The 72,089-nt window shown below is 45.8% G+C and overlaps 1 protein-coding gene across 5 annotated transcripts; it reads left to right on the top strand.

The window, feature by feature from the left end:
- Positions 1-23,992: 23,992 nt before the first annotated feature.
- LOC146041803 (galactoside alpha-(1,2)-fucosyltransferase 2-like) lies at positions 23,993-61,873 on the top strand. Of its 5 annotated transcripts, none has more exons than XM_083161697.1 (3): positions 23,993-24,061; positions 54,680-54,760; positions 60,607-61,873. In XM_083161697.1, exons 2-3 carry the CDS (start codon positions 54,757-54,759, stop codon positions 61,677-61,679), a joined length of 1,077 nt encoding a protein of 358 aa, XP_083017823.1. In that variant the 5' UTR covers positions 23,993-24,061; positions 54,680-54,756; the 3' UTR covers positions 61,680-61,873. The 5 variants fall into 5 exon arrangements, with proteins under 5 accessions (XP_083017823.1, XP_083017825.1, XP_083017822.1 ...); XM_083161696.1 differs by lacking the exon at positions 23,993-24,061 and adding an exon at positions 54,414-54,449; XM_083161699.1 differs by lacking the exon at positions 54,680-54,760 and having other exon boundaries at positions 23,997-24,061.
- The last annotated feature ends 10,216 nt before the right edge of the window (positions 61,874-72,089 follow it).

Here is a 72,089-nt window from a genome sequence, read left to right as displayed (position 1 = left end):
TTAAGACAACATTGGCGCCCAGTTTCTTCAAACCTAAGAATAAAATTAAATGTATTAAAAACTGGTTACCCCAACGTCGGAAGGGGTTCCATGTACTGTTTGTGGAAAAAGTGAATGTATATCTTGTAGATATACTTTGTCTAAAAAAAAACATTACATTTATGTCTTTTGTATCATGTAAGGTTCATGGAACATAGAAGGAGAATCTTGAACAAACTGTGCACCAATACTTTATATAGACATATCACAGGGTTTAAAAATGGGGATTTTGAAAGTATTAAAATAATTGCCATTGAACATGTCAAAAGTACTGCTTGTGGGGGGGGGGGGGGGGGATCGATATATACAATTAACAGAAGGGAAGCGTATTGGATGTTTAAGCTGAAAAGCCTAACCGCATATGAACTCAATGATGTAATGGAATTAAACAACATCTAGGCATATATTCAATGCCGTGGGCGAGCGGTGACTGCGAGCAGGACTTTTTGCTCGCAGTCACCGCTCACCCTGTCAGTATTCAACTGACCCCCCCTCATTCGCAAATTCCCCCTCGCTCCGTTTTTTGAGCGAGGGGGAATTTGCGAATGTGCCTCCAAAAGCTGCGAGAGCCGAGGCTAATTACAGCGAGTTTGCTGCACTAGCCGCGGCTCTCGCAGTTTAGGGGAATCCTCGCAGTTCTGTGACTGCGAGGATTCCCCCGGAACGTTGCATAGTGCGAGCGGCCGGCGCGGGGGTTAAACTGCGAGGATCACTGGTTTTCTGTGATCCTCGCAGTTTAACCCCCTCGCCGGCCGCTCGCACCGGCATTGAATACTGCACATAGAGTTCTAGTATATAAGATGCTAAGAAATTATATATATAATATATATATATATATATATATATATATATATATATATATATATATATATATATATATATATATATATATATATATTACTGTGGAGATATTGTCATTAGAAAGTACGAATGTCCTAGTAGCTGGTATAGTTAAATCATGCATTTAGTATTGTATAAATTAAAGTAAAGGATACCACATAGAACTGAATGGTAGGATATTAGGTGGTAATTTGAACTTATATTATTTATTATTAATTACTATTATTATTTTTTTATTTTTCAATTGTATTCTTGTTATATGTATTTTAAGAAGAGGGAATTGTCCAGAAAGAAAAATGGCTGCGGTGATCTGTGTCTATTTTACATGGTAAATAATCGTGGAGGCTGGATCATGGAAATGAGGCTTGGAAATATATTCTTTTAAAAATGGCTGCAGGAGGTGGATTTTATTTGGCTGGTTAATACAACAGAAACGAGGCTTGGATAATATATTCAAAGATGGCCGTGGGAGGTGGTTTGTTACAAATGAATTCCAAAATGGGGCTTGGATAGCGGAATCCAAGATGGCCGTGAGAGTCTGGACAAAGTGTGGTAATATACTATACTGGCACTAGAAGGGACCAGCGCCTATTAACCTCTTGGGTGGTAGGTTTTGCTGGGGCAGGACAAACCTACCAGGGCAGGTTTGTCCTGCCCCAGCAAAACCCACTACATGAAGTTGGAAGCCCCCCTCACCTCTGCTCCGGCGTTAGTACGCCAGAGCTTCCCTGCAGCCGCTGTCCCCGCTGCAAGCCTTAGCTGGCCGCCTGTCACATTCAGCAGTGACGTCGGCCGCAGGCTGAGGGATGTTCACAGTGGCTCGGGAGGACTCTGGTGCCTGAGCGCTCCCGAGTCCCCCCGAGCCACGCCAACCATACCCGAGCCTGCCGCCGACATCACTGTAAAATGAGTGACCGCGGGCGGGTCAGGGCAGGGAGCTCCGGCGCATCGATCGCCAGAGGGGGACTGAAAGGATGTGACCGGGGAAGAGGGCTCTAGAGGTGCTGCGCCAGTGGTGCACACCTGGACACCACTGGCGCGCACCTATTCTATAGTAGTGGTATGCCCAGAAATTTTCCGGACAGCCCGCTGCGCAGCGCAGCTGAGCCCGGAAAATTTCCAGGCATTACCACTCAAGAGGTTAATAATAGCAAGTGTGTTTTTCTCTCTGAAAAAAAGTGATGTGGTTGTTTCAAGATGTACAATAAGAAGGCATTTGAAGAAAAATGGGCTGCATTGTCGAGTTGCCAGAAGAAAGCCATTACTACGCAGCATCCCGCTTACAATATTCCAAACAGCGCAGAGACAAGCCTCAAAACTTCTGGAACAAAGTCATTTGGAGTGATGAGACCAAAATTGAACTTTTTGTCCACTACTATAAATGTTACATTTGGAGAGAAGTCAACAAGGCCTATGATGAAAGGTACACTATTCCTACTGATCCACAGAGGTGGATCACTGACGTTTTGGGGATGTGTGAGCTACAAAGGCACTGGAAACTTGGTCAAAATTGATGGCAAGATGAATGCAGCATGTTATCAGAAAATACTGGAGGAAAATTTGCACTTATCAGCCTTGAAGCTGCGCATGGGACGTACTTGGACGTTCCAACATGACAATGTTCCAAAACACAAGGCCAAGTCGACCTGTCATTAGCTACAGCAGAATAAAGTGAAGGTTCTGGAGTGGCCATCTCAGTCTCCTGACCTCAATATCATTGAGCCACTCTGGGGAGATCTCAAATGTGCAGTTCATGCAAGACCCAAGCCCAAGAATTGACAGGAACTGGAGGCTTTTTGCCAAGAAGAATGGGCAGCTTTACCATCTGAGAAAATAAAGAGCCTCATCCACAACTCCAATATGTATTTAGCTTAGAAAAACATTAGGAAATCATTAAACATCCTAGCATCTGATGTGTGACCTTTTGCATGTAGTTTAGCATTCAATAAACTCACTTATCTAAACCGGAAATAAAGACTTGGAGACTTCGGTTTGGCAGAAAAGGTACTTGTGTATTATCAGGGCGCCCGCGAAATCGGCCGAAAATCGCATGCAAAAATCAGATGCGATTTTGCGGTAGATTTTTTGCAGATTTTCGGCAGATTTTTCACGTTTTCCAGCCGATTTGCATGCTGTTCCATCATTGCACACCTTGCACACCCCCGATTTCCATCGTAGTGCATCGCATCGCATGGAATATAGCGGCATGCGATGCAATGCATGTGATGTGATTCGATTTTTAATTGTACAAGCACCCTGATGGGTGCTTACAATGTTAAATGCACCCCCATTGTCAACGCCACCCCCACTATCAACGCCAACACGAAGCGTGGCGAGTGCATCGAGCCCGCGAGGGGCGGCGGTATGCATCCTCCGACCTTTTCATACCCCCACTATCCAGGTCGGCGTGGAGTTGATTTTAGATAGTGTGGCGAGTGCAGCCCGAAGCGTGGTGAGCGCAACGGAATACATGTAAAGTAATCCGCGGCTGCTCGCCACGCTTCGGGCTCGGTGGCTCGCTGCGCTCGCCACACTATATAAAATCAACTCCACGCTGACGTGGATAGTGGGGGTATGAAAAGGTTGGAGGACGCGTACCGCCGCCCCTCGCGGGCTCGCTGCACTCGCCACGCTTCGGGTTGGCGTTGATAGTGGGGGTGTCGTTGACAATGGGGGTGCATTTAACATTGCGAATCGCATCGCATGCCGCTTGCTGGCATGCAATGCTATGCGATATTTAATTGTATAATCAGGGGCATTTTCCCGAAAATCGCATCGCATCACATACCATCGCATAGTACCTGGGGGTGTGCAAGGATGGAATAGCATGCAAATCGGCAGGAAATGGCCGAAAGTCTGCAAAAAAACGGCCGAAAATCGGATGCAAATCGGCCGCCAAATCGCATAGTGGATCTAATCGGCCGATAAATCGGATGCGATATCAAATACGATTTACATTACATCGGGCGCCCTGATAATACAAGTACCGCAGAAAATGTTAGCTGCATTTATTATTAAAGCACTAATTAATTATACAATTAATTAATGGTGGCCAAGAAAGAAAGGCTTTTTTTTTTTATAAACTTTTTTATTAAGTCAAGGCTTCAATTCAACACGTAATACATTGCTGTACATTCAGACATGTAAATCGGACATAGTTTTTCCAACATATGCGGCTAGTTTAGGAAAGCCGGTTTTTGTATATTTTCTTAGTACGATAATATATGTACAAAGTGTTAAAGTTAGCAAGAGAAAAGAACATCTTATTCCAAGATTAGCGGAGGTTCATTAAGCAATAACTGTTCTTCGTACCACTGAGTATTTTGGAAACACTGGTGAAGAGCTTGTTTCGTCGACATGGGTAGGGTTTCCATGTAGCTGTCCCAGGTGGCAAAGAATTGTTTGGTGCGAGAGTCCTTTTGGAGGGAGGCTTCCAACCAATCCATGTGGAAAATAAAAAACAGTTTGTCTTTGAACATTGCCAGGGCTGGAGGGGAGGTTTGAATCCATACTTGGAGAATCGTTTTGCGGGCAGCAGAGGAAATTGCCAGCAATAACTTCTTAATAGGTTTAGGGATTCTAATTTCTTCCGGGAGGATGCCAAATATGGCCCATTCTGGGGTAAGCGGGGTATAGTTTACCAGATGTTCATTAGCAAAGTCACGAACATCAGCCCAAAATTTGCCAACTAGCGGGCATGTCCAAAAGCAATGGTATAAGTCTGCTAAGGAATTACTGCATTTGGAGCAACCCAGAGAATCCAGTATTTGCATCTGGAATCCACGTGAGGGGGATATGTAAGATCGGTGGAAAATATTTAGATACATTTCCGAAAATTTGGCCATTGGGTCATTTGGCCAAGGTTTTTAACAAAATGTCTGTTGTCAGAGAAGGAAAGTGTTCTAGCCATTGGTTAAGGCCTGTGCGCTGTGTGGAGTAGTCCATGGGTTTTCGGAGGAATTTATAATAAGTTGAGATCGCTTTCTTAGGTAACGGGGGGTCCAGGAGTACATTATCTAGATCATTATTCCAGTCCCTTTCTGGGATAAGCTTAGAAATTTTATCAGCATACGATTGGGCTTGAATAAAGTTTAAGTTAAGAGTAGATATTATTGGGTAGTCCCTAGAGGCTTCTGCAAATGTGAACGGTTTGTGAGTTTGGGTGTCTATTAACTGTCCAACTCTGGATAGTCCTGCACTCTTCCAGCTCGTAAAAAGGGGGGGAGCATTACCGTCATGGAATTGAGGATTTCGTAAAAAGGGTAGATGTATAGTATAATTTGGGCTCAAGTGGAAAGAATGTCGTAAGGTCAGCCATAATTTATGGACAGACATCAGAAGGGGGTTAAGGTGTATTTCCGAAGGGACATCTCTATCTTCTAGATGTAGAAAGGCAGTTAAAAAGACGTGGGGTAAAAAGTTTTGTTCTAGGGTGGTGTTGGCGTAGGTGTTATTCGAGAGTAGCCAGTCTTTGAGGTATCTGAACACCGCCGCTTGGTTATATAATGTTATATCCGGGAAATTAATACCGCCATTCCATTTTGGTTGGGTTAATTTTATCATTCCAATTCTTGCTCTTCGCTTGTTCCAAATAAAAGTTCGGAACAATTTCGTTATGATAAGGATATCGGGTTTAGTAAGTAGGAGGGGCAAGACTTGGATTAGGTATAGGAGTTTGGGAAAATATATCATTCGCAGAAGGTTTGCCCTGCCTAAGTAGGATAATTGAAGATGGCCCATCCTGTTAAGATCTCTAGCGAGATTGTTGATGGTTCTCTTTATGTTGTAAGTATATAGATTTTGTATATTTTTGGGCAAGGTGATGCCTAAATAAGTCAAACGTCCTTTGGCCCATCTCATAGGCAGTTGTGAGGCCCACTTTGGGCGTGTAAACCCCTGTTTTAGATATAAGATTTCAGACTTTTCCAGGTTGATTTGAAACCCTGTCAGCCGACCTGAGCTTCGCAATAAGTCTAAGAGAGGGCGTAGGGAGGTTTTGGGGTTTGCTATGTAAATCAAGATCATCAATCATCGGCAAACGCAGTTGCCCTAATTTCCATGTTTCCCACCCATATTCCCTGTAGAGTAGGCCAGGCATCAATTAGTCTGAGTATGGGGTCTAGGGAGAGGTTAAACAAGATCGGAGAGAGGGGGCATCCCTGCCTGGTCCCTCTATGCATTCGGATGGGCGTACTCTTAGTCCCGTTTATAAGTAAGGATGTATCAGGGGTATTATAGAATTTTTTTACCAGGTTTATAAAATGAGGTCCAAAAGAGTAAGCTGAGAGCGTTCGAAACAAGAAGGGCCAGGAGACTGTGTCGAATGCCTTATGGGCGTCTAGACTCAGTAACATATGTGGGGCACTGGGATGGAGGTTAGAAGCAACTACCGAGGCTATCGCAGTGCGAATACCCTTAACTGATTGGCGCCCTGCAACGAACCCCAATTGTGTAGGTGAGATGATTTCCGAAAAAAAGGATTGTATTCTGGTCGCCATAATTTTAGATAGGAGCTTAAAATCTACATTTAAGAGAGTGATAGGGCGGTATGAGTCTACTTTGGTGGGGTCGCGTCCGTGTTTAAGAATCAGAGTCGTGTATGCCTCATTAAATTTGGAATAGGAGGGTTGGGATTTGTGGATGGTCTGGTAGAGTTCCAACAATGTCGGGGTAATATCTGGTTGCAGGATTTTATAATATTCCCCAGAGAATCCGTCAGGCCCTGGGGACTTGTTTGTTTGGAGGGATGAGATGGCTTGGGCCACCTCCTCAGCTGTAATGTCTTTGTCCAACAATTCCAATTGGGATTGGGACAGAGCAGGCGGTATAGAATCTCTGAGCAATTGGTCCATTTGTGCGTGATCTGGGGGGTCGGCCGAATATAATGTAGTATAAAAAGCTTGAAATGCATTAGCTATGTCATGTGTCCTTGTCAAGGGAGGGGAGTCACTAGTCTGTTTTATAGAGGTGATGTGGCTTCTACGGTGGAAGGGTTTAGTTAGATTTGCCAGTAAACATCCGGTGCGATTGCCCCATCTATAATATTTGTTTTTTGTATAATCAAGGTGTCTTTGGGCCTGTGAGAGTAAGAAATCCTCAAGGAGATGTTTCGCCTGTTGGTAGGCCGTGTGATTATCGTCATTGGGGTTAGAAATATAAAGATTGAGGCGGGAGGTCATATTAGTGTGGAGGGATTCGTATTGTCTTTTGGAGGCTTTGTTTCGTTTGGCCATATAAGCAATTATATGTCCTCTCATTACTGATTTCGCGGCTTCCCAAAACAACACCGGTGTGTCCCAATGTTCTATATTTGTATCCATGTAATCTAGCCAGTGGTGCTTTAGGTATTGACGAAAATTTTCTGAATGAAAGAGGTAGGAGGGAAATCTCCAGGACCTGTGTGACGGGTTTGTGAGGGATATATTCAAGGCTACAGTTATGGGCGCATGGTCTGAGATTAGGATGTCTCCTATATTAGCTGAGGTAACAGAAGAGATCAGGTGATCTGCCACAAGAATATAATCTATTCGTGAGAATGAATGATGAACTCCCGAGTGGAACGTGTATGATTTATCTGTGGGGTGAAATAATCTCCATGTATCTGTCACATGTGTTTGAGTTAGGAATGCATTGAATGCCGTCCACGTATTAGAAGAGGTATTCCGTGGGGGGGGGGGGGGGGGGAATTTATCTAATGTGGGGTCCTTAACTACATTAAAATCTCCTCCTATGATTAACGAGGAGTGCGATCGCTGTGCTATTAATTAAGAAATTTGGCAGAGGAATTCTGGGGTCTGTGTGTTGGGGGCGTATAGGTTCAAGATAGTGTAGGCCGAATCGCCTATCCTAATATCTAACAGCAAGAATCTGCCTTCAGGATCTATAATTGAGTCAGTTATAGAGTAAACAAGTTTTTTCGAGAAGAGTATGGCTACTCCTCTTGATTTGGTAACATAAGAGGCTGATATACATTCCGCAATCCATGGAGCCCTAAGTGTTGAGTCTTCACCAGCCTTCCAGTGAGTCTCCTGTAATAGGATAATATCTGGGTCGTGGTGTTTTTTGTGGGATACTATTCTCCTTCTTTTGATTGGGGAGTTTAAGCCACACACATTCCAGGATAATACGTTAATAGAGTGTGGGGGAGGTGAGTATGGTAGGGTCGTGGGAATATAAGGTGTCATCCTACTCCAGCCCTGGCAAGAACCCTGAAATAAAGATTAATCATACAAAACGGCCCTCCATCCCAGCGAGTGCAGGACCGTATCTTGAAATACAATAAACCCCATCTTCGACAAATCGGACATGTCTGGTGCAGTAATAATGATACATTTCGAACAGCAATGACATAAAGGTTAAGAATTATGAACAACAAGCAAAGCCTTGACAACTTTTTCCATTTTTTCCAATCCAAAGAATCTAGGTGGGCTCTGATTGGGGTGTCAGAGCCGACCAGATATAAACTATACAACGATAATAATATATCTATCAGTAACAAACTTAACATTAATCAGTATTAAGCAGTGGGAGAAACAAGAACGACAAAGGTCTATAGTATTGCAACTAAGCTCAAGTATTCCCTGGTGAGTTAGGGGATCCAATTGATGGCATCAGGTGTGCTCTTGCGGTTTCAGGGTCATCGAACACTAGGGTGCGGCCCCCATCTGTCACCCGTAACTTGGCCGGATATAATAGGGCGAATCTCCTATGGGAGTCCACCAAAATTTACAGATTGGGGAAAATGCCTTACGTTTCTGTGCTACTGCCACAGAAAAATCTTGAAAAATTAATACCCGGGTGCCATCAATTGTAAATTGCTCCATTTTCCTGTAAGCACGCAGTATCAGTTCTTTCGTTCTGAAGTCGAGATATCGTGCTATTACAGGCCTAGGACGTGAGTTGGGGTCTGATCTTTCCGGTCCAATTCTATGTACTCGCTCTATGTGGGGAAAGTCAACTGTGTCTGATATATCTAGTACAAGGAGTAACTTAGAGGTAAGGTAGTCTGACAGCATGTTTGGTTTAACGCTTTCAGGAATGCCTATGAATCGGAGGTTATTCCTCCGATTCCTGTTCTCCAAGTCCTCAATTTTGTCATGGAGTTCCTGTATCATCATTGTTGAGGCATCAGAGGAGGATTGTACATTGTTAATAGTATCCTCTACATCACTCACTCTTTGTTCAAGATCAGCGATATGAGAGGTATGAGCCGCGACCTCTTTGACTGTTGTTTGGAAAGAGGCTTTGAATTCGTCTAGTTTTTTGTCAATATGTGGCATCAGGACTGATAATATTTCCTGGGCTGTAGACGAGAAGCCCGGCTGACTATCTGAGGAGAGATCACCATCGGGTGGGGGATTTACATCCATAGTGGATTGTGAGGAATGGGGGGTCGGAGGCGTCTGTTTAGCACTTGTGTTGCGGCCCATTTTGTGCTCGTCCAGTGGTAAAGTAGAGCGTGAGCGCGATGGGGACAAGAATCTGTCCATCAACCAGGTTTAACCTAGGGAGGGGAGAGGAAGTGGGAGGAGCACAGAGAGGTATCTCACGTAGAGTGTAAACTTAGATGATAACTAGTACAGGAATCGGGTGTTGAGTTGTTTCAACAGCAGATTACGTGTGTCAAATGGATCACTCTTTCCCCTACTCCCCAACTATCTCAGGTTTTTTTAAGAGTGACTAGGATCGGATGACAGGACCTTAAAATAGAGTCGGTCTCACCAGTGGGACTTGGAAGTGAAATGATCAGATATCACAATATCATGTTATAGCAGAAAAGTGTTTCCCCCTACTGGGTACAATGAACTACATAATAACTGTGCAGCAGCGGTTGTCTATGATCCTGAGGGCAGGAGGCGTTTCAGGCAGTTAGAGTCTGCTCAGCAAATTTAAACCGTATAAATAGTCATAACACACTAGCAGGATTAAGCACTCCGTGTCACGTATGCTGTGCTCTATATAGTAATAGGCAGTCTGAATCTCAGACTAATCTTATGAGGTTATAATAATAAAGCAGTAAACCATGTAAGGTTTTAAAAGCAACCAGCTTTCTAATATTGTTTCGAAGCCTGGAGTGCAGTCTCCTGCGTCTGAAATTTTAAGGCGATTTCAACTGTCGCCACTTGATGGCAGCCTGTGTCCAGCCAATATAACAGATATAGCAAATATGCAGGTTAGTAGTGTTAGGTGGTAAATGATATCCTGCAATCTGTTGTGCACTAAGCCAAGTCTTCACCGCTCCTGATTTGGCTATTATAGCAGAGGACACAGTGCATTCAACCACAACACATCTAAAATGTAAAACACCTATACCATAAGATAAATCAGTTCTGTTACATAAGAATAGACTTTCACTTATTACCAGTTAGTACCGGGTCCCAGAGGGGCGAGGAGCACCCCACCCAGTGAGTATGTTCTAACAAAGTGCTCAAGCCGAGACAGTGTCCGGGGGGTGTGGTATGTAAAATGGCCCCACTGTGATCAGTTCTCAAAGGGTCTAGTCTCTTGTTCACAGAAGGGGTCCGGGTCTCCGTGCATTGAAGGGTACCCGGTATTTAGTACAGTGTGGGTTTTCAGGGTACGAGCATCCTCCACCTGCCTCTGACCAGGCAGTGGCAGAGAGGGATAGGGCGTCCCACCACCCCTGTAGGCACACAGCCACGTCACCCTCTCCGTGCCAGCAGTCGGGGGATTGGCAGTTTTTACAATAGGGGTCTGTGGGTATTGCTGGCTACGGGGAGCCTGTGAGTGGTGGGTTCAGCCAGGGCACAGTCCACAGCAGAACGGGGATGCCGCCTCCCTACAGGGTGTATCCGCGTCTCCCGATCAGCACGTGCCGCCACAAGCCGCAGGTGCTGTAAGTGGCAGCGCGCCCGTCAGTGGGGTCCCCGGTGTGTATGTCCCGTCCGGGACTAGGAGTTGTATTGACGGGGGGCACGGCTCCAAGGCAGCGGGGAGGGGTCAGCAGCACTCACCGCTCCTTGTCTCGGCGAGGTCTCCGGCGCAGCGCGTGCAGGCGGCTCCCTCCGTCTTCGCGTGACTTCTCCCAGTCCATGCCGGTCAGGTTCCACAGCCCGGCAGTCTCAAGCGGTCCAGCCAGGTACGAGGGGGACTGGAGGGTAGGCTTCGGGGTGTCCAAGTCTGCTCCCTCAGGTCACGGGGTGGCCCGAGCACGGGCCCGACTTCGGTGCAGGGGGGGTCTTCCAGGCGTCTCCTCTCCTCGGTTTTTGCACAGCCCGATCCCCAGGTGTTGAGGGTCTCAGCGGCGGCGATGTTGGGTCCCGTAGGCACAGTTAGGATGGAGGATGGACCTGGATAGAGCCCGTTTGAGCGGAGCTCATGTAAGATGCAACCATCTTGGATGCGCCGCCCACCGGAAGTCCCCAAGAAAGAAAGGCTAATTATCTAAGCTGATACCCCACAACTGATATGTGTAATCAAACATTCCCTAACCACAAGCGGTATCCGCTCAACCTTCTACATTGACTGCCCACCCTTCCAGATGGGGTCGCTGTTCCAGAGCGGGTGATCCAGCGAAGGCCTAGAGTCAACGAATGAAGACCTAAATCAATTAAACTGCCGTTCTTTCCCAACAATCAGCTAATGCAATTAAGCACCCACCATTAAGGAAAAATTAAAGGAAGGGCGGAAAACTTCAGGAAAAAGAGGAAGACTCCTCCCTTTCCTGTCCCTAATGTCCCAGCTAACTCTGCCATTCCCTGCTTCCTTATTGGATGCTGACTCACATGCTTCCTTAGGTGTACACAGCCTTGGATGTTTAACCCACTAAATGCATTGGGCAGGCATTCCATTATTCATATAATCAGAGGGTGAATGGAATGTTGTGTATGTGTGCAAAAGTTAGGTTTATTTATAAAGGGGTAACCCTAATAGTACAATAGGAATAAGAGAAAAGTCAAACTACTATTATTTATTTATTAACAGTTTCTTATATAGCGGAGCAAGTTCCGTTTCGCTTCACAACTGGACACAAGATAAAATAAAACTGGTTAATGACAGACCATAATAGAGTTAGGAAGGTCGTGATCAAAGCCTACAATGTATAGTATCTTTATTGTGATCATTAAAATACATAGATACAGTGAGGTGCTAATGCTAAAGAGAGGAGACCAAGATTGTACGTGAGCACATATTGTAATACCCCTTTCAGACCGCAAAAGCCGGGTATCGGGCAACGGGGGAGGAGGCAGCACTTGCAACTGATGAGGTTTCCGAGCACTGCCTCCTCCATAGTGTGAATGGGGAATTAATGAATGATGCCATGTTTGCCATTGAAAACTACATTATATGATAAACTATCGCATAAAAAATAGCATATTCTACAAATGCAAATACTGGGGTCATTCAGACCCGTTCGCACAGGTACGAATTTGGCCCCGTCCTCGACAGTGGGGGTCTGTACATAGCTGCTCATGCACAAACCCCAGGAGCGAATGACTAAAGCAAGTTTTACTCTCGCCAGGGCGTTCGCTGGGGTCCACCCAGAATTTATTGGGAATACCCATAAAAACAGTGCCTGCTTGGGGCAGCCAGCTGATGTCACATGACATTAGTGCCCACCCCCTTTTTGGCCATCAACATGCAGGATAAAAGTAAGTATAGACATTATCTGCAGCGGAAGGAAAAATTATTAGATTGTGAGCAATCATTGAACGATTTTTCCTCCTTGCTAGCACACGCGTGTGCTCAAGAAAGGGGGTGTGGCTGTACATGGAGAGGCGTGGCATTGCAGTAGGGGTATGGCCATGCAGAAAAAGACTACCTGGAATGGAACTTACTATGACTGCGCAGCGCTCTCTAACATTGCGGCCAATCGCGCCCTTGTCGGGCCCCTTTATCAGCGCGGCTGCCACTATCCCGAGTCAGATCTAGTACTCCTCTCAGTGGGTGGAGTTACTCTACATTATGCTGCTGCATCCTAACGCAGGAATTCTGTGCAGCGGCGTCATCTGGAGTAACTCTGCCCACTGAGTGGAGTATTAAATGGATAAGAAGCTGGTTGCATGATAGGAAACAGACAGTTGTAGTAAATTGAGTGCATTCTATGGAGGGACATGTTACCAGTGGAGTACCCCAGGGATCTGTACTTGGACCAGTGCTCTTTAATATCTTTGTTAGTGACATTGCAAATGGTTTTTTATTGAGAAAAGAGAGAATGTCACTAGGGTGGTGCACTTCAGAGAAAAGAAATTTATACACTTAAAAAGTAACTTTTAATGGGAATAGCTAATAAAATGTTGCGAAATATAGACTAAAACAAAACATATAAGACACGGACAGTGTAGTTAAAAGGATACTAGATCCTCACACAGTGATCCCCACTGACCAGCCGTCCCCTATAATTCTTAATGATTTTCTGATTTCAATTAGTGCGCGTTGTAAGTAATACACAGATTTTTATTAATCCTGTAAGTGTCCCATTTGGTACAGTATGTACAAGGGAATTTTAATAAGATGTCCCATATATAGTGGTGACAGTACAGGTACTGGTATGTATGACAAGTGCTTCACATATGTGAGACAGGTAATACAGCTCGGAGCCTGTAGTATAAGGCAGCGTGCATGTATCTCCCTGACGCTGGCTGGGTTCAACTTAGGCAGCCAAATCCATGCGCTGGCAACTAAGTCAGCGCTGGAGTTCCCGGCTGTCTGAAGGGACCCGCCGCCGCTTCTTGTAGTGTAGGGGTGTCAGGTACATGCCGGAGTGTCAGGAAGTAACGCTGCCGGTCAGACACTGCCCTATCAGGAGCTGTGGTGAGTGGCGCCACCACACCGCTTCTCAGGCTCCACGGACTCACTGGAAAGTGACGCCCGTTTGAAACGCCACACAAATTAAACTAAACATATACAAAATGCATTTCAAGAGGGGAGGGGAGGCAGGGGGGTTTACACTGCGGGCGCAGTCGGTCTGCGTACGCTTCGCAGTTAAGCTTCGTTAGGACCAACCTGACAGTTGTACGGAAGCCTATTTATACCATATAGATCATCCATGTTCATGACGGGGTGTCTGTGGGCGTGAAACGGTCCTAACGAAGCTTAACTGCGAAGTGTACGCAGACCGACTGCGCCCGCAGTGTAAACCCCCCTGCCTCCCCTCCCCTCTTGAAATGCATTTTGTATATGTTTAGTTTAATTTGTGTGGCGTTTCAAACAGGCAAAACTTTCCAGTGAGTCCGTGGAGCCTGAGAAGCGGTGTGGTGGCGCCACTCACCACAGCTCCTGATAGGGCAGTGTCTGACCGGCAGCGTTACTACCTGACACTCCGGCATGTACCTGACACCCCTACACTACAAGAAGCGGCGGCGGGTCCCTTCAGACAGCCGGGAACTCCAGCGCTGACTTAGTTGCCAGCGCATGGATTTGGCTGCCTAAGTTGAACCCAGCCAGCGTCAGGGAGATACATGCACGCTGCCTTATACTACAGGCTCCGAGCTGTATTACCTGTCTCACATATGTGAAGCACTTGTCATACATACCAGTACCTGTACTGTCACCACTATATATGGGACATCTTATTAAAATTCCCTTGTACATACTGTACCAAATGGGACACTTACAGGATTAATAAAAATCTGTGTATTACTTACAACGCGCACTAATTGAAATCAGAAAATCATTAAGAATTATAGGGGACGGCTGGTCAGTGGGGATCACTGTGTGAGGATCTAGTATCCTTTTAACTACACTGTCCGTGTCTTATATGTTTTGTTTTAGTCTATATTTCGCAACATTTTATTAGCTATTCCCATTAAAAGTTACTTTTTAAGTGTATAAATTTCTTTTCTCTGAAGTGCACCACCCTAGTGACATTCTCTCTTTTCTCAATAAATATTGTCTCTATCAGTGTCCCGTGGTAGCACCCCCGTACATATTCATCATTATTCAGAACGTCTCTAAGTTAATTAATGATTTTTGATGTAATAGGGGTCCATGTAAATCCTTAAAAATATTTTTCCTGTGCGACTGGCGCAAACCTTCCTCTCTTTTGACATTGCAAATGGTATTGAAGGGAAAGTATGCCTTTTTGCAGATGACACAAAGATATGCAACAGAGTAGACACACCAGGAGGGGTAAATCAAATGACTGGTGATCTAAGTAAACTTGAGAATTGGTCAAGAGCATGGCAACTACAGTTTAATTCTAAAAAATGCAAAATTATGCACTTGGGACTCAAAAACCCAAAGGCTCAATATAGTATCAAGGGTAATATAATGGAAACTACTGAGGAGGAAAGAGATCTAGGAGTCACTATTTCAAGTGACTTAAAGGCAGGGAGGCAATGTAACAAAGCAATGAGGAAGGCTAGTCAGATGCTTGGTTGCATAGGGAGAGGAATCAGCAGCAGAAAAAAAGACGTAATAATGCCACTTTATAGGTCATTGGTACGGCCTCATCCGGAATACTGTGTCCAGTTCTGGAGACCATATCTTCAGAAGGATATAGATTCAATGGAGAGTGTACAAAGAAGGGCAACTAAAATGGTGCATGACCTACATGACAAAACTTACCTGGAAAGACTAAAAGATCTTAACATGTATAGCTTGGAGCAGAGAAGGGAAAGGGGGGACATGATAGAAATCTTCAAACATATCAAGGGTTTTAACATAGTACAGGATGGAAATTTTCTTCAAAGGAAAAGAAGTAGTAGAACACGAGGACATGCACTGAAACTGGAGGGAGGTAGGTTCAGGGGAAATGTTAGAAAGAATTACTTCACAGCAAGGGTAGTGGATAAGTGGAATAGCCTCCCATCAGAGATGGTAGAGGCTTAGACAGTAGAACAATTTAAACATGCTTGGGATAGGCATATGAATATCCTTACAAAGAAATAAGGATCAAAAAGGGTTGAGATTACCTGAAGGGTAAAAAAAGGGGCAGATAAGATGGGCCAAATGGTTCTTATCTGCCATCAAATTCTATGTTACTAGGATGGGAGGGAGGGACAGCTTGAGCTGCAGGAGCCGCAGGCAGCTTGAAGTCAGCGGGTGGGGAGGATGGAACCTTCAGGTGGGTGAAACGCTGGTGGCCCGGTGGCAACAGTAGTCAGCAGCAGCTGTGCAATCGCACAGTGGAAGGCGCGGAACGCCGTGTGATTACATTGCTCATCCCACTGTCCTTTGCAGTACATATTAAACTAAAGAGCAACCTAGTAACAAATATATAGTAAAAAAGCAACCCAGTCACAAAAGCAGACAATTAATATATACATACTAACCCATAAGTCCAGGGTGTTTCAGTCTTTCTATCTTCTCCCAGGTAAGGTGCTTCAGCTACACAACCAGACACTTGTGAGTCTGACACAATTACCTCATGCTGATACCAGCTGATTGATGGTAGTTGGCGTGAATGTGGCAGTCATTGTGGTTGTTGCAACTGTATCCTGTTTTATTCCAGGATTAAGAAAAATCAAGAGCATGGAACCGGACTTCAATTATTAGAAGACAAAGAATACAGAATACAGGAAAAAAGAACAATGGTTGCATGCTCTCAGATTCAAAATAATACAGGGCTATTCATCACAATCATTGGCCGATAAAAAATTCAAACCGACAAATCAAGAGTTGAGGGGGGGGGGGGGGGACCCTATTCATCTTGTCCCCATATTTCTGCAACCAGGACCAACCAGAAGTAAAAACTAGTCTCACTGATGCAATGCTAAAAGCAGGTCTATTTTTGGGAAAAAAATGTATGCATGATAGGGGTGCAATTTGAAAAATTGCACCCTATTCCATTTGCGATTTTGATGTTTTTAATGTGAATACATTGCTGTGTCCCAAAAATTGCAAGTTTTTAAATCACATCCTTTACATTTGGCCTATATATTATCAAGCGTTGTTCCATTTATGGTCGAACAGCATGCCAAAAGCAGTGGCGTCCTTACCTCATATGATAACCTATGCGTATGGTAATACCCCTTTTACACCCAAATTCCGGATCCGACCCGGCATTTGGAACACGGATCCAAGCCAGTTTGAATCCGGGATTTGTGGTGCTGACCCGCAGTGTAAAGGGGGGAGGCACTTGGAGATGACATAATCTCCAAGCGCCGGGACCGCCGGCTGCCGCGCCTGGCCCCGGACCGCCACGCTGGGGGCAAGCCCAGCACCAAGGTGAGCTGCTGGGCTACCCCCAGCCTCCGTGCACCCCCTAGCCCCCTGAGGTGAATGGATGCCACACACAGGCATTTATTCACCTCCTCCCCAGCTCCACTGCTGTCTGCAGAGTACATGAGTTCCAGAGGTTGGGTTTCCCCCAGTGCTGTAAGCAGGAGCCAGGTCGGATGACCCGTTTACACTACCCAAGTCCTGCCCCTGTTCTACCCTGGTCAGGATCTGTCCTGTGTAAGGTGACACGGGTTAACCCCTTTTACACTGCAGCTGACCCGGGTCCAGGAGGGAAAAACTCAGGTTTTTACAGCAGTGTAAATTGTGAAAGGGGTATTAATGGTTTGGGCACGCCTCCCCCCCCCCGCCCTTGTGACGGCACTAGCCAAAGGTATAGTTTCCCACAAACAGTAATAAACATCCGTGGCAAGAGGAGAGAACCACATATAGGGCGGTATTCAATGTGAACACCGGCGACGTGCAGCGAATCCTGTTTAGGATTCGCTGCACATTCGCCACTTCTCGCACATTCGCCACTTCTCGCTGCGTTCCGGAGCCTCGCCGGCTCCGGTATTCAACGAGTCAGGGGCTCGCTGCCCCTGACTGGCGAATTTAAGCTCCTGCGTCGGACGCCGCAGGGAGCCTGAGGACGGTGGCAGGCAGGGAGATGGAAGTCTCCCTGCCTGCCCCAGAACGTTTGTGGGGGAGAGGTGGGCTCCCCGGGTGCCAGGCAGCACAGGCTGCCCCCCGGGGGTGCCAGCAGGGGACCGGGTATATTCACTACACCCGATCATGAATATGTAATGATCGGGTGAAGTGAATATATGAATATCTAATGAGCGGCTCGGCTTCGGCCCCCTGCTGGCTGGTCTGTGCAAAAAAAAAAAAAATATATATATATTATTTTTTTAAATTAAATATATATTCATGTGCTTACAGCACATGAATAAAAATAGCATGCCCCTCCTCAGAATAAAATTCCAGATTTTTTGACACCAATTGTAAAAAACACTTTATTTTAAAAGTTCACCTTCCACTTCACCATAAAAAGATAGCGATTGCTACTCGGTGAATCATGGCGAAAAAAACCTTGAAATGTATTTGCCATCTGGTCATTGAATAGGGTGATTCACCGTTTTAGTCAGAAATTCGCCTTACAGCACAAAATCGCCATAAAAACCTGGCGAATCAGCCTCATTGAATACCGCCCATAGACTTCTTATAGGAGATAAAGAAGTGTTGTGAAAAATAATTATAGATTTCTCGATATATGCTGGTAGGCAGAGGATTGCAGGAAGATGCCAATACATGGACTAACTGGGGAACAATAAGGGAGTTAAAATGCAAAAGGGTTTTAGACATCCAAGTTCAAGTAAGTGAGTGATCTACGGTATCTTACAATAAGATAGTATGTGGAAATAGCGCTACCTGCTGGTAAATGGTCAAATAGCTTTTGCCAATCTGCATCCAGCAGGTAATAAATAAGATTGCTCTATGCAGCAGTAAGTACAGTAAAGTATGTTGGTTTCAAGCTTAACTCCCAACTGTCCTAATTTTCACAGGAAGATCCTGCAATCCACCCAGGGCTTGCAGTGTCCCACATTGTGTATGTGTGTGTGTGTGTGTGGTACAATTATTATTTATCTATGTATTAATATATGGTGGTTTACAAAGTACATAAACAAGAAAAAACAACAATGGTATATTCAATTCCTCCACCCCTGTGTCAAGGATGCTGTGTGATAATCTAAACACACAGCCCTCCGATCCACAGATAGGAGGGGGAAAGAAAATCCAAATAATCGGGCACACAATAAAGAATTAAATGAACAGTATCAGATTGTTAAGGTGTCACCTGCAGCTCTCAAGTGAGGACCTCTGTGTCTCTCAATGAATTCAAAGATATACACTTTTAAACAATATATGTTTAAGAGAGCGCTCATATGACACCTGTGTATTTTAAACACTGATAATTATTTAATAATATGTCACATAAAAAAATCCAAAACATGACTAAAATATCACATTTAAAAAGAAACAAGAAAAAGCCGTGGGGAGTGTTATTACTTTGAATCAAAGGGCAAATGGACTTCAGTAGGGAACAAAGGGGCAGATGTATTAAGCTTGGAGAAGAGATAAACAAGAGATATAGTGGAAGGAGATAACGCACCAGCCAATTAACTCCCAACTGTCATATTTCAAACACAGCTGATTGGCTGGTGCGTTATCTCCTTCCACTTTATCTCCACTTTTTCTCCAGTCTACCCCTCCACCAGGAATCAATTCCCAACTGTCATATTTCAAACACAGTTGATTGGCTGGTGCGTTATCTCCTTCCACTTTATCTCCAGTTTATCTCTTCGCCAGGATTAATACATCTGCCCCAAAGTCTCTGAAATACTGTAGGACTATTTTTAGCAATCAAAGGGTCCATAGAGTAAATCACTCCAATATAGCAAGCTCCACGTAATTAATCAGATAGCATTATTGCTCCAATCTGGTATGGTTCTGTTGGGATTGTAATCTCCGTAATGATGTTGCAATAACGTGCACAATTCCTTCAATAATTATTAGACACAGTCTTGTGAATATTTGGTTACAGATTGGTAACACTAGCTATTTAGGATGATATTAAAGTCTTAGAAGGTTATTAACATACTGGGCCTGATTTGTAGAAAGCCACGGGGACCAACTGGCGGTGGGTTGTAGACCTCGATTGCAGGGAACCACGGGGGACCAGCCGGCAGTGGGTTGCTGTAGAGATATGCAGACCGCAGCATGAGACCAGCTCTCTTCCAACTGCGTCTGCGAGTAGTCCGCTCGCACTCAGCTGGGGGTGGACACTCGTTAATGCAGTCTTGTTACCGCTACTGCCCTGTATTCTCCCGTTTCTCCGCAGTGTCACCTTTGTGGATTCACCGCTACTGAAAGCAGGTATTAGCCGGGTCCAGTACGTGTAGCTAAACACAGATGATGGTGCGACAATAATTGCAGTCCATACCACCACGGCAAATTTCTTGATGTCAGCAATAATTTGCAGGGGCTCTTGACGCGTTTCTCCGCCGTATATTTTGGCGGTTTCTTCAGAAGATAACCCCAGGTAGTAAGAGGGTGTTTAAAAAGGCCTGCTAGCCAATCATATGTTGATACAGAAACAAGACACCTGTTCTTAATAAACATGCATTATAGCTGCCAATATTAAAAGCTTTCAACTTAATGTGCAGTGATGGCAAGTTTTATAATCTTAATAAGACAGTATTGGGTACTTGTGTATTATCTAGGCGCCCACGATATTAAGTCGTACAATATATAATCGCATGCCATACACCCGATGCGATTATAAATTGTATAAGCCCCCTATACGATTTTTAATTGTATAAGCACCCTAATGGGGGCTTACAATGTTAAATGCACCCCAACGCCACCCCCACTATGAACGCCAACCCGAAGCGTGGCGAGTGGCGGCGGTATGCGTTCTCCAACCTTTTCATACCTCCACTATCCACCAGGCCCGAAGCGTGGCGAGCGCAGCGTGCCCCGCGAGGGGACGCGTATTACTTTACATGTATTCCGCATCTGCTCGCCACGCTTCGGGCTCGGTGGCTCGCTGCGCTCGCTACACTATATAAAGTCAACTCCAGGGCGACGTGGATAGTGGGGGTATGAAAAGGTCGAAGGATGCGTACCGCCGCCCCTCGCGGGCTCGCTGCGCTCGCAACGCTTTGGGTTGGCGTTGATAGTGGGGGTGGCGTGGGGGTGCTTTTAACATAATAAGCACCCATCACGTTTAATTATGTTATAGGGGGCACTTTTAAAATTAAAAAACCTATTAGGGTGCTTATACAATTTTAAATCGCATACCATTGTATATGCGATACGATGGCATACAATGCGATGGTATACAATTTAAAATTGTACAACATCACCTGCCATCGCGTAACATCGCATCGCATACCATCGCATGCCCTATGGTCTTATGCTCGCAAGATGATGATCATCATCTCGGAAATTTTCATCCTTCAGGCCCGCCGCTGCCCGCCACTTGTATGGAGACTCCATCCAGCCTCCCTGCCTCCGCTGCTGCGCTGCCGCCTGTGCCTACAACAGATCTGACAGGCAAGGCTGCGATTCTGCGTGCGGGCGTCCTGTGTGACTTCCTCTCTGCTGCTCCCGGGGGGGCAAATCGCTGAACATTCCTCCTCCTCCTGCCGCTGCCAGCTGCCCAGCCCCCAGCCCTGCCCTGCCCAGCTCAGCCATTATTAGGTAAATAAAGTTACGTTTATATATGTATACTGTATATGTATGTATATGTAAATATATGTATATATATGTGTGTGTGTGTGTCATGTTTGTAACAAGTATTTATATTATATAATGCTTATGTGATGGTAAGAGTGGTTCCTAGACCAGTATGCTTTATTAGAACATGTCCTGAATTATCAGTTTACCTGCTTGCGCAAAGTTAAAGCGTATCCCTTAACCACGCCCACTTTTATAATAGACCACACCCATTTGACAAGGCCACACCCACTTTTACGGGAGCGTTAGGTAGACAGGGGTATATCTCCAGGAATTGAGGATGAGTGAGGTGGCAACCCTAGTGCCCTATGCAAACACGCGGGGGACCCAGTAAATCAGATGCCCTCCTCATGTACACTCCATTATAGATGACATATGGTCCTGTACAGTGGAAATATCTGGCAGTTACTGGTACATTTCCAACTGACAGTAGTAACACAAGCATCCAAGCGTGCTGCCCCCAAACATGTGCCGCCACTAGACACATGCCTCGCGTGCCTTATGCGAAATTCACCACTGCCAGAGGGTGGATTACAATATAAGGAGTTGATTGATAAAATTAGGTAGGTAAATTAGATCAGGCCAACAATTGGGTATATATTACAGTATAATATAACAATGTGAGGTGTGATATACAGGCAATAATCATTTGTGTGACTGCTGTTATTTGCTGGAATGTCAAAATACAGATAATAGAACACTGAAAAGTATAGCAGTAACAAGTGATAACGTAGACCAAATGACCGTATACCGCATGCAGGACCTTAGACATAGATGTATGAAGCAGTGATAAGGGTAGAAAAGTGATAATGTGCCTGGTACTTTATCCCCAGCCAATCAGCTCCTGACTTTTAAGTTACAGGCTGGGTTTAAAAAAGGACAGTTAGTAGCTGATTGGCCGGTGATAAAGTACCAGGCACTTTATCACTTCTCCTCCCTTATTACTTCTGCATACATCTACCCCTGAGTGTGGAGATCAGTTCACCTCCTTCTTCACACCCCCAGACCTCCACCCCACTGGATCGGGGATCTGAAGATGGCGTTGGTTCCCGTAAGCAAGCTGAAAGTTTTCAAAGTCCGTTGAATACTAGGCGGTCCCATTAAAGACCCTTATAATGAATGACCCAATTACAAAAAAAACCTTTGCATTTCTGTATGTAGTTTCCACATTTGTACTGATGAATAAGCTCCTCCTCCTTGTTTGCATATTTGACTGTATTACATGAGTTAAAAATAGTTTTTGTGATCTGGGTGTGCAGGGTGACTGTGACATACATGCACAGCTAAAAAAAAAGAGCAAACATTGGCATTTGTGTTCTTAAACATCAGGTTAAACAATGTACATGAGTCAGTATGCAAATTTTAGCCTGGTCACAGTATTGGCAGCGGGCGATGGTAGCAGGACCTGTGCAAATTTAACTATGGCGTGCCTGCTGAATATTTTTGTAATATAGGATTGCAAATAATTCCCAAACTGCAGCTCTTATACAGATAACCTTGGTGACTGATTCAGACCTATTTGCTAGGCTTCATATGTTTGCGAAGTAAACGCTGCCCGCTGCCCACCCGCCGCGTGAATCCCCACATTTGCATGCAAGGGGTTGTGTATGCGTGCAGCCACACGAGTGAAAAAAATCATTTGACGGTTGCAAATTATCGAATGCTTTTTTTTCCCGTTCGCAATTTCCGACAGAGATCGCCGAAAAGGGGGCGGGCCTTGATGTCATGTAATGGCAGCCACCTGCCCTGAGCAGGCATCGACCCAACTGCGTTCACATTTAATGGGCGTTCCCCTGTACCAGCTTTCTGTCCGCCCACTTCCCTTCCCTGCTAGTGCGATGGAAGTGTGATATTCACAGACATCCACCATCTGATACTAGCAAACAGAAAGGGTTTGCAACCTGGCGTGAGAAGTGCACAGAATCAAATGAATAATAAGCAGCTCAATGGGTCCTGGAGACCATCTATCTCCCAATTCAGTAACACAAAAATCCGGAGTTGGACCGTCACAAGCGCTGGGTGCAGGTACAAATCTCCTAGTGTGGATGGCACAGGAGATCAGTGTTGGAATCAGATCCTCACTTGTAATAGGGTCTGAACGATGTGAGTGATCACCTCCCTGGGCGCATGCAGCAGACAGACACTTACTTTAAAGTTCTGTCTCGCATTCACATAGCGAGTTCTTTATCAGGGGACCGACCATCAAACATTCGTCTGTATGTCAAGCTAGAGCGGCACTTACTTTTAAATTCAGTCTCGCGTGCATGTAGCTGGTTCTTTAATGGACCAGATGTACACAGCTTGAGCAGGTAACAAACTTTATTCCACACGGTTAAAATCACAGGAAGGTAGCGGGACACAGGTAGGCGTGAGGAGGCGCAGATAGTCCGGCGGGTTCGCGCTGCAGACGCAGCCGCTGTGGACGCTTCCAAACGATCCTGAATCCCTTCTATACAAACGCTGCCGTGTTGAGCAGGTGGGATGGCGTCAAATTAACCACTTCATGTCTATGTAACTGAAATTCGGGCCTGATTCAAGTATCCACCATCTGATACTTGAATCAGGCCCGAATTTCAGTTACATAGACATGAAGTGGTTAATTTGGAGAAGTAATTGCAAAAGCGGAAATACTGTAGGTGGAAGCTTTCTGAAGACTATGGTAAAATTGAGGTTTCAGTGAGATAATGGTCTGGCAGACTGCTACAAATTCTAGACCATGCTGACATTAAGAGGATATTATAATAGAAGATCCCTCTAGGTAAGAAAACAGCCCTTTAAAAATACACCTTGTGTGAGCAATGCTGACTTGTGCTGTAGTGGTAGAACACACCGAATAGAAACGGTTTCTTTCTGGAATAACTGTACGACCAGAGAGAGGGTTTCAGTGTTCAAATGACAATGATATCTGTTAGTTTGGATTATACAGTATATATGCCCTGTATTTGTGTAAATTAGATGTATTTAAGAAGAAGTATGTTCTGCTAGCTAAGCCCGCTTAAAGCAAAAGCATCAAAGGCTAGTCTGCTACCTTGTGATTGCCTCTGTGTGTCTGCATGTGCGATTGCCTCTGTGTTTCTGCATGTGTGATAGCCTCTGTGTCTCTGCATGTGTGAAAAAGAAAGAGAAGTAGTTTCACTGGCTGCCAGCAGATGGCAGTATTTCGGTTACACACGGACACTAGACATAATTATTTCCTATCATTGCTAATTATCTTTAAAGGGCCACTGGGGCAACTTAATGATGATCAGTCACCTGGCAATGCCATGGCAAAGTTACGTTTATACACACTAGAGGATATAGTAACAGATATCAGAAAGGGCTATAGTTTTTACAATATCTTCTAGTGCAGTGGTTCCCAACCTGGGGTACTAGTACCCCTGGGGGTACTCTGCAGACCAGTTGGGGGTACTTGAAAATATTATTGGTAATGGCGGACGATGAAAAGGTCTTTTGATGGCTGAAGAAGACCCATTTCCAGTGGCGTAACTATCGTCCCGCAGCCCCCGCGGTGGCGGGGAGGCGCTGAGGGTATGTGGGCGCCGGGGGGGCTGCGGGATGATAGTTGCCTTCTGCCGCCGTACCGTGCACCACCGGGTCCCAGCTCTCCCGAGTCCCGGCAGCCGCAGCGCTGTTCTAGTACAAAAAGGTGACACTTGGAAAATGGCTGCCCCCATACCGCAGACAGTTTTTCGTCTGCAGTATGGGGGCAGCCATTTTCCAAGTGTCACTTTTACATTAGCAGCAGTAACGGGAGAGCCGCCCGGGACCCGGCGCAGACGGATGCGGCCAGCCGGCCAGAGGTAACGCACACACGCGCACACACACACAAACACACACACAAACACGTTACACATACATACAAACACACACACACACACACAGAAACACAACCCCCCCCTCCCGACCGCCGTACCACGGCTCCCCTCCGCTCCGTTTTTTTTACAGGGGGGGCGCCTCCTGACTTGTCGGCAGGGGGGCGCCGAAAAACTAGTTACGCCGCTGCCCATTTCCATGGAGACAAACCATGTTGTGTCATATGCCTGACCAGCAATCCACTGGGAGCTTCCCATGCTGCCCTCAGACATCAGCCTTCATCTGCCCAACACTGACAAAGGTGGAGGAAGCAGCGGCATTAATCCTACTGGTGTTAGTGGGAATCCTGGAGATAGTACACAACCAGTGTCTAGACACAGAAGGGCACGATTCCTTGCTGTATACTACTCCTTAATATAAGGACATGCATAAGGATCCGCATACCGCTAAGTACTGTCCATATTTCAAAATGAGAGGAGGGGGTACTTATCAATGAAAAACCTAATCAAGGGGTACGGGAGAGAAAAAAGGTTGGGAACCACTGTTCTAGTGTGTACATTGACTATCGTTAACGATGCGCATCCCCTCGCTTTGTTAATGACCCCTGCCATCTTCGGAACATGTTGGTCAATTTGACTATATGACCAATGACCTGCATGTTCAGCGGACCCTGAAGACATCACTGAGTGTATAATAGAGCATTTTCTACAACTAATTTATATAGTTTAAGACTAGAATACAAAAACCTTAGTGTCTCAGAGTGCGCTAAGAAATTACACAGAATTAAAAAATATAATGTACTTAATAAAAAAACATTCAATACATTTAGTAATATATGATTTTCAGTATTTGAACTTCCAGAGGATGTAGCAGGCCAAACGCGTTTCATCACCGGGATGACGTAATCAGGGGCAAAGGAAGCAGTTTGTAACAGAACAGATTTATGCTGTAAATTATACATCAGTATAAATTAAACAATCCAGTAAAAAGATTCATACATACAAAAACATTCACAAAAGAGCATAATGCGGGTGGAGAACAGGATTTACTCTGAGGGTCTCTCGGAAGTGGTATCTCACATCAAATTTATGATGCGAACATCTGTATGAAATACATATTTTATATACTTTTTATTGTATGAAATAAAAACTTTTTACTGTTTTAATTGTGTGCATATATACAGTTTTGGTGAAACTGCCATCAGCTCACCTCTACACTTTCTTTCTCTCTCTATGTTTTCCCTATACCTCTATTAACAGCGAGGTATTTAGAGCTGCTGCTAACCCCACAGCGCAGACAGGGTCACAACCCCCCATCCTTAGAAATATATATATATATCTATATATATCTATATATATATACACACTAAACCATTTTCAGCGATAGTGTTAGGACCTGCAGAAAAGTGGGGTCCCGTGAAGGGGGCTACAGGCTTAAATGCATTGATCAATTCATGAACCAAATCTCCACTATTTAATATCAGTTAACTTAGTGTGTGCAGAGCCCCTACAATGTCTATATATATATATAATTTATTTATTTATTTATTTTTAAGAAAGAAGGGATACACAGAAGGGCGCACCAGATGAGTAAAAATATTTTCTTTATATAACTTAATGAGAACATATGCTCACATACATGAAAAAACTTTAAACAGCTTGCCAGCTAGCTATCAGCATCACCGCTTGGGATTTAGTCTCCAGACTTCTGCATCAGCTCTAGAGCGGTGTACACACGCTTCGATTTCTCACTGTTTCTGATTCGATTTTGCTTATAGAAGCAAAATCGAATCCACATTGAATGGTTTATAGGAGACTTTCGATCTGCATTCGATTCGATGCGCGCTCCCGTTTTCTCAAAATCGAACAGAAAAATCTACTGTGCAGCCAAGGAAATATCGAATTCGATCCAGTAAATTGAATGTGTACAATGTACCATGAATGTAAACCGAATTCGATATCGAAATCAATATCTAATGCAAAAGTACAGTACTAATGCCAAAATTGAATGGGAAGATCTAATGCCAGATCTAATAGAAAATCAAATCTAACATCGTATCTAAATCAAAACGAAGTGTGTGTACATAGCTTAAGATGGATCACGTAAGCAGCAGTTCACACCGACTCCCCCTGAAAAAGTCCTTGATTAGATGAAACACGTTGGGCGTGGCCTTACACTGTTAGGTTAACTGAAGCCCTGTGTCGCTAGCCCCCCGGGAACTGGAGATATCGCCAGACAAAGTTAGAATGATTTCCACATAGGATAACATGGGACCCGATAATTCTGACCCTCACCCAGTTCCGACGGCTGCCATTTCACACAGCGGCATCACAGTAACTCGTGGTTGATCTCATTCGAACCCAAATAGCTGGGCCTTCAATTTGATAACAGGCAAGTCCATATGGGTCAATTGGTTCCGGAGATATTGTGGGTAAACAGAGTTTTTTTATTTCTGAAATGTAATTTCATGGCTGTTCATGTTCTTTGAGGGCAGATTACTCCGGAACCAAGCTGTTTCGCGGGACCAAAATCATTTGAAGCCCACTTAAAATTGCTTCAATATGATATTGGTCTTATGTAAATGGGTCAGTTGGTTCCAAAGATATAGCCGGTTAAACAAGATAGCTGGTTAAAGGGAGGGGAGGGGGTGGTTTTCTCTCCCCCTCACACCAGAAAATGTAGGGACTAGGCTGGTGTAAAAGGGACCAAACCGGGAATGTCCCTGCATGATCCTGGGACAATATTCCCTAGTAAATCTCTGCATTTTCTGGTGTGGAAGGGGTATTATTTCAAATAGCCGGGACCTGCAGTGCTCTGAATACAGCCGGGCAGCCCCCCGCTCTCTGCCTGGCTGTCACTTCTGCCTGGCAGTGGCTGTCCCCTAGTTACCGCAAGCATGTATTCCCCCTTGGCAATGAGCATGGAACCCCTGGCAATGAGTATGGAACCCCTGGCAATGAGCATGGAACCTTCGGAAATGAGCATGTAGGTAAGCAGCACTTATGTAGCATAATTTTTAATAGGCATTATGGTGTTTGGCATAATACATAATAGACATTATGCTGTATGGCTTAACATGTAATGGGCATTATGTTGTAAACGTTTAATGCGCGCCTTTGGCGCGCAATATCCCTGTTTATGAAGCATATTGTGAATTTTGATTTAATCACTGTGGCATTATGTGAATTTCGGCATCTATTCGTGTGGCATTATGTGAATTTTGGCTCAATCCATGAGGCATTATGGGAAATTTGGCACAATCCATGTGCATTATGTGAATTGTGGCTCATTCCATTTGGCATCATGTGTAAGGGGGTCTAGTATTTTGTTGCATAATGTGTAGAAGTTGCCCCCTTTTGAGTGGCCACACCCCCTTTTCCAGAGCGCGCCTTTGGTGCGCGCACAACTACATCCTTTACTTTTGACGCCAAGTTGGGCCTGTGTACTTTAAACACCAGGGCCTATTTTTAATCCCATTCCCACCCTCTCTCTGCTCTCCTCTCTCTCGCCGCTCCCTTAGCATGTACACTGGCACCACTAACACCCTCCCCCTCCCAAACCCTCTCCTATCATGGTGCCCCCCTGTCATTTTCTCCTGGATCCGCCCCTGAGTGTCATCACCCTCTGCAACCCCACCAGAATGCCTCATTACCCCCAACATGCTGAGCTGGCTGCCTCTTCCCAGCTTAATACAACCTTCCCCAGTTGTACATGTTTCTGAACTTATAGGATGAAGAAACACGTATTAATTGCTGCCGAGAATCCTGTAACCTCTTACTGTACTAGCTTCCTCATCCTCTGCTTTCAGTAACTCCTGACATCTGCTCTTCCCCCTGAAAGTGCTGCGCTGTGTGGGAACAGAAGCAACCAGCAGGGTGAATGACAGTTACAATTATTATGACATAGCTTCACCTACACATTCAAGAGCATTCCAGTCATGCAATCACGAGAAAATGACTGTAACAAAACATAGGGGTAAAAAAAGTTAAAAAAAGTAAATGTTTTGGATATATAAAAAAAATCAATAATTATATACCCCCCTACTTTAGAAACAAGGGAATAGGGACCCCCACACCCGAAATATAGGGTGTGGCCTATCAGCAAGGGGGTGTGGCCTATGAAGTGCATCACTCCCCCAAGACCACACACCCATTTGATGCTGTGGGGGCATAACCAGCAGCTCTGTGAGTTGCTGGCCTAGCGCCAGCCCCTCTGTCTCCAGGAATAGATGCTTTTACACATGCGGGCAGCCTCTATTCACCAATGCTGGACCCGGGTGGGATGTGTGACCAAAAAAACAGGACGGTTATCCCTGAACGATGGCGAAAACAAGAATCAAGTGATATGTGATACAGAGGGGGACTAGCCACCTGGAAAGATCCCCTGTGGACCCCCGCTCATATCCACATCCAGTGTCATAGGATGACAGAGCCTAGAGGACCATGACACCAGCATGCTCCTGGTCACTAAGGCAGGCTGCATAGTACAGCTGCTTTGTATCAGAGGCTTTTAGGCCCATACGCACCGGGTGATTTTGAGCTGAAACTAACTCAGTTTTTGTCATTTGAGCTTTCAGCTCAAAAGCCGCCTTGTGTGTATGCAGGGTTGTCATCAGAAATTGTGGGGCCCAGGACTGACAAAATAGGAACCCCCCCCACATCCCCTCTCGATGTATAGTAATGATTGTTATTTGTATTACCTTCTTAATCACCACACCAGCCCATGGGGCAGTGCAAGGGCAGACCGGGGGTGGCTGGGCTGCACGTGCACTGCCTGAGCCCGTCACTGTGCAGCTCCTCTCTCCAGTGAGTCCAGGAAGGCTCATGACTAAGTGAGACAGGTGTACAGTGCAGGCTCCTCATCTGTGTCATGCGGCGTGACGTCATTACACCATGCCGTGCGGTGGGGGCTTCCTATGTGGAGGGCTCCCGGCTCATAGGCAAACGCAGGGGGGGGGGGGGGGGGGGGGGTTCCAGTTGCCCAGAAACCCCCCTCCTCCTGGCAAGTGCCTTAAATAATGGCAATAACACTGGTATATAATATGATCAGTAGAGCTGCCAGCACATCATGCAGTGTAAGGGACAGAGCAGAGCTGCTGCACATGACCAGTATACTAGCTTCTACCACATTTACTGTATGTGTAGATCTGTGCCCTCCAACATCACAATGGACCAGAGAGTAGCTACCAGGAGGAAGAGACAGGAGCCTTATAATGAAGTGGGAGATTGTGAGCTTAGAAAGTGCAGTACTGGTTCTATTATGTTTGTGTATTTATTTATTATATGTTTAACCTTTTCCTGACCACTTATCTTATTTAAATGTTTGAAACAGCCTCTAGAATAGACCTAGGGTAGCCAACCCTAGTCCTTGAGAGCTCCCAACAGTGCATGTTTTGCAGGTCTCCTCACAGAATCACAAGTGAGCTAATTATCTCCATCTGTGTATCTTTTAAAATGTGTCAGTGATTAATGAGTGCAGCTGTGCAGCAGCTAGGTTGTCTGGAAAATGTGAACTGTTGGTAGCTCTCGAGGACTAGGGTTGGCTACCATTGCTATAGACCATCTGTACTGTTAAATATTAATTATTTTCAGGGCTGTTACCACTCCCCCAGACTCCCGTACTTACTCTAATGTGCTGCAGAGTGGGAGAATTTGGATTACACGTTTGCCAGCTCAGCTTCCTGCAGGTGTGACTGTGCCGCAATGAACTTGGAGCCACCCCATGGGGCTCTGTATACAGCCTGTCCGGGCTGCACATAACTCAGCGCCAGTGTAGACAAGCCGGGGGGGGGGGTTGCTGGGGATAGAGCTGCCCGAGCCCTACCCTTGTCAGAGCAGCGGGGCCTGGGACAGTTGGCCCCATAGCACCCCTCTGTCAGCGGCCCTCTGTGTATGGCCCCGGCGACAAGCAGTGAGGCCCTCGTCTGCTGCTATGGAATATGTGGTTAGGACGGATAGTCCAATTCTAACGCTTCATGAAATTGTTACCAGTTAAATGCTGTTGCCTGGTTTAGGAAGAGGAGGAGGTGGGGTGTTCGCCTTTTAAGTCTGTTATTTTGAAGTACTTCCGCTTTTAAGCAACCATTGTGGTATTAGGTGTTATATGCAGTAGGATTCCGAGAAGGGGTCTGAACAAATGCTTGTACTGTATGCATCTGACAATACACAGTTAAGGTCTGCAATTACCATAATCCACGAGAACATTACGGATAATGAAATACATATCCTGTTCCAAGATAAAGAGGTTCTTGTAATACAATATGAACAATGCAAGTCTACATTTAACAAGAACATTGAGATAGGGTGTATCATTATTTGCCAAAACAATTTTGTGACCCTGTACAGACTCACTAAGGGGCGCATTAATCAAGATCGCATTTACAATGCGATCTGGGCGAAATATTACCGCCCAGGATCGCATTGTAAAATGCGATCATATCACTGGGATGTATCACCTGGCAGGGCAAAGGGACAGTGCTCTGAAAGGAGCCTGTCCCTGTGATACCCAGAGCTGGAAGCCGGGGGGTCTGTGCATGCGCGGTTACTCACTGACCCCCCCCCCACACGACCCCGCTGACCGCACTGCGATATGCACCCATAGGCTACAATGGGCTATCGCCATATCAGAATGGCGATAGCCCAGGGGTGCGAAGCCGGGCTGCCCGATGTTGATACATCGGGCAGCTTCGCATCCCCCATAGAAACCTATGGGGGGTGAGGCCGGCGGCGCTGCAAGGGGGATCGCAGCGGGGATCGGAGATTCCTGCTGCGGTCCCCCTTTAACCCCTTCCCGACATTTGACGTACATGTACGTCATGGTCGGGAGGTACTTCCCGACACATGACGTACATGTACGTCATGGCTTTAAACTGTTACCGCGTCTATAGACGCGGTGACAGTTTGGAGATGTCTGCTGTCCCTGACAGCAGACATCCCCCCTCGCCGCCCAGGGGGGGCAGGGATGCCCCCCCCGGTCGGCGATCGCTGCGATTGGCTGTTCAAAAGTGAACAGCCAATTGCAGCGTTTTCTGTGTTACCGGCGGCTAAGCCGCTCGGTAACACAGAGATCGGTGCTGTTAAGTACAGCACCGATCACCACCGATCGGCAGCCCACCCTCCCACCCACCCGGCAGCCTCCCTCCCACCCAGCCAGCAGCCGCAGCGCCAGCCCCCCTCCCACCCCCCCGCCAGCCGCAGCACAGCAGCAGAAACGTTTATGAATTATAATTGAAATTATATGGGATGAAATGAACTATATATATATATATATATATATATATGTGTGTGTATATATATATATATATATATATATATATATATATACATATATATATATATGTGTGTGTATATATATATATATATACACACATATATATATATATATACACACACATATATATATATATATATATATACAGTGATCGGTGCTGTTAAGTACAGCACCGATCACCACCGATCGCCAGCCCCCCCCTCCCACCCGGCAGCCCCCCCTCCCACCCACCCGGCTGCCGCAGCGCCAGCACCCCTCCCACCCCCCCACCAGCCGCAGCGCCAGCCCCCCTCCCAAAGCTGGTGAGCAAAATGGGGGGGGGGTTCCACTGTATTGGTGCTTCGGGGGTCTTGCTAATGCGACATAGCACCCACCATTCATTCCACCACCAAATATCACTCCTTCACTTCTGAGTCCTGCCATGCACCCAAATGGTATTTTTTGGTCACATATGAGGCATTGCCGTACTCGGGAGAAATTGGGCACAGATTTTGGGGTGCTTTGTCTCCTTCATTCCTTGCGAAAATGAAAAATTTTGAGCCAGAACTGCATTTTTGTGTAAAAAATTACATTTTTTTACACAAAAATGCAGATCTGGCTCAAAATTTTTCATTTTTGCAAGGAATGAAGGAGACAAAGCACCCCAAAATCTGTGCCCCAATTTCTCCCGAGTATTGCAATGCCTCACATGTGACCAAAAAATACCAGTTGGGTGCATGGCAGGACTCAGAAGGGAAGGAGTGATATTTGGATTTTGCAGCACAGATTCTGGTTGAATGACCCCTGAAGCACCCATACAGTGGAACCCCCCAACAAGTGACCCCATTTTGCAAACTACACCCTTCAGGGAATTCATCAGGGGGTATAGTGTACATTTCAAACCCCCAGGGGTTTCACCAATTTTGATACAACTGAGCTGTGAAAATGAAAAATTAAATTTTTTCATTTTCACAGCCCAGTTGTATCAAAATTGGTGAAACCCCTGGGGGTTTGAAATGTACACTATACCCCTAAATGAATTCCCTGAAGGGTGTAGTTTGCAAAATGGGGTCACTTGTGGGGGAGGTTCCTAACTTTTAGCATCTTATGGTGCCTAGAAACCTACATGGTGCCTAAAATATAATCTCATAAAAAGGAGGCTCCAAAATCAAGTAGGTGCTCCTTCTATTATGAAGCCTGTGGTTTGGTCAACGTGCACACTAGGGCCACATATAGGATATTTATGAAAACAAAAGAATTGGGGGAATCAATTTTTAGTCACATTTCTCTAGTAAAATGTACTGTGTTCCTTAGAAAAATGTATTAAAATTGCAAATCTGCAAAAAAAATGAAATTTTGAAATTTCACCTACACTTTGTTTTAATTCCTGTGAAACACCTAAAGGGTTAACAAACTTCCAAAATGCTGTTTTGAATACTGTGAGGGGTGCAGTTTTTGAAATGGCATCATTTATGGGGGTGTCTCACATACAAGTCCCTCAAAGTCTCATCAGAACTGAACTGGTCTCTAAAAAAATCAGTGTTTGAAATTTTCTTGAAAATTTGAGAATTTGCTATTCATATTTTAAGCCTCCTAGTGTCCAAAAAATTTAAAAGGAAGTTGAAATAATGATGGCAACATAAAGTAGACATATGGTCTATGTTAGTTATTAACTATTTTGAGTGGTATGATTATTTGTCTCACAAGCAGAAAATTTAACATTTTGCAAATTGCTAAATTTTCCATTTTTTTGCGACATTTTGGTATTTTTCACAAAAAAACACAGACTGTATCGACCCAAATTTACCACTAACTTGAAGTACAATGTGTCACGAGAAAACAATCTCAAAATCACTGGGATAAGTAAAAGCAAAAAAAAGTTATCCCCACATGTCAGATTTGAAAAAAAGGGCTCTGTCAGGAAGGCAAAAACATGCTGTGTCAGAAAGGGGTTAATACATTTCAGTGATACTTAATATTTGCGGTTAACCCCCGAAAACTGATGTTTTCGGGGATTTAGCCGCAAATATTGCTTGATAAATGGGCCCCTAAAACCACTTTTCAAAACGGAGCTGCCAAAGTGTCTGTAATTATTAACAATATATATTGTACTAAATCAGTGTGAAGAGGGGGTTTCCCATTATCTTAGAATTGCCGGTTGATGGTCGCCGACCATCGAATGATGTGGAATGAGCACGCATAGCTAAGGGACTCTCAGGTATATATATATATATCTCTTATATATTTAGCCAGATCTGTCACTCATCCCCTGTTTATATAACGCACCCGCCCAGCGGGATACACAAACCCGCCCTCCCAGGGAAAAGTGTTCTATGTGTATAACGTTCTACCCACCCCCTTGACATCACCTCCCCCCGCCCAGCCAGGGCTACAGTACACGCCCACCATCCACCATTACTCCACAGCCACCATCCACCATTACTCCAGCACCCCCCCCTCTGCCAGCAAACCCCCTCCTCGACACCCGCAACCCCCCTCCCACGATTCGCGGGACCCCCGCGCCCCCCATTCCGCGAATTGCGGGACCCCGGCGCCCCCCCCCTCCCGCGATTCGTGGGACCCCGCTACCTCCTGCGAATCGCGGCACCCTCACGCCCTCCCGTGATTCGCGGGTGACCCCCCTGCAGCGATTCGCAGCACCCACCGCGACCCCCCCTCCTGCGAATAACGGCACCCCCGTGACAACCCCCCCTCCTGCGATTCACAAGACCCCCGTGACCCCCCTCCCGTGATTTGCGGGCCCCCCACGACCCCCCTCCCGCGATTCGCAGCACCCCCCCGCGCCCCCCCCCTCCAGCGATTCACAGCACCCCCGAGCCACCCTCCCGCGATTCGCGGCCCCCCTCCCACGATTCGCGGCACCCCCGCAATTCACGGCAGCCCCTCCCGCGATTTGCCGTGAACCCCACCATGATTCGCTGCGCCCCCCTCCCGCGATTTGCAAACCCCTGACCCCTCCTGGGATTAACGGCACCCCCCTCCTGTGATTTGCGCCCCCCCCCGCGAACCCCCCTCCCGAGATTCTAGCGCCCCCCCCTCCCGCGATTTGTGCCCCCCCCAAATTTGCAGATCCCACCCCCTCCCACGATTCACGGCGCCCGCTCCCGCGATTTGCAGACCCCCCTCACGATTTGCGACCCCCCTCCCGCGATTCGAGGCACCCCTGCGCCCCCTCCCGCAATTCGCCGCGCCCCCTCCCGCGATTTGCAAACCCCAGCCCCCTCCCTTGATTCACGGCACCCCCCTCCTGCGATTTGCGGCCCCCCGCGACCCCCCCTGCCGCGATTCCCGCCCCCTCTCGTGATTCTATCCCCCCTGCGCCCCACTCCCGCGATTCGTGCCCCCCTCCCCGCCCCCGGAATTTGCGGACATAAACTTCCTGGGTAATCTGTTCTTCTTCAATAACTTTATTAAACAATCACCAAATTCACAGGCTCTTGAATATACTTGTGCCTATGCAGCCCTCTTTCTATCTAACAGCAAAAAAAATGAAAAAAATCTAATCTCCCTGTTGCTCCTGTGATACCCGATGCAGGAAATTGATACTGCGACACAGAAGCTCACTTTACAGCACCAGAACTCACAGCAGCAGGGAGCCCTCACTCAAGCACCGAACTCCAGGGGGTTACTCTAGCCGCCACCCATTCGCAGTGTGTGTTCGCATGCACTGGCTGCGAATAAATGTTTTACATAAACATTCATTCGCAGCCTGTGGGTGAACACCCCCATCATTTGATGGTCACCGACGCATATGCACGCATATCTAAGTGACTCTCAGGTCAGGGAAGTGGGCGGGCAGCTGACATCCGGTGATAATAGCTGCCCGTCCTCGGCACCAATGCCACGGACCGATTACCATGGGAACGGCCAGCGTTTACATGGGAACGACTATCCGCCGCCACCCCTGGCCGCAGCCTTGGATGCATGCACCAGAAAATAGCAATGGACCAGGCTGCTGCCGCTGCTTTGACTACACAGCCGGGCAGCGCACAGACTGCTCTCTCTGCCCGGCTGTCATTTTATTAAATTGTGTGCGTCCGGCTGCTCCCCCTTGACAACGAACAATTCCCTCCCCCTTGACAACGAGCATTTTCTCCCCCCCCCCCCCTTGGCAACGAGGAATCCCCCCCCCCCTTTGCAATCAGCATTTAATTCCCCCTTAGCAACGTGCCCTGCACTCCCTCTTGGCAACAAGCATGAAGCCTAAGCCTCCTTGGCATCAAACATAAGCCCCTGGCATCAAGAAAGAACCCTCTCGCAATGAGCATGTAGGTAAGCAGCATTTATTACATAATATTTAATCGGCATTATGTTTTTTTATATTGTATGTAATGGGCATCATGATGTGTGGCACAATGTGCAATTGGCATTACAGAGTTTACTAAAATGTGTAATGGGCATTATGATGTGTGGTATAATGTGTAATACCACACCCCTTTTTTGATGACACGCCCATTTCCATGAGGCCATGCCCCCTTTCTGAATGTGTACCGATTTCTGCCCTTCAAATGTTGGAGGGTATGCTGATAATACACAAGTACCGATGCCAATTCCCGTGCGAATGTTCTGGTCCGTCTGAACAACCCCCTCCAATCCCTGGTGTAAGGGAGTATAATCAGCGTTGCAGGGCGGTGCTGGAGGCATATGAATACCCTGATTTAGCTGCAGAGTAGCATCACAAGGACAGATCTATATCGCTATCATTTATAAATCTGGGCAATGTAATCACTTGTGGATTGAGCCAATATCACAGCACATCAGCATCGGAGCATGCAGATGGCAAATCGGCCCATGAACACTCTCTCCGTACTAAACTACATGTAGGTGCCTCTGCCCAGTTAGGAGGCTGTTACAATTGTAATCGGATCATCCCCCTGGCTCATCCTCTGTCCTATCAGAAGATTTGGAAGTACATATCAATCGTTACCCAAGGTGTAATGCCTGATGTCACAAATGGGCGTGCATTTACATATGCCAGTCAAGTTTAGGCTGCCGATGGCTGACATCACTTCAGCAAGAGTACATCTGCATATATACAGTATATATGGTCCATCACTTGTGCTGCTGACATAACGCTGCTACACACTTACCGCTGCACCCATGATGCATCAGCCGTTTCATTGAACAGCTGATAAATTCGCCAGTGTCACGTTTCGTGAAGCACCAGCTGGAGTGTAACGGAGGCTGGGTGCTTTGATGTAGGGCTGTTGCATTAACGACAGAAGGGAGTGAAGCAATTGAATAAAGTAAACCTTAATTAATGAAGATACTGCGGTACAGAATATGAATGATGACACAATAATAAAACTGTAGTTTCTGATAAATGATAAAGTCAATAATATACAATGCTTATTGAAGAGCTTTGGAGATGATTGAATTGAATAATTGAATAACTGCAAGATTGGATGATTGAGCGATTGGAAGAAAGATTAGATGATTGGTTGAAGAATTGGATGATTGGAAGAAGGATTGGATGGTTGAAGAAGGATTGCATGATGAAGTCTGAATGAATCTGTGCTGAGTAGGATCGTAGCTGCAGAACCAGGGATGACCACAGAGAATAACCGTCAGGAATGAGGGAGAAGATATTACCCCTTTGGAGGGTTAACCTTGTCCTATCCGTATAGGCGGCAGCGGGTTCCGTGATGATATGGTACAGGCAGTGAAACAATCAGCAGGAGACTTGAAGAAGACTTCACCACAGGGCCGGTGCTAGGGTGTTTGGCGCCCTCCTGCAAACTTTAAATTTGCGCCCCTCATACTTTACGAAGGGACGCGCACACCGAAAAAAATATGTGTGGTCTCACAAGGAAGGGGCATGGCCACACAATAGTACTCCCAATTCAAATTATTATGACACAGAGTAGCACAATCTTATTCTCATTACACAGCACCAGAGCTGTAACTGTGCCAGAAATGGAAATGTGACCCCCACCACCACCACAGAGAAAACAGGGAGTGCGCGCCGAAGGCGCACGCCCAAAAATGTAGGGACATGGCCACATTGCAGTACCAATAACACCGTTATTACACATTATGCCACATGCCGTAATGCCCATTCCAAATTATGCTTCACAGTAATGCCAATTACAAATTATGCCACACATTGTGATGCACCTTACACATTATGCTATGTGCAATGCGCCAAGTACTCTTGCTTACACACAATGTCACCAGTAGTGCCCCTTAAACAATGGCCCAGTAGTGCCCATCGCAGTATGCCCCCAGTACTGCTGTGTAATCCAGTCCAGTCTAGCGCTGAGCCCATCAGAGCCTGCATAGGCGTGGAATTGATTTTCAAATATGACACAAGCTCATGAGCCAATCGGAGCTCCAGGTTTGAAAGCCAATCAATAACTGCAGCTGCCGGACCACAAGCTCTGATAGTAGTGGCGACTGGCAGATGGTGGTGAGTGGTGCTTTCAGATGGTATACCCACAGTGCAGGTGGGCAGGGAACCACTGGCACACACCGATTTATGGCCCTGTACAGCACCTAGTGCCTCTTATTCACATTACACTTAACAGTAGTGCCCCTTACACAAAATGTCCACAGTAGTAGCGCTGCTTTTACATATAATGCCCACACATACATAATGTCCACAGTAGTGGGGCCGCTTACACATAATGCCCACTGTTGGCCACAATAGTAGCATTGCTTATACATAATGCCCACTGTTGCCCTCATTAGTAGCGATGATTATAGGTAACGCCCACACCATTTGCCGACAGTAGTAGCACTGTGTTACGCTCACACCAGTTGCCGACAGTAGTAGCACTGTGTAATGCTCACACCAGTTGCCGACAGTAGTAGCACTGTGTAACGCTCACACCAGTTGCCGACAGTAGTAGCACTGTGTAACGCTCACACCAGTTGCCGACAGTAGTAGCACTGGGTAACGCTCACACCAGTTGCCGACAGTAGTAGCACTGTGTAACGCTCACATCAGTTGCCGACAGTAGTAGCACTGTGTAACGCTCACACCAGTTGCCGACAGTAGTAGCACTGGGTAAGGCTCACACCAGTTGCCGACAGTAGTAGCACTGTGTAACGCTCACATCAGTTGCCGACAGTAGTAGCACTATGTCATACCTCCCAACTTTGGCACTTCAGCCGGCGGGACGCTGCTTCTGCGCGCCGGAGGCGTCCCGAAAATTTCGGGGGCGTGGCCTAATTTGGGGGCGTGGCCTATACTCGCGGCTCTTCCGCGAGGCCACTCCCCCATTTTGCCGCTATGGAGGCATGACCCAGAGTCTCTGTGAGCCTCTAGCCATGCCCCCAGCCCCCTGGCTGCGGGAATAGACGCTGTGCGCAAGCGCACAGTGTTTATTCCCCGCTGCTTAGCAGCTGACGGGGGGACTCCCAACAGCCCCCCCACACCGCGGGACACTGCCGCCCGCGGGTGGGACAGCGGGACTGGCCCTGACAATCGGGACTGTCCCGATAAAATCGGGACTGTTGGGAGGTATGCTATGTAACTCCCACACCAGTTGCCAACAGTAATAGCACAGTGTAACACCCACAACATTTGCCGGCAGCAGTAGCACTGCCGGGGGCATAGAAGTCAGTTGATGCAGTGCTCTGTGTATCTGAGAGGGAGCTGATGCTGCTACTTGTCAGTGTTCTGGAGGACAAGGAGTGTTTCTGTAGAGGACAAGGAATTTTTTAATTTTTTTTGTAAGAGGAGTGCAGGGACACATATATTATAATAATACAGCCAGAAATGCTGTGCTGGCCGACTGCACACTATATCTATATATATATATATATATATATATATATATATATATATATATATATATATATATATATATATATATATACAGTATATATATATATATATATATATATATATATATATATATATATATATATATATATATATATATATATATATATGGTTTGGGGGACACCAAAATTATATTGCCTCTGGGTGGCTGGGATGATGCACAGCCTGCCCCCTCCATTAGTGGTCAGTTACCTTCTTACTGGCACTCAGCACCTCCAGTCAGGGCCGTCTTAACATTAGGAAGGGCCCCTGGGCAACCTAGTTCACTGGACCCCCCCCCCCCCAAATTAGTTTGCCCAGGAGCCCACAGTCACCTCCCCAACCCTCACCTCTCTGGCTCCGTGCGGCAGCCAGTCAGCTTCTGGCGGCCGGGGATCCGATCATCTTCGCTGGGGATCCGGTCAGCGGGATCAGGGCAGCGGCGGTAGCTAGGAGCCTGCCCTGAAGTGGCAAAGCGCTATTAACTGGCGGGGCGGGAAGCGCTGTTGCATTTGAAAAGACTGGCCAGACGCTGATTGGCTGAATTCAGCCAATCAGCGTTCGGCCAGTCTTTTCAAATGCAGCAGCGCTTCCCGCCCCACCGGCAAATAGCGCTAATGGGAAAGATGGTGGCCGGGTGGCGGGGATCCGACCATCCTCGCTGGGGAAGGGGATCAGGGCGGCGGTGGCGGTAGCTAGGAGCCCGAAGCGGCGAAACACTATTTGTCGGCGGGGGCGGGAAGCGCTGTTGAATTTGAAAAGACTGGCCGGATGCTGATTGGCTGAATTAAGCCAATCAGCATTCAGCCAGTCATTTTAAATGCAGCAGCGCTTCTCGCCCCCCCTGCCGGCAAATAGCGCTTCGCCGCTTCGGGCTCCTAGCTACCGCCACCGATGCCCTGATCCCCCTGCCGGATCACCCAGTGAGGGTGATCAGAACCCCGGCACACGGACCCCCGAAATTAAATTCACTGCTAGCTAGGAGGTGAAGCGCTATTTGCCGGCGGGGTGGGAAGCGCTGTTGCCTTTTCAAAGACTGGCCGGATGCTGATTTTCTGAATTCAGCCAATCAGCGTCCGGCCAGTCTATTCAAATGCAACAGCGCTTCCCGCCCCGCCGGCAAATAGAGCTTCGCCGAATCAGGCTTCTAGCTACCGCCACCGCCCTGATCCCCCTGCCCGGATCCCCCAGCGAAAGGTAAGCGGATTCCCGGACCCCGGCCACCATCTTTCCCATTGGGCTGGGCCGGGGGCCCCTAGGTCCTAGGGCCCCCGGGCAACTGCCCATCGTGCCCAATGGGAAAGACGGCACTGCCTCCAGTCTCCATTGCGTCTGCTGCAAGTGCAAGGAGTCACTTCCTGCACCTGCTTCTTCCTGGCTGACCAATCTGACACAAGCAGGCAGCAGAGGCTCACGGTAGTACACTCAGCGCTCCGCTGTGCTGTCTGTGTGGGCGCGATGAGCCCTCAGACGGCGCCGCTGCCTGTCATATTTTGACAGGTGCCGGCTGCGGCACCCGGCAGTAGTATCAAAGGAAGTTGGTGGGCTGTCGGGACTCGGGGCGCCTCTCAGGGCCTGCGCCTACCTGCTTTGCAGGCTGTGCTGAGCAGGTAGCGCCGGCCCTGCTTCACCAAAGGCGCAAGAACTGTAGTAGCAACTACAGACAGCCAGGGAGGATCAATGATGCGTTGGGGTAGACATCAATGTACTGACTGTCGGTCTTGCCCGGCAAGTCAGTATTTGAAGGGTGAGCTGCGCGGTAATTGGTTGCCACTTGACATCACTGAATGGAGCCGCACAGCATAGGCTGAAGGATCCCAAAAGATGGCCGCCGCCAGAGGTGGCGACGGAAACCAGCCGGCGGTGATTGTACGCAGAGGCACTGCAGCCGGCGAGTCCAGCCAGAGGCCTGACCTGACATAGATCTATCATGGCGGCTCATGTCTCACGCTACCCAGAGCCCGCCTGGCACAGGATCACACACCACCGCTGTCACCCGGCGGTGACAGCATGCACTCTACCAGCATGGGAACCAGCAGTGGAGGTGAGCGCCAGGGCAGGAGATGACCTGTCAGAGGTCTTTGGGCTAGGGACAGCACAGAGGGACCGGGTAGCTGACATGGTGGTCGTGACAGCCAGTGTGTACTGAGCATTATTTTGCAAGGCTGCCTGCCAAACAGCTAACATCATGACTGTAACAAAATCACAGACCACATTGCGGAACAGTAGAAACGTGCAGATTAATCGCAGACTCACACCCTGCGGAAATGATCTAATATACAGTAGGAGAGGGAACAACTGGCCAATTTTAGCCTCTCTCGCGTCATAGGCTGGGATCAAACATATGATGCAAGTATCGCTGTCGTAGTTATACATATTTAAGCTGCCAACAGAGTATTTGATTAATGTCAAAAATTAATTTACAGCCCAGTAATAGCCAACAATGGGGCGGATGTAATAAGCTTGGTAAAGTAGAAGGTGATAACGCACCAGCCAATCAGCCGTGTTTGAAAAATGACTTTGATCACTTTACCAGGATGAATCGGCCCCGGTGTGTGCGGATACACTCACTGCCCACAATCAGAAGATACCATTTATTATCATTAGTAAGATAAATTAAGTTTTTATAATTCATTATATTACAATATAATGAATTATAAAAACCATTTCCACTGTAGAACTTTCCATCCACACCCTAGTACCATAGGCGAATCTAGAATTATGGTAATGGGTGGTTCCAGATGTAGACAGAACAGCTAGAGGGACCTTTGCGCGGCGTAGCCGCGTGCCAAAAAAGGGGGTGTGGCCACACATTATGCGTAATGCCCCCACATACCGCCACTTGTAGCGTCCCTTAAGCAATGCCCCCAAAAGTGCCACTTACTGTAAATTTTTATATGAGCCTTCGCTGCTGCTGCAGGGAGAGATGGAGAGCGGTGCAGCTGCTTCTATGGGGAGAGGAGCAGAGCGCAGCGCAGAGCACGCTCCCCCTCCCCTCCTGGTGTCCCCTCTATCCGAGTGGACATTTGAAATATTGTGCGCGCTGTTGTTGTGCGTGACGTCGGGGGAGCATGCCGGGCATTGGCACCACATGATTAAAGGGGGGGCGGGCTGAGGTGAAAGCGGGGAGAATAATTGGAGCACAAGCTGCAGGGGTCATTGACAGCTGGGCAGAGAGCAGGGGCTGCCCGGATGTATTCAGAGCACTGCAGGTCACGGCTGTTTGAAATAATACCCCTTTCACAACAGAAAATGCAGGGATTTACCCGGGAATATGGTCCCAGGATCATGCAGGGACATTCCCAGGCTGACCCCTTATACACCAGCCTAGTCCCTGCATTTTCTGGTGTGAGGGGGAGAGACAACCACTCCCCTCTCCCTTTAACCAACCAGCTATATCTTCGGAACCGACTGACCCATTTACATGAGACCAGTATCATATTGAAGAACTTTTGAGTTGGCTTCGAATGATTTTGGTCCCGTGAAACTGGGCTGTTTGGTTCCAGAGAAATCTGCCCTCAAAGAACACAAACAGTCATGAAATTTCATTTAAGAAAAAAAAAAAAAAAAAAAAAACGGTTTAACCTCAATATCCCTGGAACCAATTAACCCATATGGATCCAGCCTGGTATCAGATTGAAGGCCCAGCGATTTGGGTTCGACTGAGATCAACCTCAAGCTTCAGTGATGCCAAAGGGGGAACTGGCAGTCGTTGAACTGGGTGGGGGTCGGAATTAGCAGGTCCCATGTTATCCTATAGGGAAAACGTTCCAGCTCTGCCTGGCAGTATCTCCGGTTCCCAGGGGGCTAGAGACACGGGGCTGGGCTCTTTGGAAAGCCCCAGCCCTCAGCTACAAAATAGGGTAATGGGTGGTCCTGTGCACCCCCGGACCACCCCCTAGATTCGCCTATGCCTAGTACAGGTAGGAGGAGGGACACTCCATTCAAACGGACGCTGACATCACAAGTTTCCCAAGTCTCCCTCCCCCCATCTGTAGTGGATGTTAGGAAAAGCTGGCAATGCTGGGGTAATGGCATATCGTGTCCATCTACATTTCCCCAATAGTGCTCCCCCGCTTCCCCTTTTTGGGTCAAATTTGAACCACTTATTTTTAGACTTCTACACAACTTCCTATTCTTCATACTTGGAACATGCAATGACCGATCCACTGTCCTTTTTCTTTTGCACCTTTAACATTTCTTTTTGTACTTTTGATTTTATTTGACATCTGAAACAGATTACAATGTTATAAGTAATTATGGCTATAACATTACAAATACTCTGTAGTACTGCTATTACTGCAGCTTGTTGCCTCTAGTCAGTGTACTGTAGGGGCCGGCAGTGTCCCGCGGTGGTGGTGGTGGTGGTGGGGGGGCACGCAGAGGGGAGAAGAGCAGGGAAGCTTCCTGTCTCCCTGCCCACTCCCTCCTCTCACCCCTTCTGCGATAGCAGCCAGTGGAGCTAAGGACATTTCCAATTACGCTGAGCCTCATCCTCCTGAGTGCACGCTGCCCAAGTGCCCTCACGCTGTGCTCTTAGCAGCACAATTGCTACCAGGGCAGTAGAGGGCCTAGCCGTGCAACCAGGGCAGTAGAGGGCCTAGCCGGGCACAGGTATTTATCTGGAGGCGTGGCCTAATCACAAGCAGCATGGCCATATACCTTTAATATTAAATACAGAAAAAAAAAATGTACCTTAATGGTCTTCATGGCCACAGTGCACCCCAGTGGACAGCAGCATCTGCTGGGTTGAGGAGAAGAGTTGTTGCAGCCTCCTCTTCCAGGTAATGCGGTGAGGAGCAGGGCCCCACTGCCAGGCCCGGGCAATGGCTAACCTGCAAAAGAATTCGGGTCGAAACGCGTCGTTGTGGTGCAGCAGAGTTCTCCTTATACCTTACTACACACTCTGGGTCTTATTAGAGAGAGATACCCGGGTTAAACATCATTTTTTCCATTTGGTCAAGTAACACGTAGTGTGTTCATGTTACATTGGTTTGGTTTTCATTGATACATTTTTAGGTCACTATGAACCATTAACCTTTTTGCAATTCACACAGTCTGGTTTAAATTAATTGTATTTTTTTTAAATTCAAAATGGTCTACATTGAATGTTGAATGATGTTAATGTTCTTGTTTTAAAGTGGCGCACCACTGGATCTGCTACTAGCGCTAGGGCGGTTGAGCTTGACTAGAAGTTAAGCCGTGTACAATAGGGGCTGATATCGCTGGGAATATGGTCGCTGGCGACCATATTGCCAGTGATGGGAGTGTGCTAAATAGGGGGCCCTTACAAACATTTGCTATGGGGCCTACGAATATCAAGTTACACCCCTGCTGGTGGTAGAACCTTTTAAAGATACCTTGATGGGTCTTCTCATGCCATTTGTGTGTAAGCATTAAAGTGAGCCATTGCGCCTATCCAAAAGATCACAAGGTGACCCTTCTATTAAAGATCCGACACACCTTCACAGTTTCATAGACTTTTGTTGGCATCGCTTTTGTGAAATAATTATTTTACAGACATACAGTACTACACTGATTATTTTACATGTTTGGAAATATCCATTGAGACGCAGAGAATCAGATCGGTGACATTTCCTGAGGACTAATGATCTGCCATTCCATCTGGTATTATATAGTATATTGTATATTCCATTTGAGAATTGCTGAAGCATTCCAGTATACAGTAGTTCCCTACCTTCACTTATTATACAATAGCACCACCCAGTGGTCGGCTATAATGTTACAACCAGTGCACAGCTGCACTTCATTTCCTCGAGCCATTGTACAAGACTGACACCTGGTTGTAATGACCTAGATCTTTGCGGCTATGGTATAACTCGCCAACAGTCAGGATTTCAACCGTGGTTTCTCTGACATCAGAATCCTGACGGTCGGTAGCCGACATGAATAGCACTAGTAAGAGGCTTATGGGTAGAGGAAGGGATTAGAAGAAACTTCTCCAGCAGAATTATGGAGAACCGCTGGAAACCAGAGGCCACCGGGAGTCGGTAAATCTTTGCTGGGTCAGCAGGATGAAATGCCGACATTCTAACATATAAACATTTCATCACTGTCTGCATGATGTCAGCATCGACTGTATTACCGTGTGGACATTCTCATGTCCACTTGACAAACATTGACTGTCGACATATCGTACCCAACTCCTGCAAGGGTTGGTCTGCTTTGGCCAATTGATGCAATGGCCACACTGTGGTGGCTGTGAACACAGAGGCACTGTCACAGCCACCACCATACTGACCCCCCCCCCCTCTCCCAGACCTGGCCACCGCCAACAGCCGCACCCCCCCCCTGGCGGCAGGTGCATCAACCATACCCCCTTATTCTGTCCACCACGCCCCCCTGAAAATAAACAAATTATACTCACCAGCAGCAGGGGAGAGGGGACCTGGAATACTGGGACAGGGGAACTGGGGTATAGGTGACAGGAGGGGAGAGCCAAACTGGGTCTTCCAGAAGCAGAAGTTAATTGACAGGGGCTGCTGTGATTGGACAGCAGCTGGATCTGCTGTCCAATCACAGCAGCCCCTGTCAATGAAGCACTGCTAAAAGTGCTGATTCTGCCTTTATTTTTAATCAGCTTTTTTAGTCCATGGCTTAAAATCTGGGGTGCAGGACCCCAAAACTCCATTGCAACATTAGGTTTTCACGTTTCTACTGTAGTGGAACAAGTTTTCAACTAATGCTTTGTACACAATGCTGTAAGGACAGTAAGTCTTTCTGTTCTCCAGGTAGGCTTCATACTCTGGGCCTAATTCAGGTTGGCTTGCTAAAGCAAAATCTCTCTCTCTAATGGACAAAAGCATGCAGCACTGCAGGTGGGGCTGATGCAACAGGTGCAGAGGGAATTGAGTTCAAACTGCTATCTAAATTGCAGTGTAAAAAAAAAAAAAAAAAAAGTACGAGGAAGTATTTTCAGTAAAAAAAATGTAACCTTGCAACCAAGTGACTAATTCTGGTTGGTTTGCAAAAACAAACTCCTTTAATGAACAAAACCATGTGCACTGCAGGTGGGGTGGATGTAACATGTCCAGAAAGAGTTAGATTTGGGTGGGGTGTGTTCAAACAGAAATCTATATTGTAGCGTAAAAATAAAGCAGCCAGTATTTACCCTGCACAGAATAAAAAAAAAAAACCTCACAAATCGAATTATCTCTGCACATGTTAAGGTGCCCATACACTAGTAAGAGTTATCTGCAGATCTGGCTGGTTGGAACAAAAACATGGTTATGGATGAGTGACAGTGTCAGTTTTCCAGCATTTCCAAGCAAATAATCAACTGTCAATTGCTCTCATCCATAACCAGGTTTTTGTTCCAACCAGACAGATCTGCAGATAAATATGTGTGTCTATGGCTACCTTTACATCTGCCCCCCTGCAGTGCACATGGTTTTGTCCATTAAAAGGAGTTTGCTTTTAAAAAGCAACCTGAATCACCCCCTATTCCAATATGTCTTCTGAGCTCTCTATTGAACATGGGCAATCTTTCTCATACCTCCCAACTTTGAAGCTCCCGGAGGCGGGACACAGCTGATTAAATATTTCTGTGAGCCTCTAGCCATGCCCCCAGCCCCCTGGCTGCGGGAATAGATGCTGTGCGCATGCGCACAGCGTTTATTCCCCGCTGCCTAGCAGCCGACATGGGGGACTCCCTGATAATCGGGACTGTCCCGCTAAAATCAGGACTGTTGGGAGGTATGTTATCTGTACCGTGTAGCATGGGCCTCAGTTCTGCAGCATGGCCGTGGTTAAGTCGTACAGTATCTGTGCATTGTAGGACATAGTCAGTGCAAGGCACTGGGGGGGGGCTCCCCATTGTGCAATCAGGTCAGAATTCCCCCCATTGAGCGTACACACTAAGCGATATTACAAATGTTATTGCTCAGAAAGGTCAAAATGAATGATATTGTTTATAATATCGCTTAGCATGTATGGGGGCCAGAATATTTACTTATACTCACTCAACTACTATTTAAAATATTTAACACAAAAAAAAAAAAAGTCACTACTATTTAAGAAACATATGATGCAATCTGGAATAAACTACAGAGAAGAATCTAAATTCTGACGTATAGATCCAGTTGACAAATAGGCAAATTCATGCAAAAATAGTACAGCATATACAATGTAACCAATAAAGTCAAACGCAACTTATACCAAGCGCCCAGTTTGAAAGACTTTATCACCTTCGGGCCAGTCCCTTGTCCTTCCTTAACGACTGGTAACTCTTGTATAAGGCTTTGTATACACAGGTATTTATCTTGAACATTCTGAAAGGTTGACCTCTTGTACAATACTATTAGGGATTATCACTAAGTACATAGTACTCTATGCTACAGGAAAGCTTTTAAAATTAAACACTTTCATTTCTTATGATACACAGATTAGTGTGACATATCCGTGTATCAGAAGAAATGATGCACGCGTGTGTCCTGCTACAGCAAGATCATAATGCAAATGCTTCGGTGTCTGAGCCCGTAGACTAGGGATGGCCATCGAGGATTCAAAACCATCGATGGTTTATGGCCTATGTCAACAAGGATTTCCCTCCATCGATGGATGGAGTGCCGGGACATGGAGTGTAGCTCCGGCCAGACACCCGCAAAGCCCCGCCAATGTGTTTTGATCGGCCCACAGGCCAATCAGTCAAGCATAATGGATGACTATCGATCATCAACTATCTCATAGTTTTACACTATCGATGGTCAGTTGCACTTTTGCCATCAATGGCAAAGACAACGATGGCCATCCCTACCGTAGACTTCAGTAGGCGGCAGATGCATGCCAACTACCACGGAAGTGAATGCATAATGGCAATGTAAATCTCGCTCAGCTGCGACTCATGTGCTGCATAGCGTATACAGATGTAGCCATGTTCAGAGGCGGAATTACCATTGGTGCAGCAGGTGCAGTGCACCGGGGCCTCTGGGGACTAAGGCCCACTGCTGCCCCTGTCACCCACTTATTTTTCCTGCCACACACTGCCTCCCCCTGTCACCCACTGCCGTGTTGCATATTGTGAACTTGGGTTGGGGTGGAGGAGGGGTGCCCATTATATTTTTACAGCCGGGCACACAACAGACCAGTTCGGCCACTGGTCACATTCATCATACTCACGGCAGGCACACATTGCCAAATTGGATAATAGCTCTTTGTGCTGATCTGGAAGAATCCATTATGCATCCGAACGTGCAAAACAATTTGAGGAATGAAGAAACTAAGGCGAAGCCGATCACTACACATGCGCAACTGGGAAAAACGCCATGCCATCTATCGGCGAACACTGCAATTAGATACAGCACCCATAGGTGTGCGCACATTGAGTCTTAGGGGTGCACAGGCACCCCCTAATGCTGGGCCTACCCTTATTGACATCTCCCTGCCGCTAGCAAAACTAGCAATTCCTTTTTACCAAAGACTTTTGCTTTTTAGAACTGTATTCCATTAACAGAAGCGCCCATCAATCAATTATGTGTGTTTTGCATTGTTGTGTGGTATAGGGGTCCGACAGTCGGGATCCTGACAGTCATTATCCCGACTGCCCAGACCCAGACAGCATGGTGAGCGCAACTAAGCCCCTTGCGGGCTCTATTCTATTTTCCCTCTATGGGGGGGGGGGGGGTTAATGGACCCCCACGAGGGAAAATAGCGGGTGGCCGTCGGGAACCCGGCTGTCTGTGTTTTGACAGTCGCGATCCCGATGTCGGGAGAATGCCTGTCGGGACCCCATCCGGCACCCATCATATCACTACATACCTGCGTCATCCATACTGTATATGTTTATGACTGTATTTGCATGTACTGTTACACAGAGTAATTAGAAGATTAAAACTGAAATAGGCAGGATATAATGGTGTGGCTGAGACCATTTATATTATAGATCATGCCAATAGATGATGGTAGACACGCCTAATTGGCAATGTTAGACACACCCAATGGGCAGTGTTAGACATACTCAATAGATGGTGCTAGACACACCCCTTTGACGGTGCACCCCCTAATAAAATGTGCTACGCACGCCTATGATACAGCACCGCTACAGCAAAAGTCTCCTTTTCATTTGGGCGCACCTTATACATATGTACCATTATACTGCACAGGACTAGGATATATTTCTATAGCGCATTGCTGTCATTAATCTGGTACATGAACTTCCTGTCGCCATATGTGAGACTGATTGTTACTCCACACTATAAACCTTTTTATCTAATGAATAACTTATCTAGAAATAATGTCACAGACAACTGAAATGCCAGTAAAATCGTCATCCTTATTTATTTTACAATGTAAATAAGTATGGTGACAGGAAAAAGAAGAACGGCCAGGTTTTCCCAGTGACATTACGTCTTAACACTTATCCCATGTCCATGACAGTGGCGGAACTCCCGGAGGCAATGGAGTCATCTGCCGCCGGGCGCCAGGCTTAAAGGGGGCACTGGCTCCATTGCCTCCGATGTTCATTAGTGCCGCTGCTATGGTATGCAGCACAGTGCGGGCGCTGTGTGTGTGCCCCCCTCCCCCGTAGCCCTGTGTGGCGTGCATTGGTGCCCGTGTGTGCAGTGTTGCGGGTGGGCAGCCCCCCTCAACGTTTGCGGGTGGACTGCCCCCCCGCAGCTCCCCCTCCCCGTTCCCTTGTGTGAAGTAGCCGCGGCCGCGTCGCCGCTCCTCCCTGCCGCCTGGCAGCGCGGCAGAAGTTGCCTGAGGAGGACTGAGCCAACAGTGTCACTGTCAGTGACAAAGAGCCAGGAGTCGGGCCGCGGAGACAGCCCACCTCACACAGCCAGTGTGCGGTGACTGTCACTGAAGGTGGAAAGAAAGAGCCGGCAGCTGGGTGGGAGATGCTGCAGCGCAGGAGGGTGAGTCTATGTCTCCCTGAGATCCTTTCTTTGTCTCTTTCTCCATAATTCTCTCTCTCTCTCTCCTCTCTCATTTTTTCCCCTCGCTCTAACTGTGTGTGTGTGTGGGGGGGGGGGCACCATCTTTAGTCTTGCCTCCGGGCAAACTTACGCCACTGGTCCATGATATTCCTTTAAGTCAGCAGTGGGCCATAAGCGGCCCTCCAGCTGTTGATGAACTACACATTCCAGCATGCATTGCAGCAGTTTCAGCATGGCCAAATAGCAAAACTAAGGCAAGGCATGCTGGGATGTGTAGTTTATCAACAGCTGGAAGGACGCTTATTGCCCACCCCTGCCTTAAGTGATCCAAATTGGCCATGCCAATAAAATGTTAAGGCCCCAACTCTCCCCCAATACACTACGATGGGGCGGCCAAACAGCCAGTGCTTCTGACCCCCAGTAGGGTAGGTCAGACTAGATCAGTGCATTGGGAAGAGAGCGCTCCATAAAGCAGCACAATAGCCACTTGGCTGCCATTCTTTCCCACCACAGGCAGGTTGACAAACCCCAAGAGTCAAGAAAAAAAAAAAGGTCTGAATGAGGGAGGGTAGGCGGGGAATCCAGGACCCAACTGGCAAAATGTCCTCATCTCCACCCTAAAACAAGCCCCCATCAACATAATTGGCTAAGCTGCCAAGCCTTTTAACCCTAAAGTAGCCATACTGTGGAGCTTCCCCAAACTCATATTTCCTAGGAGTTTATACTTGCTCCTGCAAGCACCCGCCTGTCATTATCATGCATGCGTAGGGTTGCCAGCTCATGCATCATGGATTCCTGGAGATCCCCTCCCTCAACCTCATTCCAACCCGAAATGTGGGCGTGGCCTTGTAAAAATGGGCGTGTCCTCACCAGAAAAGTGGGCATGGTCTCTGTCATACAGACAGCGGGGGAGGAACTGATGAGCCTGAGCCTCTCTCATCTGTGTGAAGTGCGTCCTGCCCACACGTGACCACACCCGATGCTGGCGGCACCTGCAGGCTGCGGCCGTAGTGGCTACATAGCAGAGAGGAGAGCCCTATTGGTGGGCAAATAGCAGAGTGTCACTGTTCCTGTGAGGCAAGTCGTTGCACTGGTATGAAGCAGGCTGTTAGAGATGACTGGCAGGGATGTACACTTTTGCAGGCCAGCCTGAGTCTAAACCCTAATACTCTTCTCTCACTTGCTGTGGCCCTGTGGGGCGGTCTGTTGACAACTACTGTAACTCCAGGAGTGCTAATACTATGGCTGGCGTTACATGGTATGCTGGGGCAGGCTTCAGCTAGGCAGGATGAATGAGGAAGGGGCCCTTGATTGATGGGGTCTCATCACATGTGAGGCACTAACTGGCCCACGTTGCCCTGGGGTTTCAAGGGACTAATGGGGTCTAGATGCAGCTGGCTTCTGCCGGTCTTCACTTACCTGGATTGGATGGCCAGTATATTGCTGGTCTGTTGCTCAGTGTCTACCAGGCATATTGGGGTCCATCCTATTAGCGCCGAGGGGTGCGAGGTTCCGTTCGTGTGCTGCTGGAAACAGCACCGGAATTGAATCTGATCTCGCCCCCTTCGCTGGACTGTATTAGTTTAAAATTGCACACAGCCCTATGGAGGTGCGAGCACTTTTAAGCAAATTCAGTCCGTCGTAAAGTGCGCCTGGTGCTGATTTGTGAGTGTGAATCATCCGCACCTAATAGTATTGACCCCATATTGGCTGTGTGTATGGGCCACCCGTAGACCGGACATACACTCGCTGCAGGGACTAGTGGTTATTGGAAATGCACCGGCCGAGTTGTGATATCTTTCAGGACTGATGTGCCAGTGTGTATGCAGAACACGCGGCCTTATCCATCTGCACATATATCAATAATACCCCTTTCAGACAGAAAAATCCCCAAAACCCAGGTATTTCCCGGATACAAAAACCCGGGTAGAACTAGGCAGCAAGGTGCTGACCACCTTTCACACGGGAGCAAATACCCGGGTATTTCCCATGTCGACCCCTTTCACACGGAAGCCGGATTTTTCCTGCAAAACTCTGTGTGTCATAAGAAAAGGACAGTTTTAAAGGCACACAGAGATGAGATCATGAAAAGTGGGAGGTGTCTGCTCACTGCATTGCATTAAACATGGCTGACAAGTTGCAGAACCTGGAGGTCATGAGTGCTCTGTGTGTTTTGCTGATTTCTTCCTCCCCTCTGACATTGAGCAGCTCACGGATCTCCTCATCTTTCCAATGTGCCATGGCCATTTACTGCTGCACTGCACGCCACTGCCACGCCCGCTCAGCCAATCAGGGAAGCTGAAAAGATCAGCCAATCACGCAGCGCCATGCTGCACAGCCAATCAGCATGATTTTTCAATAGTCGGGAGAAAAACACGGGTCGAACCCTTTCACACAGCCACAAACACGTATCTGACACGGGAAAAACCCAGGTGAATACCTGGGTCGAAGTCCCGGAACTTTAGACCCGTGTTGACCCTTTCAGAAGAAAAACCCAGGTCGACACGGCAAGAGCAGGGAAATTCCCGGGTCTTTTTTTCTGTCTGAAAGGGGTATTAGTGTGTACCCAACCTTAGTTTACTACATGATGTGTGTGGATTATTAGGTAGACAGACACTATTGGTTGGCAATAGGTCAACTGACACATGATATAGGATCAACAAGGTCTAGGTTGACATTGAAAAAAGGTGGACACAAACAAATGGTCGACAGGAAAAGGTTGACACTGTTGACCTATCAACTGGATACCTACGAGCCCTGATTACTCAACGGCTATTTCAGCCTGATGCTGGGTACACACTAAGATACGGATCGGTCAGGATGTTCTCCATACAGGCTGCACGATCTCTCAGGACTGACATTACAAATTTGCATGCGCTCGTCCACCGAGCTGTCAATCACCGGCGGCTCCCGACACAGCTGCATGGGTGCTCGGCTGATCACCCGTACACACAGCACGATACGCTGATGTATCTTTTGGTGCACAGCCGATGCAATATAACTGCGCAACGCCGTTCACATATATATCGTTCCTACACACTGGCCGATGGTGCAACAATATATCGCATATCGTCCAACATTAGGTACAATATGCTCTGTTCCTGGACTTAATGTACAATTGCCCTTACCGATGTTAAATTAATGAGCCGGGTGTTCTAACACGGGTGAAGGCAATTGTAGAGTAAGGAAGTCTAGGAGCAGAGCAGATTGTACCTACTTCAGGGTTGCCTACCTGACCCTCTCCTGCAGGGACACATTGCTCTGCTCCTGGACTTCCCTGGTAACGTATGATTGCCATCACCTGTGGTGAAACACCTTTCTTCTCAAGTACCTAGCGCCCCACAGGTAATGGCAATCATAGATTACCAGGGAAGTCCAGGACCAGAGCATATTCTCAGGTAGGCAACCCTGCTTCCATTTAGTAAATTATCCTACTTCTATCTCTTATCAGGAGACACAAAGAGAGACATATTTTAAAGTAAATATTCCTGTTCTTAATCGTGAGAATGAAGCAGGAAATACTGTACTGCTCACCACACCCAGAGTGACTGCATCTCCTAGGTCAGGCTGCTTGTGTTTGCTCCATTCACGCCCCTTACCTTAAATCAGCAGGTGATTATGGTTGCAGGTGCAGCACTGTTTCAGACACTGGTGGTACAGAAGAAACAAGTTACATCAGAAGACAGGCTGCCGCCACCTGGACTTATGGGTTAGTAGTATATGCTTCTATGCTATCAGTGACTGCGTTACCTTGCAAGGATTACTATGTGTTCCAGCACAAAATGATGACAAATGTAATCAGCCTACATGGGTCAGATCAGATTTATATGTGAGAATGGTCTGATTCTGCTACTGTATTTCAATATACTGTATTATACTTTAATTTTTATTATTATTATTTTTTTATTTATTTTTTTCATCTGTTATAATTGTTGAAAAAACTGCATCCTGGATTGCAGGGCTAAAAAAATAGCTTAGAATGAAATTATTCCAACAGCGGGCACCAGAGGAAATAAATGTGACCGCATACTTTTTAAATGAGGACACTGATAAATTTCACAGGTTCTCAAGTACCCCCAACAGTTCATGTTTTGCAGGTCTCCGCACAGAATCACAAGTGGAATAATTAGCTCCACCTGTGATCTCTTAAGATGTGTAAGTTAATAATGAGTGCACCTGCCAGGTGACCTGGAAAATGTTTGCTGTTGGGTGGTCCTGAGAACCGTTGTTGAGAACCACTGATCTAGCTGAATAAAAGCAGGTGAAACACAGGGTTGAAGTCAGCCAGCCACAGAACCTGTGTAATTCACGCGTGTTCCTGTTTAAAGGGATAGTACGGTAAGCCTAATAATGAATATATGTAAATGGAATCTTCGTCATTCATCCCCCCCCCCCCTTTTTTTTTTTTACGGGTGGTGGTGAATTAAACTGCGAAATATCCCAAATGCAAGTCCGGTTTCATGTTCTGTATTATACTATTTTAATATGTCGGGGAAGTTTTGCGCCAGCATTGCTAGACCAGTTTGTATTCTAAAGCTCACATCCTCGCCCACTGAATGGTGTGTTCTCTGTGTGTACACAACTTTAACAAAAGTAAATTGTTGTTTCATTGTATTACCATTTTAAGGCTTTATAATCCCATAGTATGCTCGCAGAGATTTTTATTATTTCCTCCCCCAAAGCAAGGTACGTGTAAGTACAGTATAGCATATTTCCACACATGTCCCTCTCCAGGAGGGACAGCACGCTCTAATTCCTGGACTTTCCGCTTAACCCTTTGAGTGCCAAGTGAATTTGTCAAAATAGGTGTGAAAATTACCATTGTTATCCATTATAATGAACTATGTTTACTTTTTATATAGGAGATTTAGGGGGGTATTCAATGTCAGGGGCACGGCTGTCGAGCTAGCGCGACAGCCGTGCCCCTGTCCCGTTCTCGGTCAGCTCGCCTGGAGCTCGGCAGTCGGGATTCAATGTCCCGGCTGCCGAGCGGCGAGAAGGGGGTGTGGCCGCGAGTTGATGACGGAAATAGACGAGCTCCGGCCGGGAGCTCGCCTATTTCCGGCTTTTCTCGGCAGAACAAGCCCGACAGCTTGTGATGTCGGGCTCGTTCTGCGCAAAACCCCTGTTCAATGCTTTCGGGGAAGACAGCATTGAATAGGGCCCCGCAGCCATCTCCCCCGTCGGGAGATGGCTGCGGGAGCTCGAATGACATTGCATACCCCCCATAATCTATTTTTAAACAACATTTTTCCGTTTGAATTTATATAACAAATGTGAGTGACGCTGGCATTTTTAGTGGATATTTTGCGCATCTCTCACAGATGTTGGCGCACAAAGGGTTAAATTCTGATTACCATCACCTGTGTTGAAACGCCTCTTATCCATTAACCTGTTTAAAACATGCGAGGGCCCTCTTACCTCTTTGACTGTCTGTAAATACCCAGTTTGTTGTATCACTGACACCAATTGTAAAGCGCAACATTGCGCTATATAACAAAATGTTAATAAATAATGGAAGAGGGCTGTACAGAAACAGACCATGTTGGGAGGTATGTGTATAGAATTGTATACTGCATGTACAGAACTATAGTTCTTCCAATCTACCCGTATATGAAACCATACACTTGCTCCGTGCTTTGCCTAAGCAATGGTTTCAAAGTATTTGCTTTCAAGACTAAACCTCCCCAGACCTGCGCCTGGCTGGTGCATTATGCAAGGGAAGGGTGTGTCTACAGGAGAACCTGCAGCTGCTGTGGAGCTTGGCAGTGTGCTGTAGGTGGCACTGCTCCAGAGGGGAAAAATGGTACCATTTAAAGTACAAACCAGGAAAGTAGCATTGTGGTTTGGTACACATTGACCACATCATAAAATGATCATATATAAAATCTCCGGGTCCTGTAACCTATTCATACTAAAGCTGTGTACACATGGGCAAAAATCAATGGCAATATGGTCACTGAATGACCATATTGCCAGCGATTGGAATGTACAGCGGCGATAAATTATCGGGTGCGCGCTCCTGTTTTCAGCCCCCTTATGGTCCTCCGACCAGCGACTTCCCCCTGCGACTTCCCCCGGCAGTGTGTCATTTTCATCAGCGACCATCTCTGGTTGCTGATGAAAACGGGACACTGAGCAATATATTGCCAGCGATCATATTGCTCCGTGTGTACACAGCTTTAGAGTAGCACACTGTTCTTGTGGACATTGGATGGAGTAGAGATTATGGCGGATAAGATTTCATGATGGAGTGGTATATGGTGTTTAGATTGACATGCATTTAGTCAACGCTTGAAAAAGCAAGATCGACAGCCAAAAGGCTGACATGGGTTTTTCACTTTTTTTGAGCCGACATGTGCCGACAGGCGGTATTTCATGCCCTACCATCCACTACGGTGCAGTGGGAGAATAAAATAGTGTGCTGCGTGCAGCGAGGCACCGTGTCTGAATCATGGCGAGCCATGTGAGGGGATGGGGTATAATTAGGCATTGTCCATGCCGACATTCAGGACAAAAAAAAACATGAAACGTTCCTGTTGACCTTTTTGACTGTCGACCTAATGCTTGTGTCAAACTTCCAACCCTGTTGACCTTAGCCGTGTCGAACTACGCCCGGTCGACCGTCGGTGGTCGACCTTTCTAGTTGTGCCTGCAGCATCACACACACATTAAGGGGGGGTATCAATCTTTGGAGATTGATAAATTGGACAGACATCAAGCATACTTGCCTACCTACCCGGAAATGAATGGGAGGCTCCCAAAAATCAAGTGTCCCTACCGACCCCGCGGATAGATAGGCAAGTCTCTCTTACCCTTCTTGCACCCCCCCCCCCCCCCCCCGTGGCTGCCCACTTACAGAACACAAATGGGTGGACTGAGGGGCACCCAGTGACATGGTTTATGCTGAATTGCATAATTGTGCCCCCGCCCCCTCAATGGCCACGCCAATTGGAATTAGGCTGCCCCGTTCCTCAGGGAGGGAAGGTAATGATGAGAGGTCGGTAAGAATGAAATAAAGTGTTAACCAATCCATTTCTAACTGCCAGGAGGAGAACTCTGTATTTAATCCCTGAGTGCTGCTGAATGCTATTGCTATACATACTGTATAATATATATATATATCAGGGTTGCCGACCCTCCCGGCCCCCGGAAGGGTGGGCAACCCTCCCGGATTCAGGGGGGACCCCCGCTGACCCCCGGATCGCGGCATTAAAATGCCGCAATCCTCGGGTCTCAGAGGAGGGGGCGGAGCTAAAACGGCACAATCGCGTCATTTTAGCCCCGCCCCCTCCATGGAGATACCTGAATTTGCTGCTTTTAACAGTATGGGGGCGGGGCTTAGGGATGTCACTCGTAAGCCCCGCCCCCTGAGCGGCTGCTGAAACTCTCCTCTCCGGGCTTCTCCCGGAGAGGAGAATGTTAAAGTCGGCAACCCTGATATATATATATATATCAGGGTTGCCGACTTTAACATTCTCCTCTCTTGCCGAATATATATATATATATATATAAGTCCAGTAGAGGGATGGCACTCAGAAATAATTTGACATGAGTCAGATGATAGTCAACGTTTCAGGGATCTGGTCCCTTTTATCAAGACATGAATAAATGGTGCAAAAGTACATGTATATATACAAGACAGAGTACTTACAGAAAGTGATTCCCTTCACCCAGCCACGCTCACTCACGGAGGCAGGTGACGTCATCTCTGCGCATCAGCGCCGACGGCCTGACCGATCGGGGGGCGTGGACTCACCGGAGAGCATTGTAACCATGGGGATGACAGCTTGTCAACGGGGCCAGTACTCGCAACGAACTGCTCTGGCCGCCGGCGGTATAGGCATCGATCGTATATATATACAGGTTGAGTATCCCGTATCCAAAATGCTCGGGACCAGGAGAATTTTGGATAACGGATTATTCCGTATTTCGGAATATTTTAATATTTCAATGATGTATTTTGAAGTATCTTGCATTTATGCTGTATAAACACATAATATACACACAAATATATTTTATTACCACATAAAATACACACAAACATATTTTAATTGTTCAAAAAACAAGGTTTCAAAACGTGAAACAAAATGTGTGTACTATCTCAGCACTGAATTTGAATGCCAAGCAATCATTGTCTTGCACATATATAGTGCCAGTTACATATCATGTCCCCAGTGATGCTGTTACATATGTCCCCAGTGAGTTTTTAGCAAAAAAAAATTTTTTTTTCACTTTCTGGAATGTCCGTATTTCGGAATAATTCGGATAACGGATATTCGGATACGGGATACTCGACCTGTATATGTATATATATATATATACAGTGGTCGAAGTGGGGCGGTATACGGGGGTATGCCATACCGCCACTTTAATCTGAAGATAAAAAAAAAACTTTTTTTCCCCCCTCAGGATGCTCTCTGATCACTCAGCAGCGCATATTGTGCTTTTGTAATACCCCTGTACAACGGGGCAGTCTGGCAGGGGACGTTGATGGACAGGGGGGTGTCCGAAGGTGCGCACTATATTCACTCTTTACTTTTCCATACCCCCACTTCAAAATTTCCACTTCGACCACTGTATATATATATATATACAAATCCAGATGACAGGCACACTCCTCATCAAATACAACAGCCGCGGTGCTTCCAGCCAGTACAAAATACAAACGTCCTCCAGAAGCGAGCACCCACGGACTTCTTAGAAAATAACACTCAGTACTCTGAGTTTAATGTATATATATTACAATCTTGCACGTATAAATACTCAGTGCCTTTTTTAAAGAGACTTTTCCTATCCATTAACTCCATTTCCTACTGGACCCATGTTTTCAACTTGAAGCTTCGAGGAATGTGACCTGGGTGAGTTTTTACTAAAGGGCTTGTGGACCCCCGCTTTAGTAAGTTGTGGGGGACATACTCTAGGCAGTTTATTTTCTATTTCATTGTAGTTTGTTTACAGGAACTGCTTACTTGTATTTGGCACAGTATATATTTTTTAGTTATCTACAGTGTATTGAGTGATGCGTATATATTATACATTTTTATTAATACAAATATATCATGTAGCTGGGACGGGTACACCATTTACAAATGATGGACATATGGAATTATTGTATTACTGTATGAAATACAAATCTGATCTTAAAAAAGGTTATTGTACTTGCCAAGGAACTCTGCAGGAATAGGGCATACCTGGATAAATGGGGTGTCAGTCACATGATGCACACACCTTATTATGTTATTCGCTCTTTAACGGCTATGACTGCTGCTCCGGAGCCACCCAGCAGGTCACCACTAATCTAACCATGTGGCTGGAATGTTGATGGGGAGAGACCTTTAACTATTCCCTTTTTATCCTTAGGGTTGTCCGTTTTAAATTATCGTAGCATTTGTACACTTGACCTAACACAACATTTCTTGCAGACTCTTCGATATATTCCTTAAAATAATTCCAGATAAAACAAAAATTTAGTTGAGGAGTTTTTTGACCCTTTAAAAAAAAATTGTAGCTGTCTAATTTTCAAAAATGTTTTCTCTATTTTTTTTTCTATAGCTGGAACCATTGGGAAAATGAACAAATGTCTCTTTTGGCTCATAGGAACCTCTTTACTTGTCCTCGTTGTTATGAGATTTTCATACATTTACTATGCCAAACTGGATGTGAAGGTGTTCATGGACGTGGCGGGGGACCACGGAAAAGCTAATAGCTCAGAAAAAAAACTTGACACTGCTTTAGCACCTGTTGTTGCAAACACTCCGAAACCGCTGACCGGTATGTGGACTGTAAATGCTATTGGCCGCTTGGGTAACTTAATGGGGGAGTATGCAACGTTGTATTCCCTTGCAAAGATGAATGGTCATCAAGCTTACATCGTACCAGGGATGCACAATCAGCTGGCGAAGATCTTCAAAATTACATTGCCAGTGGTTCATCAGGATGTTATAAGTCGGATCAAATGGAGACATTATGGGCTTCACGATTGGATGTCTGATGAATACCGAAACATTCAAGGAGAATATGTTAGCTTAGGTGGTTACCCTTGTTCATATACTTTTTACCATCACATAAGGGATGAGATTCTTCGAGAATTTACTTTCCATGACTTTATCAAAGAAGAGTCTAACAACTACCTTGCCAAAGTGAGAGGAGAACGTAAAAATGTCACCTTTGTAGGGATCCACGTCCGTAGAGGAGACTATGTACACGTTATGCCAAACACGTGGAAAGGGGTAATTGCCGACAAAGGATACTTGGAGAAAGCCATGGACTATTTCCGAAAGAAGTATGAAAACCCGCTGTTTGTGGTGACCAGTAATGGCATGGATTGGTGCAAAGAGAATATGAATAATTCACTGGGAGATATTCACTTTGCCGGTGATGGTCAGGAGGGCTCACCGGGACGTGACTTTGCCCTCTTGGCACATTGTAACCACACCATTATGACCATCGGGACATTTGGTATTTGGGTGGGATACTTGGTGAGAGGAGAAACCATCTACCTAACAAACTACACTTTGCCAGATTCTCCTTTCCTTAGACTCTTCAAATACGAAGCTGCTTTTCTGCCGGAATGGATCGGGATACCAGCTGATCTCTCCCCACTTCTGAATAAACAGAACCCTTAATGAATACTCCTAGAGTTCCATGAATTTTAAGGAGACCAAAGACCATATTCATAAAGAACTTTCTTTTAAAGTCTTCACAATGTAATGTAAAATAATTGCCCACCATGTATTTATTGCAATGCTGTGTATGGTGTTGAAAGATAACTAAATATTTGTTTTTTTTTATACCACATCTCATTCTGAAAGATCCTTTAACCGCCTCCTTTTTTATAGTAAATAAAGGGGGGGGGGGGGGAGAAACAAGTCCGGTAAACTGAAATTGTAAGCTCTAAAGGTGCATACACACGGGCATTTATTGCTGGCAATATGGTTGTTGAGCGACCATATTGCCAGCTATTGGAGTGTGCACCGGCAATAAATCGCTGGATGCACGCTCCTGTTTTTAGCCCTCTTATGATCGCTGGTCGCAGGACCTTGCTCCTGCGACCAGCTGATTCCCTCTGCGGCTCCCCCAACAGAGGTTCCCTTTCATCAGCGTCTATCTCTGGTCGCTGATGAAAAGGAGACACTGAGCAATATATTGCTGAGCAATATATCGCCCCCGTGTGTACACAGCTTTAGTGTCTTATTATATTATAAGAAATGTAATAAATTATATATTATTAAATTAAACATTATTATCCCTGTTCTATACTAAATGTATATTGCAGGGGCAAAGGTGGTGCTAACTGCTGTCCCCGTAGGTTCCGTTCCTGGTGTGCCAACTGAGATTCAATACTTTTGCTATCGATGTGGGAGAACCAGATGGCAAAGGAGAACTGATTTATTTATTTATTTTTTTAAATGTGTCTGGACACGAAGCATAGCTTCGACACCCGGAAGCCCTGCCCCCACATTTTGATTGGCCCTCAGGCCATTCAGTCAAAGATAATAACCATCGATAGCTAATACAATCGATGGCTAGGTGCAAAATCGCCATCGATGGCGACTGCACCAATGGCCATCCCTACATACAGTAAGATCCTTCTCCTGATAATATCCCTCAATAGCCATAAAGAGTTTTTGCCATCTGAAAATTGCATCAACCAAAGTTTGGTCCATAGGGGTCAGTCTGCCGTGCCCTTTGACATTAAAGAGGGCTGTGGTGTGCAGCAGTAGTCAGACGGCTTTTTGATGGGTATTTCTGTGAAATCTCCTGCATTAGGCTGTTACAAAGCCTGGTTACATACAATTATGTCGAAATTGCAGTGCACCGACTTATTAACTAGTACACCTGTTATTGTTTCTCTATGGAAATGTTTAGTATAGTGTGTTTAATACAGGGGCAGCACTAGTATTCTGAGTGTGTGCACATAATAGTGTACTGTATAGAAGGGAATCCCTTTTTATGCCTCTTGTAATTTGACATCCATTAGTGAGTTTATTGTGTAACAAAACGTAAATTTGTGGCAACAGAACTGTAGACCCCTAATTATCTCCATACCGTAGTTTTTCATTCATCTTCTAAACCCCAATTTCACGTTGTAGTCTACATCAGTAAGAACAGAAAATGTTATGTTTACCTACAACTGTTAATCAATATATATATTAGTCCTGCAGCTTTTATTGGCTCGACTATCTAGCATTGTATTTTTAAACAGCATTCGAGAGGGAAACAACAGCAAATTAACACGCAAATCAAATGACCCAAAATATTATTGCCTTAATTGCACATATTTTTTAATTTCACAAATGTATGTGTGTGTGTGTGTGTGTGTGTGTGTGTGTGTGTGTGTGTAGGGTTTGGGATCAACCTAAACTAATCATCTAATAAAATGGGTATATACTGTATGCAAGGTATTCTCAAAGGAAGGACCAGGTGGCTCTGTAATAGACTTTTAATTAAAGTCCAAGGATGTTTACTTTAGCCAACGTTTCAAGGTTGCGCAGGACATGTCGTCATCAGGGTATTTAATACACCCAGATGACAGGGCCTTCATTGTCTGGAAACATTGGGGCAGATGTATTAAGCCTGGCAAAGAGATAAAGTACAAGGAGATAACCAAGCCTGGCAAAGAGATAAAGTACAAGGAGATAACCAATCAGCCTTGAAATATGACAGTTGGGAGTTGATTGGCTGGTGCGTTATCTCCTTCCAGTTTATCTCTTCACCAGGCTTAATACATCTGCCCCATTGGCGAACCTGTCCATCGTTAAATAGTCTGTTGGAGTGCCTCCAGGTCCTGCCATTGAGAAGACCTAGTTTCTATAATTTGAGGATGGCACCCTGAAAATATACCCACTATCTGTGAGTGTCTTTCTGTGTGCATAGGTGGCTTGGGAAATAATAATGTGAAATGTCTTTCCTTTTGGTTGCCTTCCTAATGAGGTACTGTAAATGTCAGATTCCTAGAAGGAAGAGTCTGAACTCCTTTTGGTTGTAATTAAGCAGTGTTGGATTAAAACATGGTCACCTATATTTGAGGATTGCACAGAAGAGCCTTGGAGACCTTAGAGAAAGCTAAAGTGGTTCGCACTTTATCTTTCTCCGAAGATTGTCTATTCCTGGAAATTTTATGTTTCAGTACACAATTGCTTCATTACAATACCCAGAGGTTCCACCTCTTCCTTTCTAGGATTTTGATCTAGATAAATAGATTTCACATACATTCATACTAAGTAATGGGTTAATGTGGGAACATGATGATTGTCGATTAAAGCTCTCTGAGGGGGCCTACACACGGGGAGGTTTTGCTGAGTTATCTTTCAGGGCCAATGTCCTCCGGTGAGAACACCGGCGATTTACTAGATTTATCCAGCATGCTGTATATTAAACGCCAGGTGATAGCGGAGCCGCACATTGCTATCACTATGGTCCCTACACACGGAACGATGTAGGGGCATTTTTTTTTCTTTATTCATTTTTTACAATTCTTACAAACATTAAAAAAACTAAGTTTCCTTAATTGTACAAAACAGATTGGTCATATTCTTATTCCTAGTCCTTACTTGTTCTTCTTATTGTTAATTTTCATCATTTATTACTGTTTAACAACATTCTCTATTAACACAATTATCCTTTATCTTTAGGTTCTCTTTTCATTGCTTTGTTTATTGCTGGGCTCCTGAGCAGTGTGTCTCCTTAATCTTGTGGGTTAATATGCCCATTACATTATGTGCTATTTATTTTACTCAATTATTTATTTTTGTGTTTAGTTTCTCAAATCACCAAATAGTGTTTGTACAAATTCTGTGGCGCTCTCTACCTCCTTTTTTATGCAATATTTATCTACCTTCTCTTAAATTTAGGTGTTCATTTATTTTACTATAAATGATTCTCGTGAGTATTTATATCTATTAATTTACTTGTGACTTGTGTGGTGTTTCCCTACACCTCGGTGTTTATAGGAGCACACGGGTCAGGTCCAAGCATTCTTCTTAGAACCTCTCCTCTTGCAGTAAGGAAATGACTTCAATCAACATTCTATATATGGCCTACGGGGCATTTTCTAAGTGATCTACTGAGATCGCTTAGACAATGCCTTGAAATCACCCCGTGTGTAGGCCCCTTGACAGCAGAGAAAGGTTCACTATTAAAATGTTTATTTGACTTTTTTATTCCTTAGTTGTTGCTCATTGACCTAAGGCTGTTGACCTGTCATAGCGATTTGCTCATTCTGGGATTGTTTTATGTCTTTCCAACGCTGCTAGTGGTATGAGACATGAGGTCTGATTCAGGATTAGTTGTTGCGATCCAAATACGTCCCCAGCCCCGATTGGTCGCGGTTTACAGATGTGCATTTCTGCCAGGCCGGGTTATAGTAGATGCTGCTATTTTGACATGTACATGTACTTTAATTCCCTGAAGCTCACCGGTAATCATTTAGCAGAGAATCAGTACATTCTCCTGAACATTGGTTCAGCTCCAAAAAGTATCTGCTTCCACTTGCCTTCCAACTTGTTAAAATCCACTTGTGTCAAATGACTCTAGGGAAATAAAATACTGGTAAAATATATATATATATATATATATATCTATCTCTCTAGCAGTGATGGTTAACCTTAACACTCCAGCGGTTGTTGAACTACACATCCCAGCATGCCCTGCTACAGTTTTACTATTTGGCCATGTTAAAACTGATGCAGGGCATGCTGGGATGTGTAGTTCAACAACAGCTGAGTGTCAAGGTTAGCCATCACTGTGGTAAGGTATGAAATACCACCTGTTGGCAGAAAAATAAATTAAAGAACTATGTCGACATTTAGACTGTAGTGATGCACAAGTCTCCATGAAAATAACGCAATTGCTGTATTCTCAATGACTTTCCTTTAAAAAAATAATAATAATAATTTTGAATGCATTAAAATATGCATAATAGGGCCTATTCATTGATAATTTAGTCTCTTCACTTCTGCTCCAGGCCCCCAGCACGATTCTGCACTTGTGGTCTGCAACCGCAGCTGATGTCAGCCTCCTTCTCCCCGTGGCCTCCACAGCCATCGAGTCAGTCTAGACATACTTGGTGGCTGCGAGCAGGGGAACCTATTCGATGGTAAATATTTCCGAATGGATTTCACCCTGTGTGCAGCTGTGCACAAGGGCGGAGGGACAGGCTGGCGGGATGGCGTTGACCTGACCACTGGGCTACGAACATTTGCAGCCCAGCGAGCAGGTTGAATTGGTAAATATTTCACCCACAGATTGGTAAAATAACTACATCACATTCCATTTGTAAATGAATGAAGATTCCAGAGCCTCATGTTATTATGCAGATGATGGCAAAGGAGTTTTCTTTGGTGGTGCTTCAGAGGTGGGTGACACACTTTTGCGCTTGCTTCCGCTTCAGTGTCCGAGGCATGTCTGTGTAAGTGGCTGCTTCGAAAGGCCATAGGGTTGCTCTACTGTTGATGGTGCTGCTGATGTCTCAACGATTTGGTGCTCCCAGCGATGGGTTAATACTACATTTGGCGGGAATATCAATAGGAGGCCCAATGATGGTGGCGTTAAAATACAGTAGCATGTACTGTATTTGCCGCAGGCGCTACTGATACCGCGCCTGTCTCTGAATCATGCCATTCATTCCTTTTTAGGTTCCCAATTTTGTTAGGAAAAATGTCATAGACTGCACCCAGTCTAGTATAAAAAAAAAAACCAACGGCAATATTCTCTTACGGGATTCGATATAAAATCCCGACGGTCAAAATACCGAAAAGGACAAAATCCCGACATTTAAAATCCCGACAGGGTCAAAATCCCGACATTTAAAATCCCGACAGGGTCAAAATCCCGACATTTAAAATCCCGACAGGGTCAAAATCCCGACATTTAAAATCCCGACAGGGTCAAAATCCCGACATTTAAAATCCTGACAGGGTCAAAATCCTGACATATAGAATGTACAGGTGAAACAGTCTACATGACTTTCGTTCGACAGGTGCGAGGTCGACATGGGTTTTTTCACTGTTTTTTGACCCGAATGTCAACACCATCGACATGGACGCAGCCCCTCGCAATGCTTCGGGCACGGTGCCTCGCTGCGTTCGGCACACTATTTTATTCTCCCACCACACCCTAGTGGATGGTAGGGCATGAAATACCGCCTGTCAGCACATGTCGGTTAAAAAAACAGTGAAAAAACACGTCGACCTCGCACCTGTCGACAAAGTCATGTAGACTGTTTCCCCTGTACATTCTATATGTCGGGATTTTGACCGTCGGGACTTTGACTGCATCCCCTCTTACGAAAGATTTGTGAAATGCATTTACAAAATTCCGATGGCTACAAATTGTTGTAAGAATTTATTTTTTCATTTATAGTGTGACAAGTTTACAGAAGACTCACCACATGGTTTTAAATTTCCGAAAACTAATGTTTCTATAAAACCTGATATTATTTTTTTTTTATGAAGTAAAAAAAATTATAGGGCTCATTATGGTACTTTACAAAATTACGGTCATTTTATTATAATGTATTTGTTTTATTTATAAGTGATCATTTTATGGCAGTCAATAAATATATTTTCTTATTAAAGTGAATTCCTGGGTTTCTGTGAATCTAAGCTGACCAAATATCACCGGTGCTCTGCCACAAAGAGTCGGTGTACTTCTGTATAGCATGTGGTACCTAACTATTAGGCAGATAAAGTGCCTGGTAGTTTATTACCGGCCAATCAGCTCCACTTATTTTTCTAACCCATCCTGTAACTTGACACTTAGGAGCTGACTGGCCAGTGATAAAGTTCCATGCACTTTTATCACTTCACCGAGCTTAAGAAATCTGCCTCTATGTATTAAAGACACAGGATGGAAGAACAAATAGGCGTTGTCTTCCAAAATGATTTCTTGGTGAATAAATATATCAGGATGTGACACAACAAATTCAGTTCAAAATGGCCGAATTCCATGAAAGACTGTGACCTGCAGCTCTATGTAGTGAGCAAAACTTTCCAGAAAACATTACTGCAATTTTACTTTAGTTTATAAAAGTTCTATTAGTTTAGTTAAAATCCAGGTGCCGTGTTCACTCTGTAGGAATGCTTTATGAATACATCCTCTTTATTTCCTTAATTGCCCTCAGCAAATTATAACAACATTAATAATATCTGGGTCAACAAAAAAAGAATCTCTACAGGGTACGGCCTAATTCTGAGGCAGATTCTGTAGCGTGTGGCCTGTGTAGGCATCTTTTCCAGTATTGCCTCTTGCGGCCTTATATAAAGGTGTTACTATCGGTCACACTATGAAAGCTTGGGTATACTGGTTGAGGATGTGCTGGGTTTTTTTTTTTTAGCGCCCATATGTGCAAATACTGGGGCAGATATATTAAGCCTGCAGAAGAGCTAAAGTGAAAGGAGAAAAAACACCAGCCAATCAACTTCCAACTGTCATTTTCAAATGCAGTTCATTGGCTGGTGCTTGATCTTTCACTTTATCTCTTCTCCAGGCTAAATACATCTGATTGTTCATCAGGCTGTGTGGCGGCAGTGCGCGGTACAGCCTGTTATGGCCACAGTGCTGCCCCTAATCTTGCGGTTTCAGCTCCACTATCCATCCCTCCAAACCAGCTGGCCTGAATGACAACAGCGGCAGCCAATCGGCTACCACCAAATACGCTGTTACTTTGTGGCTGGTACTGCTATCACTTAATAATCACAGCTGGCACCTTCTGAGCAGCCAATACACCTCATTTTGCTGACATTGTTGCCAGGGAGTGGGAGCGGGAGCCTACGCTGTGCCCTATGTACTGTTCCAGCGATTTATACAGTTTGTATATTTGATACAATGGATGTGTATTCACCACAGTGCGCAAATAATATGAGCCGCTAGGAAGGACCAATTCTAGGGGTTTTTTCTTCTAGACCCCCAAAATGGTAAACAATGGAAAATAGAAGGTGAATAAATCCTTCAACCAGCGCTCAAACAAATGACCAGGAAATTACTTCCCTTTTTCGATTTCCCTTGGGTCACTTCTTGTAATATTGCTGACTACTTGCTTCTCCGTAGTTGCAGCAAAAATAGCGTTTAAACATGAAAAAGATAGGAAAATATCATCGCATAACATATATTTAATTCACAGGTACCATAATAAAAAGTACAGAAAAGCATATCATTTAAAAAACATCAATTCCAAAAAAATGTAAACAGGCACACAATAAAGTGACACTGTGCAAAGGTATGAAAGGGTCGTTACCAGATGGTATTGAACTGCCAGAATATGAAACAGTTCAAAACAGGCCTGAAGCGAATATGGATCCCGGGGTCACATACAGCATACAGCTCTGTTAGTAGGCAAGTCTCCTTCCCGGTCCAGTTGCACAGCGTCCTCTCCGACGCGTTTCGGATCCTGCTGGATCCTTTTTCAAGGTGTATATGTGTGTCCATAGGTATCCACTATTTAAGCCCACTGCGTGCCAATCAGTGAGCTGCACGGTGCCGCGAAAACGAGTTTGTATATTGTTTCTGATTAGTGTGTGGGTACCATAGGGTTAATTTGTTGTGACTTGGCTGTTGACCTGTCCCGGCCTGGGTCACAGTGAGTTGCTGTGTGGTTCCCTATATCGGGTTCCTTCAGCAGAGTGTAATGGTGAGCAGCTCTTCAGTCTTCAATATAAACTCTGATCTCCCATGTTAGTATGTATTTACCCTCTTCTCTCTCCCCTCCCTTCCTGTGGACATATGTGTAACGGGCACTAGTACTGTGGGTATTATGTGTAAGGGGTGCTACTGTATTAAATGCTTATCCGGCTTCCAACCTGATCCGATGTGCCGAAAGACTCTCTGCCTGGGACAAGTTTATCATCTCCTGTATCTGGATAGATCCTGTCTGGCACTGGCCACTACTCTGCAATGCCCTACCTGGTGGTCACCCTGTGCTAGCCCTGGACCTGTTTCCACACTGCTGTTGTGCATGTTGTCCGCAACATACTGGCAGCTGGAACCTTGGCTGTTGGAATGTTGAAAATCTGCTGGTTCTGACTGCTGCATACTTTGACTGGCTGAGACTCCCCGCCGGTTGCACTCCACCAACTGCAGCTGTCTATCTGCCAAACCTGCTCGTGCAGCTCTGATCTCAATACTGCCACTGTAGGTTCTGCCATCTCCCTCCCCCCCCCCCCCATGCCTTCTGTTGCCTCTCCCACCTTGACTTGATGACCTAAGTGGTGACACAAAGCACACACAATCATTTCATTGAATGTATAAGGTATGGTATTAGAAGAGATCATGGAGCACAGGAACCTGCCCACAACCGCCATCTTGCCAAATCCACATGGGGCCTCCAACCTGTATCATCCACCTGGAGCCATCGTGGAGCAAAGCCCTGCTGCTTGTCCTGGGCCACTCTTGGTCAAGCTGCTTGACCACAGGTGGCCCCTCTGGAGGCTCAGTGAGTTCAGTATATGACATCCCAGAGCCTGAATCAGATCCTCAAAATTCCACTGCCCCACACTGCTACTATCGCCCTGACCATAATTTTCAACCTCCACCCTTGGAAGTCTGAAAAATACATGGCTGCAGCTCAAGCAGCCCATAGAACTTGGGGTATGCACAGTAACGTGCTCGATACTGCAGGTGCGTTGGTCCCTATGCATGCGCGCACAGGGAGGGGGAGGGGGTGCTTCAAACACTACGGTCTCTTCCTCCTTACCCCTCACACTAATCATACATGCCTCTGCACGGTAAGATCCATACAGCAGTAGTGCTGCAGGGCTTTTATAGTTTCTGTGTGTTTATGGAACAAGAACAATAGGGAGGACTAAAGGAGAGGTCTGATTACACGGCATGTACGGTGTCAGTTTTCTGTTCATTATTAATGCACCTATGGTTATGCTGCAGCTTTGATGTACTGCCATAGTTGCACATGAAGGGATTTAAATATAAAACAATAAAATAAAATAATTTTTTCTTTCTGGTTTTCGTCTTCTATGCCGGCTTGGTTTCATTACTCATGTAAAAAAAACATCAAACGGTCTCTTATGAAGTATGTTATATGTTTTATTTTATTGTATATTGAAATTAATTAATTTTGTGTTTTATAGATAGTAAAAAAAAATAAAAAAAAAAATGTTCTGCTGGCACGTTTCCATGACCCTGTAATACCGGGGACAAGTCACTGAAGGATCAACATAAACAATTTTTGGATGAACTTTCTCTCTCTGTTTCACTGAAATTGGATCTTCACATTTGAACTGTGTATTTAAACTATAGGCGCCATACCAATATTGGGTAAAATTTGTGGTCTTTCTGTTTCCTTACCCTCTGGGAACGTTATGGTAGGGCAGCCAATAGTGTACCAATTATTATTTATATTAATTCTCTGAGCGCGTAGTGGAATATTGGGGTTACGGATTTAAATGTTGGTCAACGATTTTTCAAAAGTGAGGAGGAACTGAGAGTCTGTGATATCAGCGAGGACCGATTCCACCCTGTCACAATTGTAGATTGTGCCAATTATTCACAATTGCAGAGATGGCAAAACTGTTTGATGGTTCGAGGATTGCATACAGATGGTTGGCGATTGGCGATCCATCAACATTTCTCTTGTGGCGTTTTCTCTTTCTCTCTGGGTGGCATCTTTTTCCCTGCAGTCCATTGCGTTAGTGATCCATGCCGAATTTACCCCATAAGTACTGTATCTCGAAAACTAGGGCAAATCAACAATTTTAACCATCATTGTCGTTATTCATCACCAAGAATAGAATAAATAAATACATTTAGCATTATAAGAATTATCTGTGTAGACCAGTGTAATTTGGATATTCACAGATTCTAATCAAGGTAAGGAGAAACAGATACTTGACATCAATCCTGGAAAGTTCAGGGGATTCCTGAATTTTAGGAGAATTGTACAGAGAGAGTATGGTCACCCATCCACATCCTGAACCCTTCCTTATGGGATGGGGGATGATCAATTACCATACTTCTCAACTTTTAACAGTAAACAGTTGGCGCAATCAATTAGCAGCTTGTTCAAATGGGGGGGGGGGGTATAG

The sequence above is a fragment of the Crinia signifera genome, chromosome 19, assembly GCF_055691185.1.
Source record: "Crinia signifera chromosome 19, ASM5569118v1, whole genome shotgun sequence".
Taxonomy (NCBI): Eukaryota; Metazoa; Chordata; class Amphibia; order Anura; family Myobatrachidae; genus Crinia; species Crinia signifera.
This window is presented reverse-complemented; position numbering and strand designations above follow the sequence as displayed.

What these genes read in the sequence shown, in the direction of transcription:
- LOC146041803 (XM_083161695.1), top strand. Translation starts at nt 54,670, where the DNA reads ATGGTTGCAGGTGCAGCACTGTTTCAGACACTGGTGGTACAGAAGAAA. An exon ending in GCCGCCACCTGGACTTATGG is followed by an intron (nt 54,761 to 60,606) that starts GTTAGTAGTATA and finishes TTTTTTCTATAG; the next exon opens with CTGGAACCATTGGGAAAATG.